The sequence below is a fragment of the Rutidosis leptorrhynchoides genome, chromosome 11 (assembly GCF_046630445.1).
Source record: "Rutidosis leptorrhynchoides isolate AG116_Rl617_1_P2 chromosome 11, CSIRO_AGI_Rlap_v1, whole genome shotgun sequence".
NCBI classification, from domain to species: domain Eukaryota; kingdom Viridiplantae; phylum Streptophyta; class Magnoliopsida; order Asterales; family Asteraceae; genus Rutidosis; species Rutidosis leptorrhynchoides.
This window is the reverse complement of record NC_092343.1, coordinates 85874621-85946709: the sequence shown is the minus strand read 5'-3', so window position 1 is coordinate 85946709 and position 72089 is coordinate 85874621.

The window sequence follows — 72089 nt, the reverse complement described above, 5'->3', positions numbered from 1 at the left end:
TAGGACCATCACAAGGCGAAGATGATGGTAGATCTCCTTTGTATATTCCAGAAGTTCGTAGATCTGAACGAGGTCGGATTCCATCAAGTAGATATCCAGAATCTGAGTACCTTCTACTTACTAAAGATGGATAACCAGAGAGTTTTCATGAAGCAGTATCTCATAAGAATAAAGAAAAATAGTTGCTCGCAATGCAGGATGAGATGGATTCTCTGTAGAAAAATCAGACTTATGAGATCGTAGAACTTCCACAAGGGAAGAAGGCACTGAAAAATAAATGGGTGTTCAAGCTGAAAAAGGATGGCAGTGGAAAAGTGGTGAAATATAAAGCACGACTTGTAGTCAAAGGATTCCAACAGAAGAAAGGGATTGATTTTAACGAGATATTTTCACCAGTAGTCAAGATGACTTCAATTAGAGTCATACTTGGTTTGGTCACAAGTATGAACTTGGAGCTTGAACAGATGGATGTAAAGACAGCTTTTCTTCATGGAGATTTACATGAAGAAATTTACATGGAGCAGCCAGAAGGTTTTCAGGTTTTAGAAGATAACCTCGTATGCAAGTTGAAGAAAAGTTTGTACGGTTTAAAGCAGGCACCTAGGCAATGGTACAAGAAGTTTGACTCGTGCATGATGAGTCAAGGGTACAAGAAAACTGTAGCAGATGAGTGTGTCTACATTCAGAAGTTTTCTGAAGGAGATTTCGTTGCTCTTCTACTATATGTAGATGATATTTTGATCATAGGGAAAGATGCAACGAAGATCAACTAGCTGAAGAAGGAACTCTCTAAGTCTTTTGACATGAAAGACTTAGGACAAGCTCAACAAATTTTGGGAATGCAGATTACTCGAGATAGGAAGAATAGAAGGTTATGGCTATCTCAGGAAAAGTATATTGAACGAGTCCTTTCACGATTCAATATGAACAATGCCAAACCTGTTAGCATTCCATTAGCTAACCATTTCAAGTTAAGCAAGAGTTCTTGTCCCTCATCTAAGGAAGAGATCGGGGAGATGTCGTCAGTACCATATTCTTCAGCGGTTAGAAGTTTGATGTATGCAATGGTGTGTACGAGGCCCAATATTGCTCACGCAGTGGGAACAGTGAGTCGTTTTCTCTCTAACCCCGGGAAAGAGCATTGGAATGCGGTAAAATGGATTCTCAGATATCTTAAAGGTACAACGAAGATATGTCTTTGTTACGGGGGAGCTGATCCAATCTTGAAAGGCTATACATATGCAGATATGGCTGGAGATCCTGATAGTAGAAAATCTACTTCAGAACACATTTACACTTTTGCAGGGGGAGTTGTTTCATGGCAATCAAAACTACAGAAGTGTGTTGCATTATTCACAACTGAAGCAGAGTATATTGCTGCCACAGAAGCTGGAAAAGAAATGTTGTGATTAAAGCGTTATCTCCAAGAATTTGTAATCATGCAAAAGGAGTACAAGGTACATTGTGATAGTCAGAGTGCTCTTGATTTGAGCAAGAACTCCATGTACCATTCCCGTACAAAACATATTGATATTCGCTATCATTGGATACGCGAGGTAATTGATCGACAACTGTTGAGACTAGTTAAGATCCATACAAAGGAGAATCCTGCAGATATGTTGACAAAGGTGGTGACTCGAGAGAAGCTAGAGTTATGCAAAGACATAACTGGGATGTGTTTTCTTGTATACGGCTTGAGGGGGAGAATTGATAACTTCCAGCCGTAATCTAGAATCATCTAGATATTCAAAGTTGTCAACTTTGACAACTCATATGGAAGTGCTCATATTGGAAACAATGACGGCTACAACTTTGACAACTCATGTAGAAGAAGCAAAGTTGGAAACTATGACGGCTAGTCAACTTTGACAACTCATGTAAAAGAAGCAAAGTTGGAAATTATGACAGCTAGTCAACTTTGACAACTCATGTGGAAGAAGCAAAGTTGAAAACAATGACGGCTAGTCAACTTTGACAACTAACATTCACACATTCCACCTCCTCAAACTTTATTTATAAATAGGGGTGCAAACCTCATTTGTAAATCATTCAGAACAGTGTAATCACACCTAGTTAGTGTGTGTGAGTTTAAGTGTAATCCTAACCAAGAGTGAATACATTCTAGATAGTGGTGAGATTCCTAGTGTGTTATTTTGAGAGTGTTTTTGTGTTTTTGAGTTTTGTAATACTCTGTAATCTAGAGTTATTTTTCTCTCAAATTTGTGTTTACCAACGTCCAGACGATCCCCTCTTAATCACAACATCTTTACAATGTAACATTCAAAATTATCTAATAGTTAGCATCGTATGTGTCAAGTTCATTCATTATCAACATCGATGACGCCATAATACGGGTCGAAAAGAGTCAGATAACCAGTTAGACCACATATATTAAAGTAAAAAAAAAAACTCAATATCTCTGTGAGGTTACCTTTCAAAGAAAAACTCAACCTCCCCCTAAGCATGAAATTCATTATCCGTTTTAATGTTTTAGTGCTCACACGGACATTCTGGAAGGAATCCAAACTGTATAATTCAATTATTATTCCAAAATCTAACATCTACATAGTTAAAACATTCTTTTTAAATAACGTCAAAAGGTTGTTAAACTTAAGAAATCATTCCCCAAATATTTATTTTTTTTTTTACTTCCATATGACCCATGATTTTTTAAAATTTTTACACCAAAGAGTATTTGGTTATGTTGGTGCATGAATCCCCAGCCGTTATCAGTTTTTATGATTAACACGTTTCGGTTATGTAATAATGTTTACTCGAGACTATTGATTATATTTGTGTTTGTGCGTACTTAATTTATCAAGTGATCAATATGTTTAAATTGCACACAGTCGACCGAGTGTGTATAGACACTCGACCGACTGTGTCAGTCAGTTGACTGAGTGTTCACAGACACTCGACCGAGTGTGTTTGTGTACACTATATATATGGGTTTAGACTTCTTTGATGAGGTTACTCGTCCCATTCACCCTAAGTCATAGGTTTTCGTCTCCAGAGAACCCTAACACCATATACCACCGAAATATATCGTCTAGAAGTCGATCTAATCTAGGTTTGACCAATTCGATCCCAAAACGACCCATATCTCAGTTTAACCCTTTTCTAGTATATTTCGCCTCTAGTTTAGAGTCCAAGTGACCTAAGATCCTTAGAACAATCGTCTACAAAGTGGTATCAGAGCTGGAGTCTCTGGTTTTGCTTGATCAAATTGTTTGTGGGTCAAAATTGGTGTTTTTGCTGTTTTTGGGTTTTTAGTCAATTAATTGGTTTTTCTACGTTATTGTTGGTAGTTTTATTGTCAAAAGGTGTTTCTAGAGTCATCACTATTGTTTTCTACGTGTTGGTTTTGTGTTTTTCATCCATAATCAATTGCAAAATCGATTTTTGTCTAGAAAACCCTAATTGTCGACCTGCTACTGTCAAGAACACATTCAGCCGTGTGTGTACTGACAACCAACTTAGTGAGTCCTTAGATCGACCGTGTGAGTATTTCAACCGACCATGTGAGTTTTACCAGAGCCGTGTTAGTTTCAAAAGGTCAGTCGGCCGTGTTAGTTTGTCACTCGATCGTGTGAGATAGTGAACCGACCGTGGGAGATAGACAATCGGCCGTGTGAGTTTGTAATACCCAAGGCTCATTTTGTATCGAAGTGCTGCCAAAATTTGGTCAGACAATCGACTGTGTAAGTCATACACTCGACCGTGTGTCTCAATCAATCGACCGTATGTCAAGGACAATCGACCGTGTGACTTTAAAACATCTCATAATTAACTTTAAATTTAACACTTAATCAATTGAAATGTCTGACACAAATGAACAAGTGATGAATGAATACAGTGCATTAGTTATCGCACCTGGACTACAAAAACTATTACTGAATGAAAGTGAATCTGATTCTTTGAATAAAGTACCTAGACTTGACAATCTTAAGAACTTCTTGGACTGGAAAGTTAGGTTTGTTATTTACTTAAATGGTGTCGATTCTAGACTTTGGGAATGTATTGAAAATCTGTATGTATGGCCATGTGGAGCAGATGGTGAACCCAAAAAAACTTCACAGTTCAGTCCTATAGAGCGTAAAGAGTACAATCTTGAGTGTAGATGTTATGCTTAGCTAACCCAAGCTTTATCAAAGGAAATCTTTCAACAATTTAAGAACCGAAACAAAACCTTGTATACTATCTGGTTAGCTCTTCAATCTGCAACAGAAGTACTGCTACCTATCGTGCAACTAAGGGTAAGGTTTTGAAAGATGAATGGAGGGTGTTTGCAGCTCTTCCATCAGAATCTCTTGGATAGACTTTGGAAAGATATCGATTATTGGTTGCAAAGATGGCAGATTATGGGATTGAGGTGCCTGATGAAAAGGCAGTAAGGGTGTTGAAAGATAGTCTTCCAGAAAAGTGGGATCATGAGATTGAAAAGATTCAGAACAGGTACAGTTCATCAGGTCATCCGTTGACACTAACAGCTTTTACTTCGAAGTTGATGGAGAAGGACATTCAAGATGAAGCAAAGAGAAAGAGACTTGGTTCTGTAGCTGCTGCTACATCATCTTTAGCTTCATCTTCTGGTACTCATGCTCCACTACAGATAGCATACATATCAGCCAATGCTTCACAAATGTCTGCACCATCGTCTCAGTCCGGCTATTTAATGCTAAATTACAAGCTCAAAATTCTACAATTAAGATGATTGAAGATTCTCCGATTCAACAGACTCAGACTCAGACTCAGACTCCTGTGTTTCAAACTAAGAATATCAAGAAGAGATCTCGCGAATCTATTCAGGAAGATATGGCATTGGTAGCTATTGTTGTTAACTCATACAACGATATGATTGGTGGATAAGTGCTTAATAGTCATCTTGAAAATGAAGACTATGATCAGATTGATGAGGACGAGCTTGAGAGAATGGATATACTCTACTGTATGGGTAGCATTGTGAGACGTGCTAGAAAGTACTTGAAGAGAATAGGACAAAGATCATTGAGTTTGAATCGAGAATCGAAATTCGGTTTTGATATGTCAAAGGTTAGATGCTACAATTGTGATGAATATGGTCACTTTAAGAAAACTTGTACGAGACCACCAAAACCTAGTTTTCATGATCCTTTTCACCAGACAACCATCTCAGTTACACCACAACATGTAATTGTCGATAAAGAATCTTGGGGTTCTTTTCAATCTAAGGGTTTGACTACAACGTATGCGGATGAAGTATGTGACTGGTCCATCTCGATAGATACACAGAAAGCTAACGTTGTGTTTGTAGGTAAAAGCGAAGCAGAAATTGAAGAGGAAAGAATTGTTCGGAAAAATGCAGGCTGTACTGGTAAGGATAATTCGAATTGCACATGCTATGTGTGCAAATGTGATGCTAGGTTGAAGAGAGCAGAAGAGCTGATGAAATTTTGCTTCAGGAAGAGAATTAAAGATAAGTTGTATGATAAGTTTTGCAAAGCTAAGGATTTATCAGATCTTGAGTTTACTACTGACTCGTCTGATGAAGAAGAAGGGATGAGTTGTCATGTTGGTACTTGGTTCAGAAAAGAGCTGGAACATTTGCTCAACTGTGATCTTAAGAGTGGTGATGAGAAGATTGTTACTGTTCATAGTCCATTTTGTGCAGATCAAGGTGAGGGTAAAGGAGGTTATGAGGCTGATTACTTGGACAGTACGAGCTCAGAGTCAGAATCAGAATCAGATGCAGATTCTCAGGTTGGAAGAAATAACTTTGCATTCATGGCCAACACATCCGGTAATGATATATATATATATATATATATATATATATATATATATATATATATATATATATATATATATATATATATATATATATATATATATATATATATATATATATGTGTGTGTGTGTGTGTGTGTGTGACGATCTCTCCAAATCCATATGGACGAACACGTCATTCATCGATTTCATTGCGAGGTATTTGACCTCTATATGATACGTTTTGTAAACATTGCATTCTTTTGAAAAGGCACACCATAAATGAATATTTAAATCAAAGGTTTTCGACAGCTGATGATTTTTACATATAGACAATCACCGTAAATAATAGTTTACAATAGTACTTCCGTTGACAATGCAGTCAAAATAAGATACATGGTGATGATTTGGTGAATGCAACGTTTTCTTGAAAAATATGCCATGTAAGACTCCATGCACATAGCTTGTCTAACATATAAGTAAACAGCGAAAGACTTCTAGGGAACCTGAGAATAAACATGCTAACAAGTGTCAACACAAAGGTTGGTGAGTTCATAGTTTTAATGTTTTTCATAATCTATACATAAAGGTGGATCACAAGATTTTAGTTGTTTCATCCAGAAACGTTTATCAAATTATTCTACAAGATTGAGCACCATGGTAACAAAACTTTAACGTTATAATAAGTACTCCTGTTTTAACATACATGCAACCAACATGTACAATACACGCAAACCAACGTGTACTAAACTCAAATAGCATATGTCTATTTTATAGTTCAGGCTAGGGTTTCTATACCTGGAATAGACGGGGATGTCAAGCCCTATGGATCTATATACAACTGCTCGCGCCCACCAGTTCTTATAACTGGCAGTTACTAGTTACCAAAGCTAAGGGATTTTCAGTTCAAACTCAGTGTAGAATTTAGTATGTACTTGTGTCCATTGCGTTTAAAATAAAGTGCATGTATTCTCAGCCCAAAAATATAGATTGCAAAAGCAATTAAAAAGGGAGCAAATGAAACTCACCTTAGCAGCATATAAAGTCGTTCACCAAAATGTGACTGAAACTCGGATTACCAAATAATCGTAGATCTCAACCTAGAGAACATACGTTGGTCAATAAATGTCTATCAAGCTAGGTCAGGTCATAGTGTATCACAATCCTAATGCTCGAGATCGACATACAAAAGTTATCCAAAGTCGTTTCAAAAAGTTAATTTTGACAAAAGTTCAACAAAACGAGACGTACCTTATATAAGGATTCATTTACTTGGCTGGTAATATTCAAAAAATCCACTTTATCAATCTTATTAACAAGTTGTTTAAATATCAATTGCAGACTCAAAAGCAATTTCAATTAACGTTAATCATAATTCAGTTGATCATAACTTTTAATTCGTTCACCGAAATTACGCGGTTTCTAAATGAAAAGTTATTGATTTTTCGCCAGCTTTCCAATGACATGCATATCATATACCTTTTATTAGTAATATATGTATTTAATTCATGATTCATCATACTATTTAACGAAGAAATTTAGCATAAAAGCTTGCATAAACATATATACTTGAGCACTAGACATGTATACACTATTAATATATAAAAGATAAGATATGAATGCTCACGTATCAATATTGTGATTCAATATTGTAGGAAAGTATGTAGACGTAACAGAGATGATAAACACTAGGTTTGATTTGCAAACAATACCCATGAACATTACCTATAACCTCCATAGCTATAACCCATAGTTTCCATAGCTCTATCCCGCTCGAAAACCCAATTTTGAAAGTGACGCACTCATAACCTCGTCGTAATATTTTATGTATAATATTACTAATAATAATAATAAGATTAATAATAATAATATTAATCTTAATAATAATAATAATAATAATAATAATAATAATAATAATAATAATAATAATAATAATATAAATAATAATATGAATATATATGTATATATACGAGAGAGATTGAGAGTGTGCAACTGAGCCAGAATGATCGCGCTTTTATAGTGTGGCCTGAATTCCCCTGCCATGCGATCGCATGGCTAATGTAAGGGAATTCCATGCGATCGCATGGATCCCTTTTCCAGCTCACACATGTAATTTAACTCTTCCTCGTCGACATATTTATTTATTAATATATAATATATATAATTTATATAATTAATTATATATTATATTAAATTCACGTGCATAGTTGACTTGTAATTTTCGTTCTGATAAGTTGTACGTCGTCACTCGACTTATGTCCCGGTTCCGGTTTTTCGAACGTCCTTTCGTATACTGAGAAAACTTGTACTTTACGTTTCGTGAATCGTACCTTTGTCAAAATAGTCTTAAATTATCCATAAACTATACCAATCGAGATATAACTTATACATTTGCGTGTTTTGGTCATTTACTTCTATAAATCATCGTCTCACTATTTGTTAATATATATATAATATATACATTTTCATTTTGAAATAGTGTTTTACTGTAGCAAAGTTACTGTAGCAAATAGTGATTTTCGAAAACACTGTAGCTTTTCGGGTACTATAGCAATTCGAAAATACTGTAGAAAATTAGTGTTTTACTGGTTCATCTTAAACATTTTAGTTAACTTATCTAAATATTAATCGAATCAATAATCGAATGTTACTATCATTTACTAAATAATTTGAAATCATATATATATATATATATATATATATATATATATATATATATATATATATATATATATATATATATATATATATATGCACATTAAGTTATATATATATATTGTTCGTGAATCTTCGAGAACAGTCAAAGAATAATTGATTTAATGAATATAGTTCCAAAACTTTGAGACTCAACATTACAGACTTTGCTTATCGTGTCGAAAACATTAAATCATTTAAAGATAAAGTTTAAATTTGGTCAAAAATTTCCGGGTCGTCACAGTACCTACCCGTTAAAGAAATTTCGTCCCGAAATTTTAGTGAGATTGTCATGGCTAACAATAAAAATGTTTTCATGACGAATATGAGTTGATAATTAGAGTTTTATCACCGTTGAATAATACGGATAAAACAATCCAATTACTCGAAGCGTATGAGAGAAATTATCGTAAAATAGTGAAATGAAGGAATAGAGATTCGTCTTGATTTTTGACGTAGTAACGATTGATTTCCGGAATTTAAGGAATAGAAAATCTCCATATTCTAAATAAGATTTGATTCTTCAGGAATTAAGGAGATTAAGATCTTCTTTAATTAAATGCGTAATCTGCCTCGATTGCTATGTCTGATATTTCACTATAAATTGACCTCTTCCGTTTCATTTATTTTCACCACTCCTATAAGCTTCTTCCTTATTTCATACTTCCTAATAGATTGTGAAAATGCTTAATCCAGTTCTGATTCTTGATATTTTCTTGGCTATCGTATCCTTCATTTTTCTTTTTCATCTGCCACCAGAGGAGGTTATTTTCTTCTACTATTACCTTGGGGTTATAGTGTTTTTCATTCTCCCGTGTCTTTATATTGCTATACGCATTGATATACACGGTTTGTAAATTTCGGGGTTGTTATCGGGCTTTATATTTTCCCTTATATTTAGGAGCTTCATGCTTTTGTTTTTCCTTCCCGACTTCAAGTCAAGCGAATAATGGTCCAGAATTCGTAGGTATGGAGTTTTGGATGAACATAGTTAATGTTCTAAGAAGGTAATCGTAATGGCACGATCTTGATTTGTCAAATTACCAGAATATCCGAAAAAGACCGAATCATCAAGAAAAATATTTTCTTGCTATGTTTAGAGGTTAAATAGAATGAAAGAGTTATGTAATATGGTTCATGATGAGGCTGTGATCTGTGAACCTTTATCACATTCCATTAGAAACTCACCATGACTTGCTGTAATATAATCACGTTGATCAAGTGTCATTATATTATACTAACTCATGCTTCAATTCCCAACATTACTTCAAACATCCATTTTTCGAATTTTTCAGATTTTTGAAACTAAAATAGTTTCTTTTATGATGTAACACAGATAGCGCAAAAAGATGAATGATTTCAGATAAGAGTAGTTATGAAGATATCTCCAGAAATATCGAGGATATTTATAATGAAAGATACGATGATATCTTAGAATTTCAAATATCGAAGGATGATGAAGAAGATTTGTTCGTAACGGATTTTGAGTCAGGAGCAAGGTATTCGTTAATGACTTCAGCAGATACTGAATCATTTGTATTCTTTGAAGGCAGGTTTAGTCTTTGTGATTTGTCCACAGCCTCCTTCATGGTCTGCTCAATCCGTTTTCCAGTTTCAAACCTTCTCTTTTTCTCAGCTTTACCACCATACTATTCTTTATCATCAAACTTTTGACTGTTAAGGTCGTTTAGAGTTTTTGCTGCTTCATTGGCATTTTTCCAATTTCGGAGAACTAGTTTCGCAGTTTGGGGTGTTTTTCAGAAATTTCACATTCGAAGTAGATAAGTTTAGAAGATAGCCATTATATGTATATATATAACTGTTGCCATAGAATTGCTGCGAAATTCTAAATACTGATTGCTAATTCCTGGTAGTTGGTATGGCAATTATTGTTACAAGATGTGGATGAGTATATGATAGGGTTTCAATGAGTATAAGGATTTTTTGGAAGGTCAAGGATCAATGAAGTTGTTGGTAAATTTACTGCTAATGTGGTGGGACATGAAAGGTTTCCCAGTAACAAAAACGTATATGTCAAGGTTATAATAAGGCTAATATGAAAAGTCAAAGTTGACTGGTTGGAAGTGTGGTAAAACTGGATACTTTGAAAAGGGATTGCAAGGTTATTTTCGGTAAAAACAACGCTAAAGGATCTTGCACAGTTTTGAAGTCAAAGTATAGCTTTGAAAGACGTAGAGATCTAAGAGTGATGTCACCGGTTCATAGTTATGACTTGGATTCTGATCCGTCAATATCAGAATATGTAATCGAATTTGTATGAGAATGATTGTGTATTTCAGTTAAGGTAGTGAGTATAGTTAATGATTTTTGAATCAAAATTGAAGAATGTACAGTGTAACATATTAATTGTGAACTTTAATATTTCCCGGGTATTACCTACCCGTTAAAGATTTCACAATTAATACTTTGAACAATAGAATTTTTATTACCGTCTTTATGAAAATATATGTATGTATATTTTCTTCAGATGTAACACATATTTAATGAGTTAATATCATATTAAGCTCATTTGATTTTCGGCTTGACTTAGAAATGATTAATCTCTAAAACATTAAAGATTACATAATCTTTGCGGAGTATTTCGCTAATGTAATCGATACTTCATTATTTATTCTTATTCCTCGGTGAAGGATGTTGATGCTCGTGGAATTTTTGTGAACCTTACAAGGCACAGATGATGTTTTCTGCAAAGTTTCGAGTATATCGAAAATGAAAATGTAAAATCAATTATGTAATTGAATAATACACTTGGTTTATTATGAAATGGAATTCATTAAGTTGAAACAGAGATTGTAGTTAACAATGATTAAGTTGTTAAGGAAGGATGCACATCATTGCATATTAGTAATATGAAATAACCGAGTAGTACCTACCAGTTAAGATTCACACGTAATAGCTTAGTACGAAAAGATTTATTTTGATTTCAAAATTCATATATATTAAATATACATAAAATTTCTTCAGGAGAAAAGAGTTAATACTTCATCGGTTACTGTTGCTGGTATTTCTTGGTAACTACAGTGCGTATGACGTTGATGCTCGTGGAACAGATTGTGAAGTTGAGGTTTGCGATGCGGTTGTTGTTGGAGGTGGTAATGGTACTGTTGGTGTTGTTGTCGGTGGTACTGTTGATGCCGGTGATGCTGCTGGTGCTTGTAACCTTTGCACCATATTCTCCAAAGACACTACCCGAGCACGAAGCTCGTTGACTTCTTCTATTACACCGGGATGATTGTTGGTTTGGACGAGCGGATGAATAAGATTCAGAATTTGAGATAGTATATTATCGTGACGAGATACTCTGGAAATGAGAGAGAAAATGGTGTCTCAAACAGGTTCGCCGGTAAGTGCTTCAGGTTCTTCTCCAAGAGGGGAATGTGGTGGATGGAAGGGATCACCTTCTTCTTATCTCCAATGATTAAGTAGGCTACGAACCCATCCCCAATTCATCCAGAATAGGTGATGGCTAATTGGTTGATCCATTCCGGTTACACTGTCTTCGGAATTCAGGTGAATATCCATATCGGAATAGCTGTCAGAGTTTAAGGAATTTGAACTAGATACGGGATCCATCTTGTATAATTAGGGAGATGATTTTTGATATGAATTAGATTATAGAATTTAGTTTGGTATTCTTCAATACATAATTTACATATGTATATATAATACCAAATTCCATAAATCAAGGAGAAATTTTCGGAAGATGTCAGGAAAAGTTTACAGTAAGAGATACGCGAAGATATGAATTTTTGTCTATACACTATTTATGCAATAAATGCAGGAAAACGTGTCTAGACTTAAGAATGATAAGCATGTAATTTCCGACAAGAAATGATAAGTAAAACTTTTAACATGCAGACACGGTCGAAGTTTAGACTTACTAATGCATCTTAACAACTATCAGTTAAACACACTCATGCAAGACCTGGTTCGCTAGGACCAACGCTCTGATACCAACTGTGATGATCGCTCCAAATCCATATGGACGAACACGTCATTCATCAATTTTATTGCGAGGTATTTGACCTCTATATGATACGTTTTGTAAACATTGCATTCTTTTGAAAAGGCACACCATAAATGAATATTTAAATCAAAGGTTTTCGACAGCTGATGATTTCTACATATAGACAATCACCGTAAATAATAGTTTACAATAGTACTTCCGTTGACAATGCAGTCAAAATAAGATACATGGTGATGATTTGGTGAATGCAACGTTTTCTTGAAAAATATGCCATGTAAGACTCCATGCACATAGCTTGTCTAACATATAAGCAAACAGCGGAAGACTTCTAGGGAACCTGAGAATAAACATGCTAACAAGTGTCAACACAAAGGTTGGTGAGTTCATAGTTTTAATGTTTTGCATAATCTGTACATAAAGGTGGATCACAAGATTTCAGTTGTTTCATCCAGAAACGTTTATCAAATTATTCTACAAGATTGAGCACCATGGTAACTAAATTTTAACGTTATAATAAGTACCCCTGTTTTAACATACATGCAACCAACATGTACAATACACGCAAACCAACGTGTACTAAACTCAAATAGCATACGTCTGTTTTATAGTTCAGGCTAGGGTTTCTATACCTGGAATACACGGGGATGTCAAGCCCTATGGATCCATATACAACTACTCGCGCCCACCAGTTCTTATAACTGGCAGTTACTAGTTACCAAAGCTAAGGGATTTTCGGTTCAAACTCAGTGTAGAATTTAGTATGTACTTGTGTCCATTGCATTTAAAATAAAGTACATGTATTCTCAGCCCAAAAATATAGATTGCAAAAGCAATTAAAAAGGGAGCAAATGAAACTCACCTTAGCAGCATATAAAGTCGTTCACCAAAATGTGACTGAAACTCGGATTACCAAATAATCGTAGATCTCAACCTAGAGAACATATGTTAGTCAATAAATGTCTATCAAGCTAGGTCAGATCATAGTGTATCACAATCCTAATGCTCGAGATCGACATACAAAAGTTATCCAAAGTTGTTTCAAAAAGTTAATTTTGACAAAAGTTCAACAAAACGAGACGTACCTTATATAAGGATTCATTTACTTGGCTGGTAATATTCAAAAAATCCACTTTATCAATCTTATTAACAAGTTGTTTAAATATCAATTGCAGATTCAAAAGCAATTTCAATTAACGTTAATCATAATTCAGTTGATCATAACTTTTAATTCATTCACCGAAATTACGCGGTTTCTAAATGAAAAGTTATTGATTTTTCGCCAGCTTTCCAACAACATGCATATCATATACCTTTTATTATTAATATATGTATTTAATTCGTGATTCATCATACTATCTAACGACAAAATTTAGCATAAAAGCATGCATAAACATATATACTCGAGCACTAGACATGTATACACTATTAATATATAAAAGATAAGATATGAATGCTCACGTATCAATATTGTGATTCAATATTGTAGGAAAGTACGTAGACGTAACAGAGATGATAAGCACTAGGTTTGATTTGCAAACAATACCCACGAACATTACCCATAACCTCCATAGCTATAACCCATAGTTTCCTTAGCTCTATCCCGCTCGAAAACCCATTTTTGAAAGTGACGCACTCATAACCTCGTCTTAATATTTTATGTATAATATTACTAATAATAATAATACGATTAATAATAATAATATTAATCTTAATAATAATAATAATAATAATAATAATAATAATAATAATAATAATAATAATAATAATAATAATAATAATAATAATAATAATAATAATAATAATAATAATAATATAAATAATAATATAAATAATAATATAAATATATATGTATATATACGAGAGAGATTGAGAGTGTGCAACTGAGCCAGAATGATCGAGCTTTTATAGTGTGGCCTGAATTCCGCTGCCATGCGATCGCATGGCTAATGTGAGGGGATTCCATGCGATCGTATGGATCCCTTTTCCAGCTCACACATGTAATTTAACTCTTCCTCGTCAACATATTTATTTATTAATATATAATATATATAATATATATAATTAATTATATATTATATTAAATTCACGTGCATAGTTGACTTGTAATTTTCATTCTGATAAGTCGTACGTCGTCACTCGACTTATGTCCCGGTTTCGGTTTTTCGAACGTCCTTTCGTATACTGAGAAAACTTGTAGTTTACGTTTCGTGAATCGTACCTTTGTCAAAATAGTCTTAAATTATCCATAAACTATACCAATCGAGATATAACTTATACATTTGCGTGTTTTGGTCATTTACTTCTATAAATCATCGTCTCGCTATTTTTTAATTTATATATAATATATACATTTTCATTTTGAAATACGTTTACTGTAGCAAAGTTACTGTAGCAAATAGTGATTTTCAAAAACACTGTAGCTTTTCGGGTAATGTAGCAATTCGAAAATACTGTAGCAAATTAGTGTTTTACTGGTTCATCTTAAACGTTTTAGTTAACTTATCTAAATATTATTCGAATCAATAATCGAATGTTACTATCGTTTACTAAATAATTTGAAATCATATATATATATATATATATATATATATATATATATATATATATATATATGCACATTAAGTTATATATATATTGTTCGTGAATCTTCGAGAACAGTCAAAGAATAATTGATTACATGAATATAGTTCCAAAACTTTGAGACTCAACATTACAGACTTTGCTTATCATGTCGTAAACATTAAATCATTTAAAAATAAAGTTTAAATTTGGTCAGAAATTTCCGGGTCGTCACAGATAAGGTATGTATTGACTCAGTTTCTAATTATTTTAAATGCATTGGTTATGAATAGGAAATTGAGAGGCTTGAATGTGTTATCACTAAGCTTAATGAGATATCTGTTACATGTGAGACTTGTCCTAAGCTTAGAATTGACCTTAAAAATCTAAGTTTGGAGAATTAGACTAATAAAAAGAACTATGATGATGTGCTTTTCTACCTTAATAAACAGAAAGACTATGTTGATGTGATTAAGTCTTTAGAAAATCGGGTAGGTCACTTAAAATCAACTGTTATAGATGATGGAAAAGTGATTACTATGTATTTGGGACAGATAGAGACTCTTAAGGCAGAAAGGGATTCATTTAAGTTGAAATACGAGTCTGAAAAAGCTAGGATTGACAATTGGCAGAGGATGTATTATGTGAAACAGAATTTGAATCCTCCAAAACAGTAGGGTTTAGGTTATAACCAGGTTGCCCCGCCACTTTTAGGTGAGTATATTAACAAACCAGTTGAGAAAAGTAAGGGTCCTGTTGTAGAACAAGAATATGGTAAGCCTAAAGAAACACCTGTTGAGAGTTTTGTTAAGGTAGTTGAGTCAAAGAAACCTTTAGATGTTGTGTATGAAACAGAGTCAGATACTGACATCGACACTGAGAAAGACAAAAAACCTTTTAAGCTTGTCACTAAACTGGTTACCATTCTGAAAAATCCGGCTAATGCTAGTAAGATGACTGAAAGTCAAAAGGCTAAGTCTAAAAGCACTGTGACTGCCAAACAGAATAAGAAGAAGAACACTCAAGGAGTGTCACCTAAGTTTGTCGGTAAAGGAAGGATAGACGTTTCAGGTCCTAAGGTAGAACAATCACCAACAGGTGCATGTTCAAAATCTGGTAGTGTGTCCAAGTATGTTCCGCCTGGTCGTCGACAGACTGTTAAGCAACAAGTCTCGTCACCCCCTACGACTAGACAACATACTGAATCACCTAGGAGATAGTTTTCACCAATTAGACGCAAATTGTCTAATTCTCATGATTTTGATAATGTTAACTGCTTCAATTGTGGGAGGTTGGGACACAGGGCTATGAATTGTAAACCCATTCGACAGACACCAAGAAGGAAGGTTGATCTTAGTCCAAATCATTTCTTTAATAGGAGATCACCTTCAACAGTGTTTAATTCTTCTTCTGTGAAAACAAATGATAAAAAGGTTTTTCAAACTAATGATTACTATAGAAAACCATTATCGAATAACATAGTTTGGAAACCTAAATCAGAAGTTAAGGGTGTTCAAAATCATGAAGGTCCTTCTGGATCTAAAGGACAATGGGTGGAGTTGCCAGTTGTTGGTGTTGATGGGAAACCCACTGCCATTAGGGCATGGGTGGCCCTTTCTAACTAATCCTCTTACTTTAATGTGCAGGTCACCTACAATCCACGCTGCAGTACTTGGATTGTTAATAGTGGGGCGTCCAGGCACATGACAGGGAACTTGTCTTTGCTGTCTAATATGAAAACAGTGGATGGAGTGAAAGGACCCGTCCTAATCCATCCGGACGAAGTCCATATCGATTATAAACTATTCACAACAGTTGATTACATCGCGAGGTACTTGACCTCTATATGATACATTTTACAAACATTGCATTCGTTTTTAAAAGACAAACTTTCATTTACATCGACAGTTGACAGACATGCATCCCATTTCATAATATATCCAAATATAATTGACTTAATAATAATCTTGATGCACTCAACGACTCGAATGCAACGTCTTTAAAAATATGTCATGAATCACTCCAAATAATATCTTTTAAATGATCAAATGCGTAGCGGAAGATTTCTTTCGTACCTAAGAATAAACATGCTTTAAAGTGTCAACCAAAAGGTTGGTGAGTTCATTAGTTTAACATAAATAATCATTTCATAATTTTAATAGACCACAAGATTTCATATTTCCATTTCTCATAAACATACGTCCCATGCATAGAGACAAAATATCATTCATATGGATTGAACACCTGGTAACCGACATTCACAATATGCATATTAGAATATCCCCATCATTCCGGGATCCTCCTTCGAACATGATATAATTTTCGAAGTACTAAAGCATCCGGTACTTTGGATGGGGCTTGTTGGGCCCAATAGATCTATCTTTAGGATTCGCGTCAATTAGGGTGTCTGTTCCCTAATTCTTAGATTACCAGACTAAAAAGGGGCATATTCGGTTTAATAATCCAGCCATAGAATGTAGTTTCATTTACTTGTGTCTATTTCGTAAAACAGTTATAAAAGCAGCGCATGTATTCTCAGTCCCAAAAATATATATTGCAAAAGTATTTAAAAAGAGAGCAAATGAAACTCACACATATAATTATTGTAAAACAGTTAATAAAGCATTTGCATGTATTCTCAGCCCAAAAATATATTGCAAAAGCATTTAAAAAGGGAGCAATGAAACTCACCTAATGTATTTTGTAGTAAAAATACATATGACTATATTGAACAATGCAGGGTTGGCCTCGGATTCACGAACCTATAACAAGTATATATATTAACACATATAATGAAAATCAAATAATTCAATCTATTAATTTCATAGTATTTATATATTTAGTGTTGTAGTTTATATATAATTTTTACTAATTCCCAGTATCTATTTTATTTATATCTTAAACTATAGGTTATCTATATTTATTCTGTATATAATAAAAATTAATATTTAATCATAAAGTTATATATGTATATAAAAAATCAATAATTTGTTATATGTAATATTTATATAATCAATTTTAATATGTTTATTCCAAGATTTTTATGTAATACTAATATAATTATGTATCAATTTTTGTTTTCTTATGTACTTAATATTTATTTGATAAAGTAATGTTACTAATAATAATAAAAATCATGTTAATGATGAAAATAATAATAATACTAATAATGATGAATAAAATGATAGTTTTAATAAAATTGTTAATTTTTAATGATAGTGTAAATTTTAATAACTATAATACTAATAATCTTATTACTAATGGTAATGACATTACTAATAATGATATTCATAATAATAATGATAATAATACTAATATTTATAATAATTATAATAATTCTAATACTTTATAATAATAATAATAATAATAATAATAATAATAATAATAATAATAATAATAATAATAATAATAATAATAATAATAATAATAATAATATTAATATTAATACCTATACCTAACATATAACATCACGCGTTTTATTAGGGATCCCCAAATTCAGATCGAGTTAACGAATCAAACCCAGAGAGGGATATTATCATTGAACAATCGATCAATCTTCGTTTTTATCATTAACAGATCCATCAACAGCAATCATCGATGACTAGCAGGTCCTCGATTCGAAATCACCCTTGTTCGATATCATCATTAATCTCCTTCATCATCGTCGTCGATCATCATTCTTTAAAAATTGGTCCGGTAATCGATTCATTAATTTATGAAATGGGTAATTGGTTTAATTCGTTCCCTTAATTCTTCATTTCTCTACATATAATTATATATTCTGTATTTTATTTATTTATTTATTTATTTAATTATTTTGGATCAAACATAAACATTATTGAATGTTGTTCTTGATATCGGTTTAAAGATTTGCTTGTAATTTCTGTTTAATTGTAGCAACAACGAATAATATAGAACAACAACGGTATGTGTTATTTGTTTGAATAGCAATGACAGTCGTATGTGATCAGCTAGATAGGTTTCGATAGGGGTGTTTATGGTAGTCTAGGATTAGCTATTGAATAGCAGAAGCTGTAAATCTTATAATTTGATGATTAGACAGTAGAAACAGAAGTGTTTGGTTTGGATTCTTGGGTGCTATCCGAACATAACACAATAGTAGTAGGAGTTTCATAGGGAGGAGTGGTGATCGAGTGATGCTTTGAAGGTGAAGGCAGGTGTCTTAAGTGTCATGGTATCACTCAACATTTGTTAGGTATCTGATAATTAGTTTCCAAAATTTTGACTTTAATTGTCACTGCAATAGTCACATGACCCTGGAACAATCTCTCTTGTAGACAACCTTTAGATTATGAATGGAGGTATTATATCAGGTAGTTATATCAATTCATTTTATGTAATTTAAATGAAATCTTATATCTATTAAACATACTTTTACTTTTTCATATCTATTTATATATGTGTTTTATTATGTGCTTAACTCAAAGTTTTGTTGTGGTCTTACCGGAATTGCAGTAAAAGTTGTAGCAGCAGCAGTGGTGAATGTAAACCTGCAGCTGGGTGTCGGGCTGTGTTGACCTGCAGGAACAGAGGAAGCAACTGCAGTTGCAGGTTTCTCGTTAATCATGGTGATGATATTAGTTTGTTTTGTGGTTACATCAACAATCGTATAGCGGTAGTAAGAAGGCGGTAGCATGGTGAAAATTGGGGGTTGAGAGGGTGGTAATGGTGAACCGTAGGTGAAGTGGTTCATATTGGTGGTGACGGATGGAGGTGATTAAAAGATACACAAAACAATCCGTTTGACATGAGTTCAAGAAGAAAAGTAGGAGAGGGAGAGGAGAGAGAGAGAGGTGGTTCACGTATAGAGGTGGTAACAACCAAGAAGACAGTGTTCTTGGGTGAGTTTAACCGGATCAAGAACAGAATCAGGTGTGGGCTACAGTAGCAAGAGAACACAGTTTAGTTTGGGTTGTTGATTGGTTTTCTACAAATAACAAGAGTGACTTGTTTTGGTGTTTTGATCTCCTTGACAGAAAAAGATAAATTAATTACAGCAGTAGTAACTGAAGGTTGTAACCGTGTTGAGTTTCGATGATATCATGGTGGGTTTGTGTAGATTCACCAAGGAAACAACGAAAGAAAAGGAATAGAAGTAATAGTGGTGATAGTTGTAGTTTGTGGTGGTGTTCTAGTGGCGGTGTGGGGTGGTTGTGATGCTTGTGTCGATAGAAAAAGGATAGAAGGAAGGAAGATATCTTCCTTATTCATAAATGTATGGATTAATAAATACTAATATAAATCAATTATTATAATAACATAGTGTAACTTGCAAACAAAATTTTGTGATAGTGGGTGGGTTTCACAAATGCAGTGTAAGTACTTATATATATATATATATATTTAAAATTGTGATTGAAATCAACAATAGTATCAAGTGGGCATTCAATATGTGGTTAAGTTGGTATTCGAACGAGAAAGTCAGGAAGGATGTGATTGAGGTTAAGTATGTGAGTGGGTGTTTGTTTAATCATGTAAGGGTATATATATATATATATATATATATATATATATATATATATATATATATATATATATATAATCTGAAAATGATATGAAACTGAAATGGGATTCAATCAAGCACAGTGTTTTACAATTAACGATTATAATATAATTTTGATTTAAACGTGTTAATTTGTTAGCCGTCACCATTTACTATAACAACTATATTTTTAACAAACTTAAACTTAAAATTGATAAAACTTAATTATGGACTAACGTTTAATTTCAACTTCTCGAAATTTCGAGTTTAAACTCATTTCATATCGATCATAAAAATTGACTTGTCAATCGAGTTCAATCCCAACTAAAATATACAAATTAATTAAAATTCGAAATAAGATAGTAAGAGTATTTTCATCTAGTCTGAAGTTTACGTAGTCTATTAATGAGTTTTCGTTTATTTTAAAATCACATAAGTTTGAATCACTTATTTAAATACCAATGAATTGTCAAACGGGTATTACTATTATTTAATAATTATATTTAATATACATTATATATATATATATATATATATATATATATATATATATATATATATATATATATATATATATATATATATATATATATATATATATATTTAAATATATATGCATCTATTTTCAAATAGTTGTTCGTGAATCGTCGGGAATGGTTGAAGGTCAATTGAACATATGAAACAGTTCAAAATTTTCTAGACTCAACATTACATACTTTGCTTATCGTATCGAAATCATATAAAGATTAAGTTTAAATTTAGTTGGAAATTCCCGGGTCGTCACAGTACCTACCCGTTAAAGAAATTTCGTCCCGAAATTTGAGTGAGGTGTTCATGGCTAACAATAAAAATGTTTTCATGACGAATATTAATTGATAAATAGAGTTTTATCACCAATGAGTAGGGTAGAATAAACAATTTTGATTACTTAAAGCATAAGGATGAAGTTATTACAAAAGAGTGAAATAAGGAGAATAACGTTCGTTATACTTTCGACGTAGTCGTGGTTGAATTTAGAAAATAAGGTGCGTCTTAACTGTTGACGTTGTCTTGGTTGAATTCCGGAATTCAAGGGATTTAAAGATAATCTCCGAAATCTAAAAGATTTGATTCTTCGGCGAATAAGGAAATTTAGATTTCTATAATTAAATGCGGTGATCTGCCTCGATTCCTCTGTCTGATATTTTCACTATAAATTTTACCTTTTCCGTTCCATTAATTTTCACCACTTCAATACCCAATTCCCAGATTCAAAAGATCGTGAAAATGCTTAATCCAGTTTTGATCCTTGTCCTTATCCTGATTATCGCAACAATCATTCTCCTTTTCCAACTTTCACCGGAGGAATCCGTTTATTTCTACTATGCTTTCAGGATTATTGTATTTATAATCCTCCCGTATCTTTATATTACTATACGCACTGATATCCACGGTTTGTAATTTCGGTGTTGTTGTTGGGCTTTATATTTTCTCTTATATTTTGGAGCTATTTGCCTCTGTATTATCCTCCCGACCTCTAGTAAAGCGAGTAACGGTCCAGAATTCGTAAGTATGGAATTTCGAATAACATCGTGTTCTAAATAAGAATTAATGTATTAGCACGATTTGATTTATCAAATTACCAGAATCACTGAGAATAGAACTATCAAGAATATACTTTCTTGATATGTTCAGAATTTAAGCATAATGAAAGAGTTATGTAACATGGCACGTGATGACGTTAGGATCTGTGAATCATCACGTCCCATTAGAAACTCATCATGACTTACTGTAATATAATCACGTTGATCAAGTGTCATTATATTATACTAACTCATGCATCAATTTCCAACATCACTTCAAAATTCATTCATAATTTATACTTAGATGTTACAGAATATTGAAAACTAAAACAGTTTTCAATATGATGTAATACAGATAGCACGAAGAGGTATATAATCTCGGATGAAAATATTTATGAAAATGTCCTCAGAAATATCGAAGATATTGATGATGATATTTTGAAATTTCTAAGTTCGATGGTTGATGGAGAAAGATTTTCCGCAAGATTTTAACATGACTTCGGAGCAAGATATTCTCTAAAGATTTCAACGGATCCAGAATTTTCTGGATTCTTTGAATATAGGGTATGGTCCTTGTATTTGTCCTTGGTCTCCTTCATGGGTAGCTCAATATGTTTTTCAGTACCAAATTTTCTATCGAGCGTTCCTAACACTCCTTTCTTTATCATCAAACTTTTGGCCGTTTAAGCCATCTACAATTTTACTGTTTCCTCTGCATTTAATGCAGCCATATCTGAATCATCGGTTATCAATTCGAGGTGGTTTCAGGAGAATTGTGTTTTTAGATGATTAAACGCTGATGGTAATATGATGGAATATGAAAGGTTCCCCGGTAACAATAAAAGAGCACGCATATATATCAAAGTTATAATAAGGTTGTTTTGAATGAAAAGTCGAAGTTGACTTGCTGGAGCTGTGACAAAATTGACTAATTTGGAAAGAGATTGCAAAGTTATTTTCGGTAATAATAACGCTAAAGAAATTGGCACAGCTATGCGTTAAACGTTTACTCAGTTTTCGAGAGTTTTCAGGTGCATAACAATATGCATCAATCTTTTCATCCGTAGATGAAGTGCGGTTGGTTCATCCTCTCGATTGAGGTGTTTTCAAGAATCATGAAAGGTTTGAACGCAGATTGTAATTATGATGATACGAATGGGGTTTAAAATGAAATCAAGTGGCAAACTTGAAGAATTGTTTAGTTTCATATGTTATAATCAATATTTTAATTCATTTTAATTGTCCAGTGTTGGTAGTCCACAGTTGATAGTCCACAGTAACAGTCCAGTAATTCATATATAGTTTAATATATAATATTCGAATTTATTAATACGTATCGTGACCCGTATACGTCTCAGACTCGATCACAACTCAAACTATATATATATATTTATATATATATATATATATATATATATATATATATATAGATGGGTCGATATGATATGTCAAAACATTTTATACGTGTCCCGATATTTAAAATGCGTAAATAACAGAATGACGATAAATAAAGTGCGTAAAATAAATAACAGAAATTTAATGACGACAAATAAAATTGCGAGAATGTAAATTGCGATAATTAAATTGTGATAAATAAAATGTAACCAGTTAGCTAGAAACAGTTAGCTAGGATCTTGTTAGCGTGGTTTCTTAACAAAATTTCATATTGTTAATTAGTCTGTTTCTAATCAATTTTTATTGTGTCCATTATTTCTTTATTATGCCACTTGTTGGATTCTGATAGGTCAAAATCCAAATTTAAAATTGAATGAAAATGGTTATTCTGCGGTGACGGATACGGATACCAGTGGATGTAAGTAGGATAGTGAATGACTGTTGAATCAGATTCGAAGAACGTACAATGTAACTTGTTAATGTGCAATTTAAATATTCCTCGGGTATTACCTACCCGTTAAAATATTTTCACCATTAACAATTTGTACAAGAGAATTTTTAATTACAATCTTTATGAAAACATATACACATATATATTTTCTTCAGATGTATTCATGGATTTAATGAGTTAATATGATATTAAACTCATTTGCTTTTCGGTTGGAACTAGAATAAATAATCTCTAAAACTTTAGAGATTACATATTCGTCATATCGAACGAAGATAAATGAGGTAGAACGATACGTAGAACGAAGATCATACTCAAAGTATAGATGATGATATTGAAGCATGGATTGTTGATGGTACTGGTGCTGTTATTGATGATACTGTTAGTGCCGGTGATGTTGCTGAAGCTGGTACATTTTGCACCATATTCTCCGAATTGATTATTCGAGCGCGAAGTTCGTTGACTTATTACTTCAGGATGATTGTCGGTCGGAACGAGCGGATGAATAAGGTTTAGAATTGTGGATAGAATATAATCTTGTCGAGTTACCCTAGAAATGAGACTGAAAATGGTGTCTCGAACAGGTTCACCGGTAAACGCTTTAGGTTCATTGTCAAGAGGTGAATTTGGTTGGTGGAAGGGATTGCCTTCTGCGCATTTCCATTAATTAAGTTGACTACGAACCCATCAGATGAATTGATAATGGCTGATTGGTTGATTCATGCCGATGACGCTATTTTCGGAGCTTAGGTGAACATCTATGTCGGAATAGCTGTCGAAATAATTATCGGAATAGCTATTGGAATCTGAGGGACTCGAACTGGTTGCAGGATTCATCTCGTACGATCAGATGAAGGATTTTCGATAAGAAATAGATTATAGGATATAGATTAGTACCCTGCAATTCATAATTTACATATGCATATATAATACTAAAATCCCATAAGTTACGGAGGAATCTACGGAAGTTGTCAGGCAAAGTTACAGTAACAGATACGCTAAGATATGAAGTAGCAAATATGCTAAGATATGAATTTTGTCTATACACTATTCATGCAGTCAATGCAGTAAAACGTGTCTAGACTAAGAATGATAAGCAAGTGATTCCCTAACAATGATAAGCAGGAAATTTTCGACACAAAATGATAAGCAAAACTTATGACATGCAGACACGGTCAAAGTCCAGACTCACTAATGCATCTAAACAACTATCAGTTACACACACTAATGCAAGACATGGTTCGCTAAGACCACCGCTCTGATACCAACTGAAAGAACCCGTCCTAATCCATCCGGACGAAGTCCATATCGATTATAAACGATTCACAACAGTTGATTACATCGCGAGGTACTTGACCTCTATATGATACATTTTACAAACATTGCATTCATTTTTAAAAGACAAACTTTCATTTACATCGACAGTTGATAGACATGCATCCCATTTCATAATATATCCAAATATAATTGACTTAATAATAATCTTGATGAACTCAATGACTCGAATGCAACGTCTTTAAAAATATGTCATGAATGACTCCAAATAATATCTTTTAAATGATCAAATGCGCAGCGGAAGATTTCTTTCGTACCTGAGAATAAACATGCTTTAAAGTGTCAACCAAAAGGTTGGTGAGTTCATTAGTTTAACATAAATAATCATTTCATAATTTTAATAGACCACAAGATTTCATATTTCTATTTCTCATAAACATACGTCCCATGCATAGAGACAAAATATCATTCATATGGATTGAACACCTGGTAACCGACATTCACAATATGCATATTAGAATATCCCCATCATTCCGGGATCCTCCTTCGGACATGATATAATTTTCGAAGTACTAAAGCATCCGGTACTTTGGATAGGGCTTGTTGGGCCCAATAGATCTATCTTTAGGATTCGCGTCAATTAGGGTGTCTGTTCCCTAATTCTTAGATTACCAGACTAAAAAGGGGCATATTCGGTTTAATAATCCAGCCATAGAATGTAGTTTCATTTACTTGTGTCTATTTCGTAAAACAGTTATAAAAGCAGCGCATGTATTCTCAGTCCCAAAAATATATATTGCAAAAGCATTTAAAAAGAGAGCAAATGAAACTCACACATATAATTATTGTAAAACAGTTAATAAAGCATTTGCATGTATTCTCAGCCCAAAAATATATTGCAAAAGCATTTAAAAAGGGAGCAATGAAACTCACCTAATGTATTTTGTAGTAAAAATACATATGACTATATTGAACAATGCAGGGTTGGCCTCGGATTCACGAACCTATAACAAGTATATATATTAACACATATAATGAAAATCAAATAATTCAATCTATTAATTTCATAGTATTTATATATTTAGTGTTGTAGTTTATATATAATTTTTACTAATTCCCAGTATCTATTTTATTTATATCTTAAACTATAGGTTATCTATATTTATTCTGTATATAATAAAAATTAATATTTAATCATAAAGTTATATATGTATATAAAAAATCAATAATTTGTTATATGTAATATTTATATAATCAATTTTAATATGTTTATTCCAAGATTTTTATGTAATACTAATATAATTATGTATCAATTTTTGTTTTCTTATGTATTTAATATTTATTTGATAAAGTAATGTTACTAATAATAATAAAAATAATGTTAATGATGAAAATAATAATAATACTAATAATGATGAATAAAATGATAGTTTTAATAAAATTGTTAATTTTTAATGATAGTGTAAATTTTAATAACTATAATACTAATAATCTTATTACTAATGGTAATGACATTACTAATAATGATATTCATAATAATAATGATAATAATACTAATATTTATAATAATTATAATAATTCTAATACTTTATAATAATAATAATAATAATAATAATAATAATAATAATAATAATAATAATAATAATAATAATAATAATAATAATAATAATAATAATATTAATATTAATACCTATACCTAACATATAACATCACGCGTTTTATTAGGGATCCCCAAATTCAGATCGAGTTAACGAATCAAACCCAGTGAGGGGTATTATCATTGAACAATCGATCAATCTTCGTTTTTATCATTAACAGATCCATCAACAGCAATCATCGATGACTAGCAGGTCCTCGATTCGAAATCACCCTCGTTCGATATCATCATTAATCTCCTTCATCATCGTCGTCGATCATCATTCTTCAAAAATTGGTCCGGTAATCGATTCATTAATTTATGAAATGGGTAATTGGTTTAATTCGTTCCCTTAATTCTTCATTTCTCTACATATAATTATATATTCTGTATTTTATTTATTTATTTATTTATTTATTTTTTTTGGATCAAACATAAACATTATTGAATGTTGTTCTTGATATCGGTTTAAAGATTTGCTTGTAATTTCTGTTTAATTGTAGCAACAACGAATAATATAGAACAACAACGGTATGTGTTATTTGTTTGAATAGCAATGACAGTCGTATGTGATCAGCTAGATAGGTTTCGATAGGGGTGTTTATGGTAGTCTAGGATTAGCTATTGAATAGCAGAATCTGTAAATCTTATAATTTGATGATTAGACAGTAGAAACAGAAGTGTTTGGTTTGGATTCTTGGGTGCTATCCGAACATAACACAATACCAGTAGGAGTTTCATAGGGAGGAGTGGTGATCGAGTGATGTTTTGAAGGTGAAGGCAGGTGTCTTAAGTGTCATGGTATCACTCAACATTTGTTAGGTATCTGATAATTAGTTTCCAAAATTTTGACTTTAATTGTCACTGCAATAGTCACATGACCCTGGAACAATCTCTCTTGTAGACAACCTTTAGATTATGAATGGAGGTATTATATCAGGTAGTTATATCAATTCATTTTATGTAATTTAAATGAAATCTTATATCTATTAAACATACTTTTACTTTTTCATATCTATTTATATATGTGTTTTATTATGTGCTTAACTCAAAGTTTTGTTGTGGTCTTACCGGAATTGTAGTAAAAGTTGTAGCAGCAGCAGTGGTGAATGTAAACCTGCAGCTGGGTGTCGGGCTGTGTTGACCTGCAGGAACAGAGGAAGCAACTGCAGTTGCAGGTTTCTCGTTAATCATGGTGATGATATTAGTTTATTTTGTGGTTACATCAACAATCGTATAGCAGTAGTAAGAAGGCGGTAGCATGGTGAAAATTGGGGGTTGAGAGGGTGGTAATGGTGAACTGTAGGTGAAGTGGTTCATATTGGTGGTGACGGATGGAGGTGATTAAAAGATACACAAAACAATCCGTTTGATATGAGTTCAAGAAGAAAAGTAGGAGAGGGAGAGGAGAGAGAGAGAGAGAGGTAGTTCACGTATAGAGGTGGTAACAACCAAGAAGACAGTGTTCTTGGGTGAGTTTAACCGGATCAAGAACAGAATCAGGTGTGGGCTACAGTAGCAAGAGAACACGGTTTAGTTTGGGTTGTTGATTGGTTTTCGACAAATAACAAGAGTGACTTGTTTTGATGTTTTGATCTCCTTGACAGAAAAAGATAAATTAGTTACAGCAGTAGTAACCGAAGGTTGTAACCGTGTTGAGTTTCGATGATATCATGGTGGGTTTGTGTAGATTCACCAAGGAAACAACGAAAGAAAAGGAATAGAAGTAATAGTGGTGATAGTTGTAGTTTGTGATGGTGTTCTAGTGGCGGTGTGGGGTGGTTGTGATGCTTGTGTCGATAGAAAAAGGATAGAAGGAAGGAAGATATCTTCCTTATTCATAAATGTATGGATTAATATATACTAATATAAATCAATTATTATAATAACATAGTGTAACTTGCAAACAAAATTTTGTGATAGTGGGTGGGTTTCACAAATGCAGTGTAAGTACTTATATATATATATATATTTAAAATTGTGATTGAAATCAACAATAGTATCAAGTGGGCATTCAATATGTGGTTAAGTTGGTATTCGAACGAGAAAGTCAGGAAGGATGTGATTGAGGTTAAGTATGTGAGTGGGTGTTTGTTTAATCATGTAAGGGTATATATATATATATGTATATATATATATATATATAATCTGAAAATGATATGAAACTGAAATGGGATTCAATCAAGCACAGTGTTTTACAATTAACGATTATAATATAATTTAGGTTTAAACGTGTTAATTTGTTAGCCGTCACCATTTACTATAACAACTATATTTTTAACAAACTTAAACTTAAAATTGATAAAACTTAATTATGGACTAACGTTTAATTTCAACTTCTCGAAATTTCGAGTTTAAACTCATTTCATATCGATCATAAAAATTGACTTGTCAATCGAGTTCAATCCCAACTAAAATATACAAATTAATTAAAATTCGAAATAAGATAGTAAGAGTATTTTCATCTAGTCTGAAGTTTACGTAGTCTATTAAGGAGTTTTCGTTTATTTTAAAATCACATAAGTTTGAATCACTTATTTAAATACCAATGAATTGACAAACGGGTATTACTATTATTTAATAATTATATTTAATATATATATATATATATATATATATATATATATATATATATATATATATATATATATATATATGCATCTATTTGCAAATAGTTGTTCGTGAATCGTCGGGAATGGTCGAAGGTCAATTGAACATATGAAACAGTTCAAAATTTTCTAGACTCAACATTACATACTTTGCTTATCGTATCGAAATCATATAAAGATTAAGTTTAAATTTAGTTGGAAATTCCCGGGTCGTCACATGGAGGACCAGTTTCTTTTGCAGGTAGTGAAGGAGGATTTATTACTGCTCAGGGTGTTATTGCTAATGAGAACGTCAGCTTTGATAAAGTTAATTATGTAGAGCAGATGTCAAACAATTTGCTTTCAGTTTCACAAGTTGCTGACAAAAAGTATTCCATTGCTTTTGATGATAAGATTTGTTATATATTGAGAAAAGAGTTTGTTATTCCAGAAGACATGATTCTGATGACGGCTCCAAGGTGCAAGGATCTCTATATCCTTGATATGCGTAAGGCTCATGTTAAAGCAGCTACAGGCCATCAGGCATTCGTTTCTAAAGCTACTGAACAGGAGTCGATTATCTGGCATAAGCGTATGGGTCATCTGAGTATAAGGAAGATGAATAATCTTGTCCACAATGAATTAGTTGAAGGTGTGAATGTTAAGAGTTTTCATATTCCTGAAGGTTGTCTTCCGTGTAAGCAAGGGAAATAGACTAAGAAGTCACATACTGCCAAGAAGCATCATTCAGTTAATATTCCTTTGGAATTGTTGCACATGGATCTCTTTGGTCCAGTTAACTGTAAAACTCTCACCGGAGAGTCTTACTGCTTGGTAGTTATAGATGAATATTCCCGTTTCTCTTGGGTTGTGATGTTGAAACACAATTCAGATACTTTTGATCATATTAAAGTTTTGATTCTGAAGCTCGAAAGTTTGTATAAGTTGAAGGTTATAAAGATTCGTACTGATAATGGTACGGAATTTAAGAACAATCAGATGCTGCTGTTCTATAATGAGAAGGGGATACAACAACAGTTCAGTCCTGCTTATACACCTCAATCAAACGGTGTTGCTGAAAGAAAGAATAGGACTCTAATTGAAACCGCAAGAACAATGCTTGCTGATTTATGTCTTCCAATTGTTTTCTGGGGTGAAGCCGTGAGTACTGCATGTTATGTGATGAACAGAGTTCTGGTGGTGAAGAGACATGGTAAAACATGTTATGAACTATTACACAAGAGAAAGCCGAACATTAAACATTTTGAAAACTTTGGTGCACCTTGTACTATTCTGGTACGAGACGCTGGAGGAAAATTTAATTCAAAGGTGATCTCTGGTATCTTCTTGGGATATGGGAATCCGAACAAAAGAGTGTATAATACTGAGTCCAAGTGTGTGGAAGAACGTTATGAGGTTGATATTCAACGCAATGCTCCACCTCGTGTTAGTAAAGGGTTCGCATGGCAGTTTGAATATGATAAGTTATTTGATTCCTTCAATCTTCCGCCAGATGCTACAGATGAAGAAGTTCTGACTCAGATATTGTTTGATTCTCAAAACTCTTCTGAGAATGTTATCACTACTCCAGTGCAGGTTCAGAATTTAGTTTCTAGCTTGCAACAAAGTCCGCAGAGTGTTAGAGGTAATTTTGATTCAAATGAGGACGGGGTAGTATATACAGATGAAGATAGTGAGCTTGAAGATGACGAAGAATTTAGTCGAACGCAACTGACTGAGGAACATCTTAATCCTCTATATAATCAACCACCAACTGTAACAGTGACTGAACCGCCAACTGAAGCAGGAGGTGTACGTAGATCCAATTGTGTGATTCTGCTACCTAAACGTCTTGATGATTATTATGTGGATTCAAGAGGCATTCTGCACATTAGTATTCCTAAAGTGAAGTCTAATGAAGCTTCTACGTCTGAAGTTCCGACTACGTCAGAGGTTCCCGTGACTAGTGTAAGTTCAACAGTAGCAGAAGATGTTCAGACAGAGAGTGCGAATGTGGTAACAGCTTTTTATTCAACGTTGAATAAGTCAGGAAGAATATTTGTGCATGCTCACTCATGTTATGTATGTGTCAAATTGAACCTAAAGATGCTTATGAGGCATTGAAGTTTGACGAGTGGGTTAGTGCAATGAAAGAGGAGCTGTTACAATTCAAACATTTAAAGGTTTGGAAGCTAGTCAATCCACCGCATGGTTGTGTGCCCTATGGTCTTCGATGGGTTTTGAAAAACAAGAAGGATGAATAGGGTATTGTTATTAGAAACAAAGCTAGACTGGTGGTAAAGGGATATCAACAGATCCCTGAAATTGACTATGATGAGGTTTTTGCTCCGGTTGCACGACTGGAAGCAATTAGGATTTTCTTGGCTTTTGCATCCTTCATGGGTTTTAAAGTTTTTCAGATGGATGTTAAAAGTGTATTTTTGTACGGCGAGATCAATGAAAGAGTGTTTGTTGAACAACCACCTGGTTTCGAAGACCCACATTTCCCAGAAAAGGTTATCGACTTGAAAAGGCAGTTAATGGTCTTTACCAAGCTCCTAGAGCATGGTATGCAACATTGTCCAACTACATGATTGAAAATGGTTTCAGGAGAGGTGTCATTGATCAGACACTTTTCATCAAGAAAAAGGGACAACATCTTACATTAGTGCAGGTTTATGTGGATGATATTATCTTCGGGTCAACAGATCAGGGAATGGTTGATGAGTTTGAGAAAGTCATGCAGCAGAAGTTCAAGATGAGTTCAATGGGAACGATAAAGTTTTCCTTAGGTCTACAGGTAGGTCAGACGGATAAAGGCATATTTTTGCATCAAACCAAGTATGTAGCTGATATTCTGAAGAGGTTTCAAATGGAAGCAGAGAGACCCGCTAAGACTCCGTTGTCTGTAAATCATGGGATATCTCCTGATTGTGAGGGTGCTTCAGTGGACCAAATGTTATACAGGGCAATCATAGGTTCTCTAATGTATCTTACAGCTTCTCGACCAGATATCATGTTTGCGGTTTGTCTGTGTGCTCGTTATCAGGTAAATCCTAATGTTCATCATATGTTAGTGGTTAAGAAGATTCTGAGGTATTTGAAAGATACACCGAGCTTAGGATTATGGTATCCTTGTGAGGATAGTTTTGATCTCACAGCGTATAGTGATTCGGACTATGGAGGTTGTAAGAAAGATTTTAAGCCAACATCAGGGGGTTGTCAGTTTCTGGGAAGCAAGCTTGTTACCTGGCAGTGTAAGAAGCAGACAGCGGTGGCTCAGTCCACTTGTGAAGCAGAATACATTGCCGCGGCCAGCTGTGCATCACAGGTTATCTAGATTCAACAGCAACTACATGACTACGGTTTGCAAATTTCTAACACTCCTATTTATGTTGATAATACTGCTGCCATAGCTGTAACTAAAAATCCCGTAAATCATTCTAAAATGAAACATATAGGGATTAAATACCATTTTATTAGAGATTGCTATGAGAAAAAGCTGATAGATGTAGTGCAGATAGACACTACAGCCCAAAGGGCTGATCTCTTCACAAAAGCTTTTGATAAACCACGCTTTGATTTTCTGTTAAAGGAAATAGGTATTAAATTGCTTACTGATGTGGTTCCTGAAACTGAGGTTCCTGACACAGAGGAACCTAACCAAGAGACTGAGTTGTGAAGGATTTGCAACTGCTTGTATAATATGTGTTGCTTTGCAAGGTAGTTTGTAGATCATCTGCATGTTTACTTTCCATTTGCATGATAGATTAGTTTTTGATGATGTTTCTGCATGTTTGCTTATGTTTTTAGATAGTTTTATGTTTTTGTACAGAGAAAATCAAAAAGCCATAAAAATCAGAAAAACCAGAAAAGCAAATAAAAATTGAAAAATGGAAAATCCATAAAAAATGAAAAAACCTGAAAATGAGTTGCTTATTCTATGTTGTGGTGAAGTGATTGCAATACTGAACTGACATGTAAGTTGTGAAAAACAAGTAATACAGGATGATTGATAATGTGTTAGTGGACTTTATTGGCCTAACTCTATATAGAGATGATCACATTAATAAAGCGTAAATATCATGATGAGGAAATCATGGAAAGATTTACAGTGGTTGAGGGTAGTTACCTACTTATCACTGAATATGTACTGAGAAATGATTGTTCAGAAACTCAACAGACGGTTGAGGTCTCCCCTACTACGATTTATACTCGGTAGCAAAGGATAATTTTGTGAGTCCCCAAGGTGAGCATACTTTGTCTAGGATGCATACTTGTTTCTATTTACCTTTATTACTTGGACCGAAATTCAACAACATACATATCGGGTGTTCAAACGGAGGTGTTTTCTCTAAAAGGGTTGAGAAGTGCAGTCTTGTATCACAGACACAGAATGATTTGCACAATGCAACGTCATTGGGTTATAGATTTCAACATCAAAAGATTGGTTTTCCATGCAGTCACAACATAGGTCTAAGACAGTGGTGAATCATCATGTATAGTTGTAGTTATTTATTTGTTTTTGTTTGTTTTATAGAGAAAAGGCAACATCAGAAAATTCAAAAAAAAAAGTGTTATGTTTATGGTTATTTATTTAACGTTGTAAATAACATGATGCATCACATTGCTGCAAGAGAATCATGAATCAAGAATTGAACACAGCTTCAGAGATTCCTATATTATCTACGTCTGAGACAATAGATAATACCATCGGCGATTTATTTGGAAGATTTAGTTATCTACATCCGAGGGGGATAAATTTATCAGATCATCAGATATAGAGAACTTAAATCATTCAGTTCACATCATATTTGGTGGACTTTACATCTTTTGTCTGTGGTATGGGCTTGTACCTATTGACCTGGATAGAGAAAATATCTTCTGGAGAATATCTTAGCATTCCATCACTCAAATATATTTATCACTTCCATCCATCAAACATCATACATCATACGATTTCCGTTTAAGTATGGGGTTTATAGCGGCCGGTATGCGTCTTAACAAAGTATGCAATAAATTTGAGATTCACAAGGTTATCTGAAATGAAAAGTGTAATTTTAAGGTAGAAGCTCATGGCTGACAGGGTTGCTAGAAACATCGTGAGATGGTTCTGTTCAATCAAATTGAAAGTACATTGATGTCATAAGAGGACAGCGTCAACATGTTGTGCTCAATTGTTCTACCTGAAACATCGTGCGATCTCAAATGAGGACTGACTTCGTGATCTAATTCAAACATTGAAAAATGTTAATGTAATTAATATAATGTGGTCATCGAAATCTAGGGTGAAAGTTGGTAAACGTTCACCGATATATTTGAATGTTGTTCTGTATATGCTTTATCAAATAAGTTAATGAATGAATTGTGGAAAAACATGTCAATATAGTTCGGTTCTGATCCCTGAATCAAAAGATTTAATCAATTTAAAATGTCAACTCACAAAAGATGTGTTATTCTCCTTGTGGTGTGATTCATGATATGCAGTTTTATCTGTTCCTATGCTGATAACATCATATATTCTTCTTATGCTATTGTTTAATGAAACTGATGTTAGAAGTTGATTTATTGCAGATCTAAAAGATTAACTGTTGCTATTATAATGTTGATAATCATGACACACTGGATCTTGTACAGTATTTTGCTTTGTGTATTTGCATGTGCATGCATATCTGAGATTGTTTGCATTGATAAGATTAGTTGCATGTGCATTTCTGTTTATGTATTAAGCTAAACAACTCAGTTCTCGGAAAGGTTTACTGTGAAAGGACCCTATGTTTTTCGTTAAATTAGAGAATAAATTGTTTAGAGCTTAAAGGAACAATGTGGGTTTTGTTTTTATACTGTGGAGATCAGTCCCAAGGGGAGTGGACAAGGAAGGTGTTGTGATATTGAAATCGAAATTTTCTATGTTTTCAACCCTAAAGACAGTCGACCGAGTGAGTAAACACACTTGACCGAGTAAGCGACTCGCACGATCGACTGACTAGGTGAAATTATGTGATGTGTTTAAAACACACTCGGCCGAGTGAGCATTCAGTCACGGCCGTGTGGACGACACACTCGACCGAGTGTGTCTGGGGGTATAAAAAGGGTCTGAGTCTCGAACGGCTCAGAATACTTGTGTGATTTAGGGATCGAATTTTACCAAGTTTTTCAAGTTTAAAGAACGAGTTTTTGATCGCTAGTTTTAGATACATCTTTCTCTTGTGATCACAGCGCCACTAACAAGGTATCATAACTCGTTTTCGTTTGCTCATAATCTTTGATTTTGTATTTGAAATACAAAACTCGAATTGAATGCTTTTTAGATTTAATCTGTTAAAATTAGTTGTTTGATTATCTTAATCGGCATGTTTAGAGATTATTGTGGTCAGATCTTGAAGCAAAAACAACAGATTTGATTGATTTGCAAAGTTAGGGTTTTCAGATCTGATGAACACGCTCGACCGAGTGTGTGACACACTCGACCGAGTGAGTTCACACACTCGACCGTTATAAGATACACACGACCGTGTATGTATACACACTCGACCGAGTGTATAGAAACTCTAATTTTTGAATTTTGCTGTTTTTGATTGTTTTGTTGAGTTCGTATCATATTATACTGAATGTTTTGTGTAGTTTTGCTCTAAGAATGTCAGGACCAAGTAGTAGGATAAGTGGAACTTGGGAATATGATCTTGAACGTAAGAGAGCTTTGGCCAAACACAGGCCTATCCGTGTAGAGACCAAAGTTGCTGCAACCCAGTTCACTCAAGATCTGTGGAAAGGTTTAGATTGTATAACATTTCTTCAGATAGAGAATCATTTCTGTCCTAAGCTTATCCGAGAGTTCTATTCTAGTGTGGCCATAGAGAAGAAACATGTTCATGCTAATTTCTTTGGTAATGCCTATAAGTGGACCATAGATGACTTCGCGGATCACTTACTATTGAATTACTGGGGAGCCAAGATATATTGTCCTAGTAAAGATATTAGTAAGATCTCTAGCAAATTTGATGCGGGTGGGGTGGCTGCACACATTACCAAGCCAGGATATGTAATTGGTTCCAATAGAATTGAGATCAGAGATAGTGATTTTAGGGATGATTTGGTGTCTAACTTGAGGATTATCAAAAGAAATGTCGTGTTTAGAGATCCATCTGACGATTTGTTATCTGGTACTGAGGCTGTTCTGTTGTACTGTCTTATGGAACATATCAAGGTGAATTTTAGTCAGATTATCATTAATATCATGAAGGATGCTTTGGATAATGAGGAAAAACCATTTCCCTATGCCGTCCTTTTAAATCATTTGTTTGATGAGCTTGATCTGTTTGAGGACACGAATTACAAATTGAAGCCAGTACCAGAGGATGTTATTGAAGCATAATCCTTATGTTTGTGATTTAGTGTGATTATGTTTAACTATGATTATTATGTAATTTGATGGGGCTAGCATGTTAGCCTTTGAACTATGGTGTGTAATAAATATAACCTCTGAACGATATAAATGTGTGGGTATTAGTTAATGTGCTTGTTATGTTTATTTATCCGTTGATTTGTATGATTAACTACATACCCCATGATACATGGAGGTAAATGCTTATTGGTTATATTGTTTTGAGTGTTTTTTTTCCAGATATTCACGATGTCTCAAGAGCAACAGCAGATGTCTGATGAAGAACGTGAACCACGAATCCCTTTATCTTCTGAGTTACCGGGTCTGATTGGTCGAGAAGATACAAACGTACTTGCATGTGTTGACGAAAAGGGTCCTGAGGCCCAAAGAGGAGGATTTGGTCCTATTATTGCATTTTTGAAGCGTTCAAGGATCTTTAAAGCTATTACTGCTGAGTGTACTCCATATTATTCTCATCAGAGAACATTCTGGGAGGTTGCTCAAGTTGTTACTAAAGATAACAGAAAGGTGATATTGAGTTCTGTCAATAACACGATTGTTCGTATTTCGGCACAGACTATCAGGGAAGATCTGGGGTTCCCTGATAATGATGATATGCCAACTGATTTGCCGATTTTGAAAGTTAGGAGGTGCTTAAAGAGATGTGGTTATACTGGTGATATAACCAAAGAAGTTAAACGTACGAAGCTTCCAAGGCAATACCGATACTTTACGTACGTTCTTCTTAGATGTTTGAGCCCGATGCAGGGCGATTTTGACGAGATGACAGTTAAGTACAGCTCTATGTTTGTTGCGTTGGTTTTGAACGCTGATTTTAACTTTTATCAAGTGATTTTTGATGGAATGGTTCTGAATGTTAAGAGGAAGATTCATCTGGTGTTCCCAAGGTTTCTTCAAATTATGCTGGAGAAGCAAGTTCAGGGGTTAGTGAAAATTCCTGAGGATGAGCTAAAACAGAACCACTTAAATGATCAATCATTCAACAGGTTTTTGCAGAGCCGGGTTGAGGTTCCGGAGAAAGGATTAATCGGTCATCTGATTAATGAAAATTACGTGTATCCAGAAGGTTTGAGCTGTCGTCATGAGAACAGTACTTCTGGAGATGAGACCGATATTACTATTGAAGGTGGAGAAGAGGTGAATCAGCCACCGCCAAGACATACTGGTCCTCAATTAGTTGATGAGGAGAATGTTATAGCGCTTGATGAGAGTCAGGTGGATTTGGTTAAAAGGAAGCTGGCTGAAACTCCCAAGGTGTCGACAAGAGGGAGACAAAAGCGTTTGAAGATTTTGGTTAAAGACAGAAGTTCATCTTCCACAACTAAATCTCAGCCAAAGGTTGCTCCGACTGTTCAGGCTACTGGTGTTTCTACTCAAACTCCACCCACTCAACTACAACAAACTACATCTTCTCAACAAGTTCAAGCTTTTCAACGTCCTGAGGTTGCAGTAGGTGATTTGTCAGGAATAGTTAACCGGAGATTGATTCAGTTGTCTGCTGATTTTGCTAAGTTTCAAAAGTCTGCTGACGAAGATAAAAGGAAGACAGAAACTGAAATGTCTGAGTTGAGGAAGTTAGTTGATCGACAATAGTTGAAGATTGATGAACTAGAGAAAAATGTGGGAAGTCAAGCTGGTGAAATTTTAACTCTTCAGACTCAAAATCAAGAATTGACTGAGAGGTTAAATGAATGGGAGAAAAAGGTTGTGGTTGAAGAGGAAGATGGAGAACCTGATCCTTTTGGTACTTTTGGTGAAGCTGAGGAAGACAGGGCTGTTGAAGTTGCAAAAGGCTACACGAAGGATAACCCTCTGTATGTAACTCCTTTTCAAGTTATAACAGTTTCTAAATTTTTAGCTATGCAGGATCGTCTTAATCACACTACTGTTTACACTGATTTAGAAGAAGGGGAGATCCCTCCGGATCTCACCGAAACTGAGCAGGAATTGATGGAGCGTCTAGAGCGAGAAGCTAAGGAATATGCTGACGCTGCATCAAAAGCTTCAACTGAAGCTTCGACTTCAGGGGCTCGTAATTTTGATGATGATATGAGTGATACTGATGTTTTTGATGAAAGTGATAACAGTTTTGATGAAGTTGTTATTGAGGATGAGCCAACCGAGCCTTATCCTCGTTATGAAGGTGTTGGTGATGAGTATCCAACTTTTGCTGATTATTTTTAGATGAATGATGAGCTTTTGAACAGACAATGTAAAGAAAAGGAACAGAAAGAACAAGAGAGTGTGTTACCAGAAGGTTTCTTGCCAGTGAAGATCAACAAAGAAAAAGTTGAAGTGTTGGAGGAAGAATGGAAGATTATGATGCGGATTAGGAAGTATGTGATGAAGCCCAAGGTGGAGCTGCAATTTTTGAAATTTATCGAGCACTGTGAGAGTTTACGTGCTAAGGGAAAGATAATTGCCTGGGCTTATATTAAAGAATTTGATATATATGCGATCAAGAAAGAACATGGAGTGGATTATATCAAATCTCCATATGAATTCAAAACGTTACCTTATTTTGAGTTTATGCAGGTGGCCCGGCTTAAGATGTTGTATCAGGATTATTGTGGAGTTCCTGATATTTTGGTTCGTAAGATAAGAAGATCATATCAGTCACCTAATTTCATAGGTTTTCGTCCTCAGTTTTCGAAGATCTCTTATCGAACGAACAAGAAAACAGGGGTCAGAAGGAAGATAGTAAAATATCAACCTGTGAGGTATATGCGGAAGGTTCCTCTGAGGAAGATGCCGCAGCACTTCAGTCCTCGTTTTCGTTGGTGGTATTATGATGAACGCTCGGAGGAAGCGGTAATTGTGTTAGACAAAGATGGAGGAGATGAAAATGATAGTATAAGGGTTCTAGATCCAGTTTGGTTGAGAAACTGCTGTGAAGAAGATATGTTTACCCTTTACTACAACAGGATGCTGTATCGCCCAGAGAATCGTGTGCAAGCTGAACAGTATTGCAGAGTTGTTAAACTTTGCTATCTGAAGAACTGGGTGACAGATCCTTATACGGATTGATAACCGAATGCTTTATTGTAACGGCTAGGTCTTAGGGGGAGTTTGTTGGTGCATGAATCCCCAGCCGTTATCAGTTTTTATGATTAACACGTTTCGGTTATGTAATAATGTTTACTCGAGACTATTGATTATATTTGTGTTTGTGCGTACTTAATTTATCAAGTGATCAATATGTTTAAACTGCACACAGTCGACCGAGTGTGTATAGACACTCGACCGACTGTGTCAGTCAGTCGACCGAGTGTTCACAGACACTCGACCGAGTGTGTCTGTGTACACTATATATACGGGTTTAGACTTCTTTGATGAGGTTACTCGTCCCATTCACGCTAAGTCGTAGGTTTTCGTCTCCAGAGAACCCTAACACCATATACCACCGAAATATATCGTCTAGGAGTCGATCTAATCTAGGTTTTGCTCTAGGTTTGACCAATTCGATCCCAAAACGACCTATATCTCGGTTTAACCCTTTTTTAGTGTATTCCGCCTCTAGTTTAGAGTCCAAGCAGCCTAAGATCCTTAGAACAATCGTCTACAGGTTATACACGACATATGATCGACAAAAGTAATCAATCAGAGATGACCATGTATTCGTAAAACGAACCTAAAAATGTAGAGAACACATGGTAGAAATTCACAAGTGTAAATATTGCTCCAACGCATAGAACTAATTTATAATTAAGAATTTTACATTGAAATAGACATAACAAAAGCCGTTAAAAAAAAAATAGACACAACAAAACAACACCAAAGGGCGTCTGTTAATTTTAAAGAGTTGTTAAGAGTCTCTCTACAACAAAAGAGACCTAAAGTAATGGTTATGTTTGTTTCATTGTGTATAGTGTCAATCTAGCTAGTAGTGATTTGTTCTTGAAAATCATGTATCTCAAATGCATTTAGATGGTAAGAAATGTAAATTGTTCAATAGATCGTACAATTTACTGCATCACTTATAACTTCATCATATATCTATTTAATTTAATTTACGTTTTTTCAAAAAAAAAATAAATAAATAAAAGAGATCTTTAGCGAGAACATTTGTCCGCACAGTAACTTAACATGTCTTCCCAATAGATAGATATGTTAATAAATTGAATTATTAGACAAATAGAACATTAAACTAGGTGAAAATGTTCACTAGCATATACACCAAAGTTAAACAACAAACAGTCAATCCCACATATGTGGGGTATGAGGAGATAAGATGGAGACAATTCTTTCCATATCCTAGAATAAAGAGAAGTCGTTTCTCCACCCAGACTTAAACAGCCCACGAGTAGAGAGAGTTCTTCCTCTCAATGTTCTATGGATAGAAGATTGTTTTCGAATGGACCTCTGGCCAATAAGTAGATTTAAAAAAAGTGTGAGACACCATGCAAAATGGTAGAATCAAATTTCCATAGATTTTAAACATGCATGAAGTTCAATTTAGGCTCTAAGCGAAAATCAAGTCGCCAATAAATCGGCTGGTTGTTGACTCGATTAATAGAGCCATCCTTATTACATACTTAGTTATGTCAAAGTGATCTATGATTTACTAAACTGTAATTAATAAAGTTGAATAGAAAAAATGAATGGTAAATAATTAAAAGTGTCATATAGTATGGACATATATAGATATTGTTGAACTCAAAAAGTAGCCACAAGTTACATGTGGTGTCTTCCCCACCTTCACATGCTTCCCATCTTTGTTCATATTGAAAACTACTTTACCTTAAAAACAAGCTGAATAGAAATTAAAATGTACTAACACATGATGATATGTATAAATGTTTTCCAATGTTTCCCCTTTCTAGTTTTGAAATGTTAAACATATATTATCATCAAATATACAAGAATGTGATGTGATTTAAGATTCATAACTAAGAACGTGATTTAAGATTCATAACGAAAAGGAAAATTGTGGGGAGTTTTCTTTTCTTTTTATTTATTTTTTTATTTTCGATTTATTTGACAGATGAGAAAATGTTAATTAATTACATCAATCATCTTCAAATTTTTACATAAAGGTAAGTTTGGTGTTCAACTTCAAATTTACAGTTTAGTAAATCATAGATCACTTTGACATAACTAAAAAAAATGGATAATATTTTATTAGAGAGGTTATCTTAGATAAAACTAGTAAAAGTGACCCGCGCGATGTCGCGGGGTCTTTCGGGTTACATATCATAGCTGACGTAAAAAACGTTTTGCTACGGTTGCGTTTGGATACACGAGGTTAGTACCTATTATGCATAATGGTCTGTTTTTTGAAAAACTTCTGTTTCGCGTATAATTAGTGGCGTCGAAAAAATTTAATGCGCGTCGAGTGAGAAGATATGCTCCGTTAAAAATTTGGGTGAAGTTTGTTAATTAAAATGACGATTTAACGGTTTTCACCCTTCTTTCAGGGGTTGAAATTGCATATTGTTCAAAGTTTGGGGGGAATTTGTTTTTTTTTGGCCTTGTCGTTTGGCTTTGGGATTTTAGCCAAAACGACCAAATCCCTCACGGGATTTAGAATATGCTCCGTTAAAAATTTGGGTGGAGTTTATTAATTAAAATGACGATTTGACGGTTTTCACCCTTCTTTCAGGGGTTGAAATTGCATATTGTTCAAAGTTTGGGGGAATTTGGTTTTTTTTTTTTTGGCCTTGTCGTTTGGCTTTAGGATTTTGGCCAAAACGACCAAATCCCTCACGGGATTTAGTATATAAGGTTAATAATTAAAATGACGATTTGACGGTTTACACCTAAAAGGACCCGTTCATATACATTATAAACGATTCACAATAGTTGATTACATCGCGAGGTATTTGACCTCTATATGATACATTTTACAAACATTGCATTTATTTTTAAAAGACAAACTTTCTTTACATCGAAAAATTGATAGGCATGCATACCATTTCATAATATCCACTGTCCAACTATAAATCGACTTAATAATAATCTTTGATGAACTCAATGACTCGAATGCAACGTTCTCGAAATATGCTATGAAAGACTCCAAGTAATTATCTTGAAAATGAGCAAACGCACAGCGGAAGAATTCTTTAAATCCTGAGAATAAACATGCTTTAAAGTGTCAACCAAAAGGTTGGTGAGTTCATTAGTTTATCATAATCATTCATTTTCATCATTTTAATAGACCACAAGAATTTCATTTCCAGTTCTCATAAATATACGTCCCATGCATAGAGACAAAATGTAACACCGGCCATTTTTTTTTAATACACAGCGGAAGACTTTAATAATAAACACAATATAAGTCACGTCATTACATTAAACCGTATAATTAAGTTTAAGCTTACACAACAGTGTTACGTTATTACAAAACATTATTTAAACAAAAGTCCACATCAGAGTAGGGTTGTCAAACATGTCTTCTGCATCAATACCCATCCGACTAGCAGTACCTAAACCTGCAAGGGGGAAACATGTGGGGGATTAGCGCACCGCTAAGTGAATGGAATCTATCTAACAGATATAGCTTAAGCCACACACAAGCTATATACTAACAACAACAATTGCTAACTACCAACTAGCATACAATAAGACACTACGAGGATCAGCGGCTTGTACGAGCACACGACTCTCAGCTGATCGGGCCTGAGTCTACCGATAGTCCCTGCTACTCAATTCACAGTATAGTTATCCAGATGCAGGGGATGCATCGTTCACACTATACTCCACAATCAGTAGCCTATGAACCCAACCTCCCCTAGGCACGGTTGACCTCATACGGACTCTAACCTCTCCTAGGCACGGTTTCGAGTCCCCAGTCTCCCTAGGCCCGACTGGTGCCATTCACACAGTGTACACATAATTCACATACAACATCAGGCAAACGATATTATTCTATCATGGCAATTCCTACACTATGCATGGTAAAAGAGTCGACCACAGTAGCATGATATGCTACTTAAACTCTATCCGTAGATAGACCCACTCACCAATTACCAGCAACTGCTCAGTTATTATTTCTGAGCTTCCTCCTTGTCCTTATCTCCTGAGAACAGCAAAAACCAAGTTAGAATGGTGTTCCCTTCAAGATTAGACACACTGACAGCGAATTATAGCAAATTAGTAAAAAATGCGTCCGCTAAAATTTTCATGCTTAACACTTGTGCACTTTCAAAATTTACATCCTGAACACCAAAATACAAACGGGCAGCATAACAGCTAGAAAAAGGCACTTAGGTAAAACATTCTGCCCTGGACACGGTCGGTCGACTGTCTCCTCAATCGGTCGACTGACGTAGACAGTCGACTGACTGTTGACACAACCGGTCGACTGACTTTCCCAATCGGTCGACTTATTTGGTATATCCACAATCGGCCGAAAGTCAAACTCAGCCGGTCGGTTCACTCGCCAGTCGGTCGACTGTCGACCGACAGTCGGCCGACTGTGTTCATCATCTGCAGATTCTGAACACAACCTACGGACTTCAAGCTAAATTCACCAAAACTCGATCTAGAGCTCGTTTTCGACATCAAAACTTAACACAACACAATTACTACATGTTATAGACTATAAACCCACAAAGTTTTGACCATAACAACATCAAATCCATGGATTTTGACACAAAATCAAGCTTTTGAACAAATACACTTAAAAACACCATTTTAACACTAAATTGATCATGAAAGTTCATGATTCATACCTTAAAAGAATCAGTAGAGTGTAAAGAACATGATTTCAAGACCAATTCGAGCTCAAGATCAACAATGGGGAATTAGGTTTTGGTTAGGTGGAAGAGATGAAGGTACGGTGTTTTAGTGAATTTTCTAGAAATGGGAAGAAAAAGAAGTACACTAGTCACTTAATTGGGATTAATTCTCACACTGTACAACACACGGGTATTTACCAGTTATCTGATATCTTTCGCACAAGATTAGGTAACCCAAACGAGGACCAATTGAAATAAACAAACCTGTTCTGGGACCCTTGTCACAAACTGGTCACAACACAATTATAATAAAACACTAATAAAATAATTAAAATAAAAAGCACTTAAGACTAAGCACAAACCCTTAGGGCAAAAAAATAGGCAACTTACAACTAGCCCGGGTTTCAGTCTGTTACAAATCCACCCCCCTTAAGGAGATTCCATCCTCGGAATCTGGTCTTGGTCAAACAAATGAGGGTAGCGGGTTCTCATCAACCCTTCCGCTTCCCACGTAAGATTAGAAACCAAACTGTGTTTCCACTCGATCAACACCATCGGTATCTCTTTATTTCTCAACTTAGTCACCTTTCGGTCAACTACACGGACCGGCTCTTCCACCAATTTCTTATTCAAATTTACCCTTAAATCTTCTAAAGGAAGGAGTTGCGTTTCATCATCGACTTTACACTTACGAAGATAACACACGTTAAATGTATTATGAATACCGGCTAACTCTGGCGGAAGATCTAACACCACAGTCTGATCATTCAACACTTCACTGATCTGAAATGGACCAATAAATCTTGGTGCTAACTTACCACGTTTACCGAATCTGATAACCCCTTTCCACGGCGAAACTTTTAGATACACTCGTTCACCCACATTAAAGGTTATCGGACGTCTACGCGGATCAGCATACATTTTCTGCCGATCTCTAGCGGCTTGCAACTTTTCTCTCGCAATTGCAACTTTTTCAGCTGTCATTTGAACAATTTCGGGACCTGCAAACTGTTTCTCCCCGGCTTCTAACCAACAAGTCGGAGTTCTACAACGATGACCGTACAACATTTCATAGGGCGGCATCCCTATACTCGAATGATATGAATTATTATACGCGAATTTGACCAACGGTAAATGTGTATCCCACGAACCACCGTATTCTAACACACAAGCCCTTAACATATCCTCCAAAGTCTGTATCGTTCTTTCACTCTGACCGTCTGTCTGAGGATGATAAGCTGTACTTAAATTCACACGCGTATCCAGATTCTGTTGAAGACTATTCTAAAAGTTTGACACAAATCTGGAATCTCTGTCTGAAAAAATGGATAACGGCACACCATGTTGACTAACTATTTGTTTCACATACAAATTGGCTAACTCACTTAACGAAGCTGTCTCACGAGTAGCAAGAAAATGAGCACTTTTAGTTAGACGATCCACTATTACCCAAATCATATCGTGTCGTTTCTGAGTTCTTGGTAGTTTGGTCACAAAATCCATCGTTATATGTTCCCATTTCCACTCTGGAATCTGTAACTGACGTAACGAACCATAAGGTTTCTGGTGTTCTGCCTTCACTTGAGCACAAATATGACACTTTTCGACATATCGAGCGATATCTGTTTTCATTGTTGGCCACCAATAAACTGTTTTCAAATCATGATACATCTTATTACTACCAGGATGTACTGTTAATCTGGATTTGTGAGCTTCTGTTAGGATTAAATCCCTCAAATCTCCAAGTTTAGGCACCCAAATACGATTGTTTAAAGTCTTTAGTCCTCGTGAGTCATCAATTAAGTCCACTTTTGGTCATTTGTTCAGTTTTAATATGTTCATCCTCCAAAGCACAGGCCTGAACGGTTCTTAAGCTGTTAATCAAATCTGAAGTTATATTTAAACGAAGAAATTTCACATTTTCACTTGACTTTTTACGACTTAGCGCATCTGCAACCACATTTGCCTTACCCGAATGATATTTAATTTCACAATCATAATCTTTGATCAACTCTTGCCACCGTCTCTGACGCATATTCAATTCTTTCTGTGAGAAGATATATTGCAAACTCTTATGATCTGTACAAATAACACAATGGGTTCCATACAAATAGTGTCTTCAAAGTTTCAAAGCAAACACTACTGCAGCCATTTCAAGATCATGCACTGGATAATTCTTCTCATGAACTTTCAACTGTCGCGAGGCATAAGCGATTACTTTACCTCTTTGCATTAATACACAACCTAACCTAGCATATGACGCATCACAGTATACCACAAAGTCGTCTGAACCTTCTGGTAAAGCTAACACTGGTGCCTGACACAGTAGCTGTTTCAAAATCTAAAAAGCCTTCTCCTATTCATCAGTCCATCGAAAGGCTACATCTTTACGAGTCAACTTAGTCAACGGACCTGCTATTTTAGAAAAATCCTTGATAAACCTGCGATAATAACCAGCCAATCCCAGAAAAATTCTTAATCTCATTCGGAGTCTTCGGAGAATTCCAATTCATTACCGTTTCTATCTTTGTCAGATCAACCTTTATACCTTCAGCACAAATCACATGACCCAAAAACTGCACTTCACGCAACCAAAATTCACACTTTGAAAATTTTGCAAATAGTTGCTCACGTTTCAACAAGTTCAAAACCAATCTCAGATGTTCAGCATGTTCACTCTCTGTTTTCGAATACACCAATATATCTTCAATAAACACAATCACAAACTTATCTAAGAATGGATGACACACTCTATTCATTAGATCCATGAAGACTGCCGGCACATTCGTCAACCCAAACAGCATGACAAGAAATTCATAATGACCATACCTTGTTCAGAACGCTGTTTTCGGTATATCTGGTTCAGCAACACGAACCTGATGATACCCGGATCGTAAATCTATCTTGGAAAAGAATGAAGCACCCTGTAACTGATTGAACAAATCGTCTATTCGAGGTAATGGATACTTATTTTTCACTGTTCTTTTGTTTAATTCACGATAATCAATACACATACGCATTGACCCATCTTTCTTTTTAACAAACAATACCGGAGCACCCCACGGTCTAATAACTCTTGAATCTATGACATCATTTCACGGATTTCAGACGATGCTAATTGGTAAGGAGCTTTTGCAACAGGAGTTGTTCCAGGAACCAACTCAATCTTATATTCGACTTCCCTTACCGGCGGCAGACCTGGTAACTCATCTGGGAACACTTCGGGAAATTCTGATACTATCGGAATATTGGCCACTGTTCTCTTTTCTTTCTTCGCATCAATCACATACGCAAGAAACGAATCACAACCCTTTGCCATCTACTTTTACGCTTTCATCATGGTTATCAACGGAAAATTATACCCGCCCCGCTCCCCACGGGCCACAACACGGGTTCCATCGATCGAACGAAAGGTAATCATTTTCCTATCGCACTTAATATTGGCCCTAAGATAGCTCAGCCAATCCATTCCTAATACTACATCAAAGATAGGAATAGGTAACACTAAACAAGTCACCGGAAAATACTTCCCTTCGATCTCTATACAAACCCCATACACATATGTTGTGACGGGTGTGATCTTACCATCGGCTACTTCTACACTAACCGGATTGGGTAACACAGTAGCTGGTAAATTCAACTTAGCACAGAAATCTAGGGACATAAAACACCTATTGGCACCACAATCAAATAATACGCGAGCAGGTATTGAGTTGATTAGAAACATACCGGTGATCACTTTGTCAGTTGCCACGGCATTCTCAACCGACATCTGAAAAGCTCTAGTCTCTGCTATTGGAGGGTTCTTCCTCTTCTGCCCACTCGAGGTAGTTGACCCTCCGGCTGATGCCAAACGTGCCCCTGACCCTGCCCCAGAACTACCACTCTTCGACGGACAACTAACCGCAAGATGCCCTGGTTTATGACAACTCCAACACACACTATTTGGATACAGACATGCTGAAGACTCATGCCCAACAACACCACACTTTAAGCATCTTCTTGTAGCCTCAGAACACTGACCACTATGAGAAGATCGACACGTGTGACACCAATTCCCTTTACCTGATCCAGACCCAGAACTACTCTGACCACTTTTACCCTTCGATTTAAACCCGCTAGAATTCTTGTATTTAGATCCTGATTGACCAGATACTTACCCACCTTGTTGTAGCACATTACCAAACATTCTATTTCTGGCGGCCTGAACATCACTTTCTACCATCTTAGCCATCACAACCGCTTGAGACAACGACGTAGCCGTTCTAACAAAAGTTCGGTACTCTGGCAAAATGATATTAACAAAATGATGTATACGAGACGCTTCGTCTGGCACCCACTGTTGTACAAACCTCAGTTTATCCATATACTTCTCTACTACCTCGTCGATCGTCATTTGAGGTGTCATCTTCATTTCAAGAAACTCAGTCTTGATTCGGTTCATATCAAATGGATTACAATATTGTTCACACACCTTCCCATGAAACTGCTCCCATGTGATCATACTCACTTGCTCTTTTGGTATACTCGAAATCAAAGAATCCCACCAAATCATAGCCCTACCTTTCAACAATCGACTAGCATATGTCACTTTCAGCTCGGGTTCACACTGGCACGCTTTAAATACCCTTTCAATTTCTCGCAACCAATTAAGAGTTACAGTCGGATCAGTACTTCCAGAAAACTCGGAGGGTTTGCAATCACGGAAGTTCTTATAAGTACACTTTTTAGGTGGTTGCATGTAATGTTGTTGAAACATTTGCATTTGGTACCGGTTCATCATCATGGGATTTTGGTAAGTAAAAGTATTTTGTGGTGGCATATAGTATTGGTTAGGTATTTGATTCTAAAACTGGTTCTGGTGCACATTAGGTATCGTTTGGGATTGCACAGTTGGGAATCCAGGTGGTGTATCATCATTTCCAGAATGCCTCGCTAATTCAAGCTCATTAATTTTGTCTTCAGCCTCTTTTAGCTTACTTTCTAACTGAAGGATGTAACTATTCTGATCATCATCCGACTCAACACCCTCTTCTGGTGCTCTGAATGTTCCGAGGTTGGATGGGCCAGTTGCGTTTCTATCAGTCATACATGTGCTACAAAACAGCTTACACAAAAGCTTAGTGGATAACAGTTAGTTCAATCACAACTAACACACGTATATCCTATTTTCACTTAGTCCCCACTCCCACAGACATGTTTGACTTGCCTCAGGGTTTGAGAACAAAATACGCGCACGTACTTGCTGCCAAACCATGCTCTGATACCAACTTGTAACACCGGCCATTTTTTTTTAATACACAGCGGAAGACTTTAATAATAAACATAATATAAGTCACGTCATTACATTAAACCGTATAATTAAGTTTAAGCTTACACAACAGCGTTACGTTATTACAAAACATTATTTAAACAAAAGTCCACATCAGAGTAGGGTTGTCAAACATGTCTTCTGCATCAATACCCATCCGACTAGCAGCACCTAAACCTGCAAGGGGAGAAACATGTGGGGGATTAGTGCACCGCTAAGTGAATGGAATCTATCTAACAGATATAGCTTAAGCCACACACAAGCTATATACTAACAACACTTGCTAACTACCAACTAGCATACAATAAGACAATACGAGGATCAGTGGCATGTACGAGCACACGACTCTCAGCTGATTGGGCCTGAGTCTACCGATAGTCCCTGCTACTCAATTCACAGTATAGTTATCCAGATGCAGGGGATGCATCGTTCACACTATACTCCACAATCAGTAGCCTATGGACCCAACCTCCCCTAGGCACGGTTGACCTCATACGGACTCTAACCTCTCCTAGGCATGGTTTCGAGTCCCCAGTCCCCCTAGGCCCGACTGGTGCCATTCACACAGTGTACACATAATTCACATACAACATCAGGCAAACGATATTATTCTATCATGGAAATTCCTACACTATGCATGGTAAAAGAGTCGACCACAGTAGCATGATATGCTACTTAAACTCTATCCGTAGATAGACCCACTCGCCAATTACCAGCAACTGCTCAGTTATTATTTCTGAGCTTCCTCCTTGTCCTTATCTCCTGAGAACAGCAAAAACCAAGTTAGAATAGTGTTCCCATCAAGATTAGACACACTGACAGCGAATTATAGCAAATTAGTAAAAAAATGCGTCCGCTAAAATTTTCATGCTTAACACTTGTGCACTTTCAAAATTTACATCCTGAACACCAAAATACAAACGGGCAGCATAACAGCTAGAAAAAGGCACTTAGGTAAAACATTCTTCCCTGGACACACAGTCGGTCGACTGTCTCCTCAATCGGTCGACTGACGTAGACAGTCGGTCGACTGTTGACACAATCGGTCGACTGACTTTCCCAATCGGTCGACTTATTTGGTATATCCACAATCGGCCGAAAGTCAAACTCAGTCGGTCGGTTCACTCGCCAGTCGGTCGACTGTCGACCGACAGTCAGCCGACTGTGTTCATCATCTGCAGATTCTGAACACAACCTACGAACTTCAAGCTTAATTCACCAAAACTCGATCTAGAGCTCGTTTTCGACATCAAAACTTACCACAACTCAATTACTACATGTTATAGACTATAAACCCACAAAGTTTTGACCATAACAACATCAAATCCATGGATTTTGACACAAAATCAAGCTTTTGAACAAATACACTTAAAAACACCATTTTAACACTAAATTGATCATGAAAGTTCATGATTCATACCTTAAAAGAATCAGTAGAGTGTAAAGAACATGATTTCAAGACCAATTCGAGCTCAAGATCAACAATGGGGAATTAGGGTTTGGTTAGGTGGAAGGGATGAAGGTATGGTGTTTTAGTGAATTTTCTAGAAATGGGAAGAAAAAGATGTACACTAGTCACTTAATTGGGATTAATTCCCACACTGTACAACACACGGGTATTTACCAGTTATCTAATATCTTTCGCACAAGATTAGGTAACCCAAACGAGGTTCAATTGAAATAAACAAACCTGTTCTGGGACCCTTGTCACAAACTGGTCACAACACAATTATAATAAAACACTAATAAAATAATTAAAATAAAAAGCACTTAAGACTAAGCACAAACCCTAAGGGCAAAAATATAGGCAACTTACAACTAGCCCGGGTTTCAGTCTGTTACACAAAAATCATTCATATGTATTGAACACCTGATAATCGACATTAACAAGATGCATATAGAATATCCCCATCATTTCGGGACACCCATCGGACATGATAAATTTCGAAGTACTAAAGCATTCCAAATTCCAGAATGGGGCTTGTTGGGGCCCGATAGATCTATCTTTAGGATTCGCGTCAATTAGGGGTCAGTTCCCTAATTCTTAGATTACCAGGTTAAAAGGGGCATATTCGGCTTCGATCTATTTAACCATATAATGTAGTTTCGATTACTTGTGTCTATTTCGTAAAACATTTATAAAAGCGCATGTATTCTCAGTCCCAAAAATATATATTGCAAAAGCATTTAAAAGGGGAGCAAATGAAACTCACCATACTATATTTCGCAGTAAAAAAATACATATAACATCATTGAACAAGTGCAAGGTTGGCCTCAGATTCACGAACCTATATTATATATATATATATATATATATATATATATATATATATATATATATATATATATATATATATATATATATATATATATATATATATATATATGTTGGTCAAAATTTGTCTAACAATTTAGGTTAGGTCATAGTGTACCACAATCCTAATGCTCGAGACTAATATGCAAAAGTCAACAAAAGTCAATTTGACTCAAAATGATTTCCAAAATTTATACAAGATTATTATATAGTTTAAATATTGTCGTTTTATATTTTTTAAATATTTTTAAAAGATTTTATTAGAGTAAATAATATAATTCATTTATTATTAAAATTTATATAATAAAAATATACTTTTATATATCTTAAGTATTAAAATTTATAAAATTCATTTAATATAATATGATATGTAGTATTAACGTAATTATATTTCATGTAGTAAAATATCTTTGTATTACATATTTATTTGATAAAATAACATTAATAATAATAATAAGTAAAAGTTGTGTTATTTTGTAATACTAATTATTATTATAAAATTATCAATATTTATAATTACTAAGATGACATTATGATAAAACGATAATTCTAATTATGATAACTTTAATATTTACGATACTTTTTAATATTATCTTTAAAATAATAATTCTATTTAAAATGATAATAATAATGATATTTTATACTAATACTAATAATAATAATAATAATAATAATAATAATAATAATAATAATAATAATAAGATTTATAATAATAATAATAAATGAAATAAATATTACGAAGTATTGAAAGATTAGAAAGAGATGGATAGATAGTTCGCAGCACCAGAATCGAATTGCATTTATAGGAAATTCTTGTCACCCTCACCCATGCGATCGCATGGGTCTTCTATGTTGTGGCCATGCGATCGCATGGCCTCATTTGCCAGCGAATATGCACTACTTTCTTGCTGACACTCGTAATATTAATTATATATATAATTAATTATTTAATTCATTTAATTATGTATATATTATATTATATTTACGCTCATGGTAAAAATGTAATTTTTACTCAAATTACTTGGACGTTGTCACTCGACTCATGTACCACTTTCGGTTTTTCGAGCGCACTTTCGTACGCTTAGAAAACTAGCCTTTTACGTTACGCGACATGTACACTTATTAATAATTTGAATTTACTCATCAAAAATTTACCTTATCATAGATGTAACCTATAAAATTGAGCGTTGTGGTCATTTGCTTCTATAAATTAGAGTCTCGTAGTTTATCAAAATATATCAGTTTAAATCATCTGTTAAAATATTATATTTTGTCACTTGTATAATATATATATATATATATATATATATATATATATATATATATATATATATATATATATATATATATATATATATATCCTTATTTAAAATATATATTTGTTCATATTGAAATATGTAATAATACAATATTTAGTTTTTCAAAACTAATTATATTTTTTTAAAGTTTATTTTGGAATCGTTTAGATAGTAGGAAAATATTATATCAATCACGTTTACATTTTTGAAACGCTTTATCTACTTGTAATTTATAATATAAACTTTATTTAAATTCTTCAAAAGTCATATACAAATTATCTTATAAAACGTCCTAATTAATAAAGTTCTTTTTAAACTGGAACGTTTTTATACATTTAAATCAAATATGATAACTTTGTTTTTCTAAAACTAAATATATAAAATAATCATTTTATTAAAAGGTTAAAATAGAAGAAGCTGTTATATCGTAAAAATGTTTTTGAAAAATAAGATTAAATATACTTTTTATAGATTTCATGTTTTTAACGTTTGTTGGTGCAACGTGATATAATGTCTAAAAGTTAGATAAACATATAAAATCATTTTAATGAAAAACGTTAATTTACTTAACTTGTCGATATCCATCTTCTAAGTTATCTATATTCTACAATTTTACTTCCACGTTAATTAATATACAAGTTTAATAGTTTATATTATCAAAAGTCACGAGGTAATTATTGTAAAGCATAAATTGAAAAATCAAACGGGAATCTCCACTAATCCTTATCTGGTTCCCGTTACTTGACACTTTTGTTCCTTCTAACAAATCACTTTACCAATTATTCCGAATACCGTTAAAAAGAGTAGATTTCTCAAATCATAGTGGACCTCTTAACAGAGACTTGTAATTATAATTCAATGTATCTAATAATTTAATCATTTGATATCATCTTTTAATTCCATTAATAACTATTAGAATATATTTTGAAACAAATACGTTTATATAAAGTATTATATGTCTAATACTTTGTTAATATTTTCAAGTTATAATATATACACATATACATATATAATCATGTTCGTTCATATAATGGTTCGTGAATCATTGGAATTTGGTCGTGGTTAAATGAGTGTATGAACACAGTTTAAAATTCTTGAGATTCAACTTACAAACTTTGCTTATTGTGTCGAGAATATATAAAGATTAAAGTTTAAATTTGGTCGAAAATTTTCGAGTTGTTACAGTACCTACCCGTTAAAGAAATTTCGTCCCGAAATTTGATTGGGATGGTCATGGCTGAGAATAAGTATGTTTTCATGACGCATATAAGCTGAAGATTAGGGTTTTATCATCATTAAGTAATATGGATAATATGGATAAAACCATTTGATTTTGTGAAGAGTACGAGTGAAGCTATTACCAAAGAGTGAAATGAGTAGGTATAGATTCGTCATATCTTTTGATGTGGATAGGATTGATTTTCAAGTTCAAGAGATTTGGAGAAAATCTTCGTAATAAGATTTGATTCTCCGGTAACCAAGGGAATTAGGATCTGCTTTAAATGCGATCATCTGTTCTGATTTCTCTGTCAGTTATTTTACTATAAATCCACCTTCTTCATTTCCTTTTAACTCACACCTTCCATTATTTCTAACTCACACTTTAAAGCATTCATCAATATGCTCCATCCAGTTCTGCTTCTTGATATATTCCTAACCTTCATATTGGTCATTCTTCTTTTTCATCTATCACCAGAAGAATCTATTTACTTCTACTATACACTTGGTTTTATAGTGTTTTTAGTTCTCCCGTGTCTTTATATTGCTATATGTATTGATATATACAGTTTATAATTTTTGGGTGGTTGTTGGGTTTTATATCTTCTCTTATATTTCGATGTCCATTCTTCTGTCTCCCATAATCATTGTCATCTCCAGTTAATGCTTTCTTTTATCTGCTGCGATTTATACTCCAATTTCTATTTCGGAGCTTTGTCCCTTCGTTTCTTCTTCTTGCGATTAGGCATCTCTTGTAATGGTACAGAATTCGCAGATATGAATTTCAGAATGAACATTGTTAATGTTCTAGGAAGGAAATTGTAATGGCACGATCTTGACTTGTCAAATTACCAGAATACCTCGGAAAAAACCGAATCATTAAGAAATATTTCCTTGGTATATTAGAGATTAAGTAGAATACAAGAGTCGTGTAACATGGCACATGATGACAGTATGGTCTGTGAATCATCACGTTTCATTTAGAAACTCAACATGAATTATTGTAATATAATCACGTTGATCAAATGTCATTTTATTATACTAATTCATGCTTCAGTTCCCACCCTACTTCAAAAATATTTTTATTTTAAACTCGAAGGTTTCAAAATTTAGAAACTAAAATAGTTTCTTTTATGATGTAACACAGATAATGCGAGGAGATAAATGATTTCAGATAAGAATAATTATGAAAATATCTTCAGAAATATGGAGGATATTTATAATAAAAGATACGATGATATCTTAGAATTTCTAATATCAGAGGATGATGAAGAATATTGTCCGCAGGGGTTTAGAGTCAGGAGCAAGGTATTCGTTAATGACTTCAGCAGGTACTGAATCATTTGGATCCTTTGAAGTCAGGTTCAGTCTTTGTGATTTGTCCACAGCCTCCTTCATACTTTGCTCAATCCGGTTTCCAATTCCAAGACTTCTCTTTTTCTGCGCTTTGCCAGCTCACTTCTTCATTATCATCAAACTTTTACTGTTAAAGTCGTTTATATTTTTTGCTGCTTCATCAGCATTTTTCCATTTTCGGAGAACCAATTCGTAGTTCGGAGTGTTTTTCAGAAACTTCACATTCAAATTAAGTCTAGAAGATAGACGTTATATATACACATATAACTGTTGGCGTAGACATGCTGCGAGATTTCAAAATACTGATTGCTAATTCCCGATGATTCGTATGAAAATTCTCGTTACAAGATGCGAATGAGTAAATGATGGGGTTTCGGTAAATATAATGATTCTTCGAAAGGTCAAAGATCAGTGAAGTTATGAATAAGTTTATTGCTAATGTGGTGGAATATGAAAGGTTCCCCAGTAACAATAAAAGTGCACGCATATATATCAGGGTTATAATAAGGTTGTGTCGAATAAAGAGTCGAAGTTGACTTGCTGGAGCTGTGACAAAACTGACTACTTTGGAAAGGAATTGAAAAGTCACTTTTGCTAATAAATGCCAAAGGATTTGATACAGATATGTGTTGAATTATAACTTTGGTTTCGAGAGCTTTTTAAGCACATAACTGTGGGTAATATGTGGTTGGATCATCATCTCGATTGCTCATTATTTGAAGTGTCTTCAGAAATTTTCGAAGGGTTTGAACACAGATTGTAATCGTTAATATACATTTGATGTTCTAACACGGTTTTGAAGTCAAAGTATAGCTTTGAAAGATGTAGGAATCTAAAAGTGATGGTACCGGTTATATCTCGAATTGAATTCTGAGGTTTCAAAATCAGAATAAGTAATTGAGTTTGAATGAGTATGGTTGTTTTGATTGTTATGAGAGAATGTATATTATTGTGAAAGTAGGAAGTATAGTTGATAATTTGCTTAATCAGATTCGAAGAATGTAACATATTAATTGTGAATGTATATATATCTCTCGGGTATTACCTACCCGTTAAAAAAAATTTCCCAATTAATATTTTGTACAAAAGAATTTTATTACAGTCTTTATGAAAATATATATGTATATATTTTCTTCAGATGTAACATAGATTTTAATGAGTTAATACTAAATTAAACTCATTCGATTTACGGTTGGAACTAGAATTGAATAATCCCTTGAAGGCTTTAGAGATTACATAAGTATTTCTTCAATAATATTGAAATTATGAATCAATACTTCATTATTTGTTGAGGCGTGATGCTGGTTTACGTTAAATTCTTGTGAACTTCGTAAAGTACGAATGATGTTATCTGAAAAGTTTCGGGTACATCGATGATGAAAGTGAAAAATCAAATATATATTCGTATATTACACTTGATTTATTATGAATTGGAATTTGTTGAATTGAGACAGAGATTGTAGTTAACGATGGTTAAGTTGCGAGCGAAGGACGTACAATATTGCATATTTGTAATATGAATTACCCGAGTAGTTAAGATTCACACACAATAGCTTAGCACGGAAAGACTTATTTTAATTTCAAAAAAAAAAAATATATATATATATATATATATATATATATAATATAAATATAATTTCTTCATAGGAAATGCGTTAATTCTTCATAACTCGTTGATACAATATACGCGTTATTGATTCGTAGTGATGTCCACAATGATTTTAACTGACGGAGTTTGTGATGTTATAGGTGTTGTTGATTCTGATGTTGACTGTACTGACGATGCTGGTGTCGCTGAAGGTACTGTTGATGCTGTTGGTAAAACAAGTTTAGCTTGTTAATCACACACCATTTCTACTCTTCCTTCTATCATTTTGGTTTGCTTAACTGATTTATGATTAGGGCTAGATTAGATAATCTCTAACACTTTAGAGATTACATAATCGCCGCAGAATGTTTCTCCAATGAAGTTATGAATTATTACTTCGTCAGTTATTGTTGTTGGTACTCCTTGGTATCTATGGTGCGTATGACGTTGATGCTCGTGGGACAGATTGTGAAGTTGAGGTTTATGACGCGGTTGTGATTGGAGGTGGTAATGGTACTGTTGGCGTTGATGATGGTGGTACTGGTTATGCTGCTGGTGCTGCTTCTGGTGTTTGTAATCTTTGCATCATATTCTCCAAAGCCACTACCCGAGCGCGAAGCTCGTTGACTTCTTCTATTACACCGGGGTGATTGTCGGTTCGGACGAGCGGATAAATAAAGTCTAAAATTTGATGTAATATATAATCATGACGAGATACTCTGGAAATGAGAGAGAAAATGGTGTCTCGAACGGGTTCGCCGGTAAGTTCTTCAGGTTCATCACTGCTGTGACCCGAACTTTTCCATGTTTATATATATTAAATGAAATTGTTATTTACATGATTAAGTGTTTCCAACATGTTAAGCAATCAAACTTGTTAAGACTTGATTAATTGAAATAGGTTTCATATAGACAATTGACCACCCAAGTTGACCGATGATTCACGAACGTTAAAACTTGTAAAAACTATATGATGACATATATATGGATATATATATATATATATATATATATATATATATATATATATATATATATATATATATATATATATAGTTAACATGATATTATGATAAGTAAACATATCATTAAGTATATTAACAATGAACTACATATGTAAAAGCAAGACTACTAACTTAATGATTTTGAAACGAGACATATATGTAACGATTATCGTTGTAACGACATTTAATGTATGTATATATCATATTAAGAGATATTAATATATCATAATATCATAATAATATAATAATTTAAAATCTCATTTGATATTATAAACTTTGGGTTAACAACATTTAACAAGATCGTTAACCTAAAGGTCTCAAAACAACACTTACATGTAACGACTAACGATGACTTAACGACTCAGTTAAAATGTATATACATGTAGTATTTTAATATGTATTCATACACTTTTGAAAGACTTCAAGATACTTATCAAAATACTTCTACTTAACAAAAATGCTTACAATTACATCCTCGTTCAGTTTCATCAATAATTCTACTCGTATGCACCCGTATTCGTACTCGTACAATACACAGCTTTTAGATGTATGTACTATTGGTATATACACTCCAATGATCAGCTCTTAGCAGCCCATGTGAGTCACCTAACACATGTGGGAACCATCATTTGGCAACTAGCATGAAATATCTCATAAAATTACAAAAATATGAGTAATCATTCATGACTTATTTACATGAAAACAAAATTACATATCCTTTATATCTAATCCATACACCAACGACCAAAAACACCTACAAACACTTTCATTCTTCAATTTTCTTCATCTAATTGATCTCTCTCAAGTTCTATCTTCAAGTTCTAAGTGTTCTTCATAAATTCTACAAGTTCTAGTTTCATAAAATCAAGAATACTTCCAAGTTTGCTAGCTTACTTCCAATCTTGTAGAGTGATCATCCAACCTCAAGAAATCTTTCTTATTTACAGTAAGATATCTTTCTAATATAAGGTAATACTCATATTCAAACTTTAATTCAATTTCTATAACTATAACAATCTTATTTCGAGTGAAAATCTTACTTGAACTTGTTTTTCGTGTCATGATTCTGCTTCAAGAACTTTCAAGCCATCCAAGGATCCTTTGAAGCTAGATCCATTTTTCTCATTTCTAGTAGCTTTATCCAGAAAACTTGAGGTAGTAATGATGTTCATAACATCATTCGATTCATACATATAAAGCTATCTTATTCGAAGGTTTAAACTTGTAATCACTAGAACATAGTTTAGTTAATTCTAAACTTGTTCGCAAACAAAAATTAATCCTTCTAACTTGACTTTTAAAATCAACTAAATACATGTTTTATATCTATATGATATGCTAACTTAATGATTTAAAACCTGGAAACACGAAGAACACTGTAAAACCGGACATACGCCGTCGTAGTAACACCGCGGGCTGTTTTGGGTTAGTTAATTAAAAACTATGATAAAGTTTGATTTAAAAGTTGTTCTTCTGAAAAAATGATTTTTCTTATGAACATGAAACTATATCCAAAAATCATTGTTAAACTCAAAGTGGAAGTATGTTTTCTAAAATGGTCATCTAGACGTCGTTCTTTCGACTGAAATGACTACCTTTATAAAAACGACTTGTAACTTATATTTCCGACTATAAACCTATACTTTTTATGTTTAGATTCATAAAATAGAGTTCAATATAAAACCATAGCAATTTGATTCACTCAAAACGGATTTAAAATGAAGAAGTTATGGGTAAAACAAGATTGGATAATTTTTCTTGTTGTAGCAACGTGAAAATTGGTAACAAATCTATATTAATCATATCCTAGCTAACTTATATTGTATTATACATGTATTCTAATATATTATGTAATCATGGGATACCATAGACACTTATGCAAATGTTTTGACATATCATATCGACTCATGTGTATATATTATTTGAAACAACCATAGACACTCTATATGCAGTAATGAGGGAGTTAGCTATACAGAGTTGAGGTTGATTCCAAAAATATATATACTTTAAGTTGTGATCTAGCCTGAGACGTGTATACACTGGGTCGTGGATTGATTCAAGATAATATATATCAATTTTTTTCTGTACATCTAACGTTGGACAACTAGTTGTAGGTTACTAACAAGGACAGCTGACTTAATAAACTTAAAACATCAAAATGTATTAAAAGTGTTGTAAATATATTTTGAATATACTTTGATATATATGTACATATTTGTTATAGGTTCGTGAATCGACCAGTGGCCAAGTCTTACTTCCCGACGAAATAAAAATCTGTGAAAGTGAGTTTCATTTGCTCCCTTTTTAAATGCTTTTGCAATATATATTTTTGGGACTGAGAATACATGCGCTGCTTTTATAACTGTTTTACGAAATAGACACAAGTAATCGAAACTACATTCTATGGTTGAATTATTAAACCGAATATGCCCCTTTTTAGTCTGGTAATCTAAGAATTAGGGAACAGACACCCTAATTGACGCGAATCCTAAAGATAGATCTATTGGGCCTAACAAACCCCATCCAAAGTACCGGATGCTTTAGTACTTCGAAATTTATATCATATCCGAAGGGTGTCCCGGAATGATGGGGATATTCTTATATATGCATCTTGTTAATGTCGGTTACCAGGTGTTCACCATATGAATGAATTTTATCTCTATGTATGGGATGTATATTGAAATATGAAATCTTGTGGTCTATTATTATGATTTGATAATATATAGGTTAAACCTATAACTCACCAACATTTTTGTTGACGTTTTAAGCATGTTTATTCTCAGGTGATTATTAAGAGCTTCCGCTGTTGCATACTAAAATAAGGACAAGATTTGGAGTAAATGCTTGTATGATATTATGTAAAAACTGCATTCAAGAAACTTATTTTTGATGTAATATATTCTTATTGTAAACCATTATGTAATGGTCGTGTGTAAACGGTATATTTTAGATTATCATTATTTGATAATCTACGTAATGCTTTTTAAACCTTTATAGATAAAGTAAAGGTTATGGTTGTTTTAAAAATGAATGCAGTCTTTGAAAAACGTCTCATATAGAGGTCAAAACCTCGCGACAAAATTAATTAATATGGAACGTTTATAATCAATATGAACAGGACATTTCAATCACCAAGAGGGCAATGTGGTGGATGGAAGGGACCACCTTCTTCTTGTCTCCAATAATTGAGGAGGCTACAAACCCATCCCCAATTCATCCAGAATAGATGATGACTAATTGGTTGATCCATTCCGGTCACACTGCTTTCGGAGCTTGAATAGGATTCCATTTCGGAATCCGAGTGACTTGAACTGATGACAAATTCCATTTCGTACGATTGGATAAAGGATTTTTCGATATAAAATGATTTTCCAGCTATCGGGTGGTATTCTATTTACATAGGATATCTATATATATATAGATCAAAAGATTTCGTAAATTACGAAGGAATTTGTGGGATATGTCAGGAAAAGTTTAAAGTAACAGATACGATAAGATATGATTTAGCAGATACGCTAAGATATGAATTTTGTCTATACACTACTTATGCAATTAATGTAGTAAGACGTGTCTAGACTAATAATGATAAGCAGGTAATTTCCTAAGGATGATAAGCAGATGATTTCCGACTAGAAATGATAAGCAAAACTTTTGACATGCAGACACGGTCGAAGTCCAGACTCATTAATGCATGCTAACGACTTATTAGTTAGACATACTAATGCAGACCTGGTTCGCTAAGACCACCGCTCTGATACCAACTGAAATGACCCGTTCATATACATTATAAACGATTCACAATAGTTGATTACATCGCGAAGTATTTGCCTCTATTTGATACATTTTACAAACATTGCATTTATTTTTAAAAGACAAACTTTCTTTACATCGAAAAATTGACAGGCATGCATACCATTTCATAATATCCACTGTCCAACTATAAATCAACTTAATAATAATCTTTGATGAACTCAATGACTCGAATGCAACTTTCTCGAAATATGCTATGAAAGACTCCAAGTAATTATCTTGAAAATAAGCAAACGCACAGCGGAAGATTTCTTTAAATCCTGAGAATAAACATGCTTTAAAGTGTCAACCAAAAGGTTGGTGAGTTCATTAGTTTATCATAATCATTCATTTTCATTATTTTAATAGAGCACAAGAATTTCATTTCCAGTTCTCATAAATATACGTCCCATGCATAGAGACAAAAATCATTCAAATGGATTGAACACCTGATAATCGATATTAACAAGATGCATATAGAATATCCGCATCATTCCGGGACACCCATCAGACATGATAAATTTCGAAGTACTAAAGCATTCCAAATTCTAGAATGGGGCTTGTTAGGCCCGATAGATCTATCTTTAGGATTCGCGTCAATTAGGGGCCAGTTCCCTAATTCTTAGATTATCAGGCTAAAAGGGGCATATTCGGCTTCGATCCATTCAACCATATAATGTAGTTTCGATTACTTATGTCTATTTCGTAAAACATTTATAAAAACGCATGTATTCTCAGTCACAAAAATATATATTGCAAAAGCATTTAAAAGGGGAGCAAATGAAACTCACCATACTGTATTTCGCAGTAAAAAATACATATAACATCATTGAACAAGTGCAAGGTTGGCCTCAGATTCACGAACCTATATATATATATATATATATATATATATATATATATATATATATATATATATATATATATATATATATGTTGGTCAAAATTTGTCTAACAATTTAGGTTAGGTCATAGTGTACCACAATCCTAATGCTCGAGACTAATATACAAAAGTCAACAAAAGTCAATTTGACTCAAAATGATTTCCAAAATTTATACAAGATTATTATATAGTTTAAATATTGTCGTTTTATATTTTTTTAAATATTTTTAAAAGATTTTATTAGAGTAAATAATATAATTCATTTATTATTAAAATTTATATAATAAAAATATACTTTTATATATCTTAAGTATTAAATTTATAAAATTCATTTAATATAATATGATAGGTAGTATTAACGTAATTATATTACACGTAGTAAAATATCTTTGTATTACATATTTATTTGATAAAATAACATTGATAATAATAATAAGTAAAAGTTGTGTTATTTTGTAATACTAATTATTATTATAAAAATATCAATATTTATAATTACTAAGATGACATTATGATAAAACGATAATTCTAATTATGATAACTTTAATATTTACGATACTTTTTAATATTATCTTTAAAATAATAATTCTAATTAAAATGATAATAATAATGATATTTTATAGTAACAATGACATTTCTATTAAAATGATAATTTTTTTTAAAATGACAGTTTTAATACTAACAATACTTTTAATATTAATATTAATGATAAAAAGAATAAGAACGATAATTTTATCTAAATCAATATCTTATAATATTTTAATTTCATCATGATACTCATACTCATTATTTCCTAATCGTTTCGTTTAATAGTTTTTAATCGTCTTTTATATCGTTTTCATAATAATGATAATAATAGTACTCAAAATAATTAGGTGTTACTAATATTAGTTTTAATTACAATAATACCAATAATGATAATTACTATGACATTATTAACGATAATACTAATAATTATTTTAATGATAATATAATAATAATAATGATAACAATAACCACTTTTAAATAAAGATATATATATATTAATAATGATAATAATAATAATAATAATAATAATAATAATAATAATAATAATAATAATAATAATAATTAGATAATAATAATAATACTAATTATAACTTCAACGATAATAACGATAGTAATAATAATAAAAATAACAATTTTTAATGATAATTCCTTTTATTGATAAAAATAATAATAATAATAATAATAACAATAAGATAAAACTAGAACGACGATAATAACGACGATAATAATGACGATAATAATAATTATTTTTAATAATAATACCAAATTTCAATTGCATATAACTCCAAATCTGTTCATCGAAACCATTCGATATCTAAATGAAAAGTTCTTAATTTTTCGCTAGCTTTCCAACGACATGCATATCTTATACCTTATCTCAACCGCATATATAACTAATTCAGGATTCAACATAACCTAACTAATGGCAATATCAAAAGTACAAGCATGCATAATCCTATATACTCGAGTACTAGTCAGGAATACACTATTAGTATAAAAAAAATTAAATTATGAGTACTCACGTATCAATATTGAGATTCAATATTGCAGGAAAGGTACGTAGACGTAAGACCTCACGAGCATACCCATAAACATTACCCATAACCTCCATAGCTATAACCCATAATTTCATTAGCCCTATCCCGCTCGCAAAACTTATTTTGAAATAACTCGCGCACGACCTCGTCGTAGTATTTTATGTAATAATAATAATAATAATAATAATAATAATAATAATAATAATAATAATAATAATAATAATAATAATAATAATACTAATACTAATAATAATAATAAGATTTATAATAATAATAATAATAATAAATGAAATAAATATTACGAAGTATTGAAAGATTAGAAAGAGATGGATAGATAGTTCGCAGCACCAGAATCGAATTGCATTTATAGGAAATTCTTGTCACCCTCACCCATGCGATCGCATGGGTCTTCTATGTTGTGGCCATGCGATCGCATGGCCTCATTTGCCAGCGAATATGCACTACTTTCTTGCCGACACTCGTAATATTAATTATTTATATAATTAATTATTTAATTCATATAATTATGTATATATTATATTATATTTACGCTCATGGTAAAAATGTAATTTTTACTCAAATGACTTGGACGTTGTCACTCGACTCATGTACCACTTTCGGTTTTTTGAGCGCACTTTCGTACGCTTAGAAAACTAGCCTTTTACGTTACGCGACATGTACACTTATTAATAATTTGACTTTACTCATCAAAAATTTACCTTATCATAAATGTAACCTATAAAATTGAGCGTTGTGGTCATTTGCTTCTATAAATCAGAGTCTCGTAGTTTATCAAAATATATCATTTTAAATCATCTGTTAAAATATTATATTTTGTCACTTGTATAATATATATATATATATATATATATATATATATATATATATATATATATATATATATATATATATATATATATATATATATATATATATATATATATATATATATATATATATATATATGTATATCCTTATTTAAAATATATATTTGTTCATATTGAAATATGTAATAATACAATATTTAGTTTTTCAAAACTAATTATATTTTTTTAAAGTTTATTTTAGAATCGTTTAGATAGTAGGAAAATATTATATCAATCACGTTTACATTTTTGAAACGCTTTATCTACTTGTAATTTATAATATAAACTTTATTTAAATTCTTCAAAAGTCATATACAAATTATCTTATAAAACGTCCTAATTAATAAATTCTTTTTAAACTAGAACGTTTTTATACATTTAAATAAAATATGATAACTTTGTTTTTCTAAAACTAAATATATAAAATACTCATTTTATTAAAAGGTTTAAATAGAAGAAGCTGTTATATAGTAAAAATGTTTTTGAAAAATAAGATTAAATATACTTTTTATAGATTTCAAGTTTTTAACGTTTGTTGGTGCAACGTGATATAATGTCTAAAAGTTAGATAAACATATAAAATCATTTTAATGAAAAACGTTAATTTACTTTACTTGTCGATATCCATCTTCTAAGTTATCTATATTCTACAATTTTACTTCCACGTTAATTAATATACAAGTTTAATAGTTTATATTATCAAAAGTCACGAGATAATTATTGTAAAGCATAAATTGAAAAATCAAACGGGAATCTCCACTAATCCTTGTCTGGTTCCCGTTACTTGACACTTTTTTTCCTTCTAACAAATCACTTTACCAATTATTCCGAATACCGTTAAAAAGAGTAGATTTCTCAAATCATAGTGGACATCTTAACAGAGACTCGTAATTATAATTCAATGTATCTAATAATTCAATCATTTGATATCATCTTTTAATTCCATTGATAACTATTAGAATATATTTTGCAATAAATACGTTTATATAAAGTATTATACGTCTAATACTTTGTTAATATTTTCAAGTTATAATATATACACATATACATATATAATCATGTTCATTCATATAATGGTTCGTGAATCATTGGAATTTGGTCGTGGTTAAATGAGTGTATGAACACAGTTTAAAATTCTTGAGATTCAACTTACAAACTTTGCTTATCGTGTCGAGAATATATAAAGATTAAAGTTTAAATTTGGTCGGAAATTTTCGGGTTGTCACAACGCCCCTCTTTCGGGGGTTGAAATTGTATATTGTTCAAAGTTTGGGGAGAATTTGTTTTTTTAGCCTTGTCGTTTGGCTTTAGGATTTTGGCCAAAACAACTAAATCCCTCACGGGATTTAGTATATAAGGTTAATAATAATAATTAATATTTTTATTCACATATATGCAACCTAATTAAAGTTGCGTGATAGGAGGGTAGTGAGTGGTGTTATCCCTCTAGCAGTTCAACTAACAGCCCAAGCCCAACTCTAACATTGTATAATTGGTACACGGCCCGATAAGTATATGATGATCTGATTGATCTCTATCTGGCTCAAAAACTAATCATGCCTTGAATTAAATTTTTAAAAGTTAAATTTAAATTTCATCATGAATGAGTTTTAGTTGCTTAGTTTATTTTGAGTTGTTACTCATAACAAATTTTTATTTTTATTTTTATTTTGAGCAGAAAACTTTTACTATTACAAACTTGATACAAAAGTCCCATACATAAGTGTAGTATGGGCTTAGGAGGCTACATTTAATTTACACGAAATAGAACCAAGAATGCAAAGTTTTTTTTTTTTTTTTTTTTTTTTTGAGACAAAATAAACGCAAACTCATATATAAACGAAAACATTTTCTAAAAGTAGCTGAGCGTGTAACAAATAAATTACCAAGTAACAAACAAATTGTTGAGAAATTGATCAATATGCCCAATTTTCGGAAGTCTTTAACAATATGCTTTAATAAAAATGGAAATTGCAACATATGACCCATTTCCACGCACTATGTATCATTCGTGGATGCTCGTGTGTGACGCATGTCACCGATCATACTAGCAAAATGAGCTATACGAAACAGGACGTACATGCATAGGGCAACACACATGGTGCGTTTGATATTGTGTGTGGTGCGTGTTTGACGGGATAAGATAAGGATATTGTGGATAAGACTTCCTGATTTTTTCGATCATCAAGATCTTAAAAGGCAAAACTGGGATCCCGTATATCACCTTTCTGATTTATTGTCAATAATTAAGACGTTAAAAGCCAAAAGAGGGAGTAACGGGCATAAATAATCACCTTTAAAAGCCAAAAGTGAGGGTCCCTTAGCTGACGGACACCTACATCCTAAACGTCCATAAATATCACCTTTCACCAACACTGTAATTCTCATCACAAAACACATCACCCAACACCAAAACGCATCAGATATCTCTTAACTCCCTTCTCCTATACCCCCATCACCACCACCTTCATAGTGTTAATTTTGAATAGGGTTATATGGATGATTCTAGATGTGATTTAAATGCCTAAATAAACCCGGTCAGTGTTTGAACCGTGGAGTAATGTTTTTGCATTGAACCTGGAGTTAAACTTAAACTGATCGGTTCATTTGGGCAGTGAATGGACAACCATCATTGAATGTGCAACAAGCACACAGGTTTGTTTAGTGTGTACTATGTAGTGTGTGGTGCATGGTACATGTGCATGGTGTATGGTATGTGTTGCACAGAAACGCAACCAACATCTACTATATTCTGAAACCAGAAGAATAAAAGAAAAAATGTGTTTCACGAGCTAAAAACAACTCATCAACCGAATCTTGAGTTTTTAGGATTACTGATCAACTTCTTTATTTTTCAGGGTGATTGATTTCATTAACGATATCTTTAAGTTCTTGATGTTGCACCACTTGTTCCAAGATGTTATCAACCCCGCTCACCGCATTCACCTTTCTCCTTAGTTCCCAGCTTCGATAGATGACGAAAATAACAACTCAGATAACCACCCATCTTACACCTTATCTCTATCATATTTGTCATCTTAGGTAGTTTCGTTTCATTTTCACAAAATGGTATGTGTACACTGCATATAAGTCAAGTACTGCATAATACTTAAACTTATTTTAACATTAAAAAAATGAGAAATACATTGTTGGTGATATGATGGTAATAAGTGTAAGGACCCCGATTCCGTTTACCAAAAACGTAGCACTATATTTTTTTTTATATAAGTTAGGTCCCATTCATACGTTCATATTACATAACATTTCGATACGTTTAACAATTTATAACGACCCTTGGTATACAAATGAGGCATTACAAAAGTATTTGTAACAATGACCCAATCATACAAAAATATGGGTTAATACTCAATAACCCAACCCGATACCAAGAGAATAAATCCCGGGGGCTACCGAATCCCCAATTCGCGTCCAAATATCCAAAAGCTACCCCATCGAGCCCAAGCGCTCCTACGCATCTAGACTAACAACTAGTGTGACGATCGCTCCAAATCCATATGGACGAATACGTCATTCATCGATTTCATTGCGAGGTATTTGACCTCTATATGATACGTTTTACAAACATTGCATTCTTTTGAAAAGGGTATACCATAAATGAATATTTAAATCCAAGGTTTTCTACATCTGATGATTTCTACATATAGACAATCACAGTAAATAATGGTTTACAATAATACTTTCGTTGACAATGCAGTCAAAATATGATACATGGTGATGATTTTGTGAATGCAACGTTTCCTTGAAAAATATGTCATGTATGACTCCATGCACATAGCTTATTTAACATATAAGCAAACAGCGGAAGACTTCTAGGAACCTGAGAATAAACATGCTTTCAAGTGTCAACACAAAGGTTGGTGAGTTCATAGTTTTAATGTTTCGCATAATCTGTATATAAAGGTGGATCAAAAGATTTCAGTTGTTTCATCCAGAAACGTTTATCATAATATTCTACAAAATTGAGCACCCTGGTAACTAAACTTAACGTATATATAACAAGTACCCCTGTTTTAACATACATGCAACCAACATGTACAATACACGCAATCCAATGTGTACTAAACTCAAATAGCATACGTCTGTTTTATAGTTCAGGCTAGGGTTTCTATACCTGGAACAGACGGGGATGTCAAGCCCTATGGATCCATATACAACTACTCGCGCCCACCAGTTCTTATAACTGGCAGTTACTAGTTACCAAAGCTAAGGGATTTTCGGTTCAAACTCAGTGTAGAATTTAGTATGTACTTGTATCCATTGTGTTTAAAATAAAGTGCATGTATTCTCAGCCCAAAAATATAGATTGCAAAAGCAATTAAAAAGGGATCTATAAACTCACCTTAGCAGCACATAAAGTCGTTCACCGAAATGTGACCGAAACTTGGAATACCAAATAACCGTAGATCTCAACCTAGAGAACATATGTTGGCCAATAATTGTCTATCAAGCTAGGTCAGGTCATAGTGTATCACCATCCTAATGCTCGAGATCGACATACAAAAGTTATCAAAAGTCATTTCAAAAAGTCAATCTGACTCAATACAATAGCTGAATGATCATGGCAATCGAAACATTTTAACATTTCACATAGTTTCCCAATTCTTGTAAAATTAAACTATAGTTTTTATAAGGCTTTAAAATATGATAAAACAGTCAATTTTGACAATTGATCAACAAAACAAAACGTGCCTTATATAGAAATTCATTTACTCGATTAGTAATATATAAAAATCTCATTTATAAATCTTATAAACAAATTGTTTAAATCTTAATTGCAGATTCAAAAGCAATTTCAATTAACGTCAAACATAATTCAGTTGACCATATCTTTTAATCCGTTCATCGAAATCACGCGATTTCTAAATGAAAAGTTATTGATTTTTCGCCAGCTTTCCAAAAACATGCATATCATATACCTTTTATCAGTTTTATATGTATAAAATTCATGATTCATTAACGACTAAATTTAACATACAAACATGCATAAACATATATACTCGAGCACTAGTCAGGGATGCACTATTAATATATAAAAGATAGGATATGAATGCTCACGTATCAATATTGTGATTTAATATTATAGGAAAGTACGTAGACGTAACGGAGATGATAAATACTAGTTTGACTTTCAAATAATACCCACGAACATTACTCATAACCTCCATAGCTATAACTCATAGTTTCCTTAGCTCTATCCCGCTCGAAAACCAGTTTTTGAAGGTGACACGCTCATGACCTTGTCGTAGTATTTTAGGTATAATACTACTAATAATACTCCTAACTATAAGATTAATATTAATCTTAATAATAATAATAATAATAATAATAATAATAATAATAATAATAATAATAATAATAATATAAATAAATATAATACATACGGAGTAATGATAGATGGATAGATGTGTAACGACCCGGATTTTTCCGATCGTTTTACACTTATAAGATTAATATTTACATAAATTAAACCTTACCAACATGATAAGAAATCTAAATTGTTGAGATTTATGATTTTGAAAAGAATTTTACACAACGTTTGACCGTCTAATTTGACCGATGATATCACGAACTATACAATATATGATAATTATACGTTTGTGTATATATATGTATTTATTTATATTTAACATGATTTATGGATGTTTTAATATCTCATTTTGTATTAATAACAATAAGTTATAAGTATATTTTGAAACTACTAACTTAAGTTTTCAAAACGATAACTATACGTAACGTTATTTGACATAAATACTTATAACCTATAATGTTTATACATATATCGTATATGTAATGTATTTAATCACTTTTTAAGGATTTAAATACATAAAATAATATAAGTGTATTCACAAAAGATAGCTATATTTGAATCCTCATTCCATTTTTCACAAGATTTCTATACGTATATCTAGAGTATATATACTCGTATCATACCTAGCTTCTATACGTATTTACTATTGGTATATACACATCAAATCACCACCAACCAGCCCTTGTTCATGCCTTATGTATAAGGTAACTACTTTTGTTATCTAGTATGACAATTTCACATGATTAAAAGATTTTTTCACAAAATTACAAACTTATACACCTTTTACACCACCATTTATACTCCATCCATTTTCAATTTTTGATTCATTTTTTACCTCAAACCTCTAGCTAAAAACACACACACTTTTAAGAGCCTTAAACTCCATAACCATTCAGCTAATATCCATGAGGATCTAGCCATAAAAACATCACTTAATCACCATAAGAAAACTCTTACAAAAACACTTCAAGAATCCTTCCAAGAACACAAACTTACTTCCAATCTTTCATCCAATTCCATCACTCTTTTTGTTCTAGGTTTTTACTCCTCTTTTACAGCAATCCTGTCCAAGTAACTTGAGGTAGTAACT